Raw genomic sequence first — 72,089 nt, forward strand, 5'->3', positions numbered from 1 at the left:
TTAATAATTAAAATTAGTTACTAATAATATTTTTATTGCTACAAATTAATTGTAAAAATCTATTTTTCTTATAGTATCGTACCTACTTTTGTACAATATTACAAGATTTAGAGCAACCACTTTTTACGATTCTCTATTAAATAATCAGTTGGATGTTGTTGTCACGCTGACAAATCACATTAATCTCACTGCCCATTAAAACACATTAAACGAGTGGTACGTACCGAAAGCGAGCTCCTACCATTTCCTTCCCATCGATCTTCATCAATTCCCAACCTAACTATACTAATTTCTCCATGGAGAGAGAGAATTTATGTGGTACCGCCTAGATATATAGAGGCCACATTAGGAGTTTTATCTTTGAAAATGTGACCTAATATTTTAATAATAAGTTTTTAAATATAAGATTTGTGTGTTGTTTTTGTTGGTGGGTTTTTTTGATGTGATCGATCTGATGGTTCTTACTTTGTTTTTAGAGTTATGTTATATACAATTATGAAGTGCGCAAACTTCATATAATCGTTTTGAAAAGTAGTGGAGTTTACTATTAATTTCTTTTTATATGGGTTTTATATGTATTCACTTTTTTTCTAAATGATTGCATGGTACTTGTGCACTCATGACTACAATTATCACTTCTCTTGTTTTTAATGGTGGTTATGGCTGCACTCATCTATAACTTGAGAAATAAATAACTTATAGAAAATAAGCTAGATAAATTTTATGTGGTTCGACAAAATAATCACGTCTATATATCTTTAGGGAGAAATTTCAATATAAAAATGGATTTGGGTTAACGAAAATACTTAAGATAGCCGCCTGCCTCAAGCACCGCATAAACGACTGCTGAGTTGGTAAAAAATACAACACTGCATTTTGTCCCTCATGCCCACATGCTGCAAGACCCTTTTACTTGAATCACTTCAATTTCTGGTGATAATAGTCTCAGAAGTAGTTGCAGTTTAGAGACCGAGAAAGCTAAATCCTGAATAAAACTCTTTCCAAATTCTTCGTAATAACAAGAAGGCAGGGGCATCATAGGCCGTATGCGAAGCAAGGAGGTGTGAAGGGAATGGTGGGGAGGTTATCGATCGCAGTGTTGGTGCTCCTGATTTGCATAGTTTCACTAATGTTTTCTTCTTCCACCAGTGGAACTAGTCGATCTGGCTATCACTCAGAGATCAAGGTAGAAGAACTTTGGAGAAGTGTTGATACTGGTGGTTAGTGGCCATCCTCTGCTCCACGACCTGATTGGCCCCCTCCTCCAGCTCCAATTGAGAGTAATGGCTTTCTGCATATTAGTTGTAATGATGGTCTGAACTAGCAACGTATTGCAATTTGTAATGCAGTTATTGCTGTACGAATCATGAATGCTACACTAATTCTACTCGAGTTGGATGCAAACTCCTTTTGGCATGATGAGAGCGATTTCTATGGTATCTACGATGTTGAACATTTTATCAAGACATTGAGGTTTGATGTGCTGATTGTTGAAAGCATACCAAAAATTTGCAAAAATGGAAGAATTAAAAAGATTAAAGCTTTTCAATTACGTCCTCTTAAAGATGCTCCTATCACTTGGTATAATACAGTTGCTCTGGTATCACGCAACCCCCATTAAATGAAGCCCAACCTAGCGATAATCGAAGAATCAACGAGCTTCAACTTGAAGATCACTGTGTTGCACCCTTAGAAGTGGGAAATCGAAAGTGAAATGGGTTTCACTATTTTGCCTTTTGTTTTCATTTTTTTTAATAATAGCTAACATGGCATGTCGATTGTACAGTAACTATACGGCACGACTGTATATGGAAGAAATGTTAGGACAATTAAGCTTGATCCCAAGTTCTTAACCCTCGCTTCAATGTAGCTCTTTGTCATATGGTATTTTCATGACTGAAGAAGAATAGGAAGCCAAAGATAAGAGATGATAAAGAAGAAGCCTCCTTTTTGTAGCCTTCTTCTTGCCTTTATGTTCTTAGGAGTGTCACAAGATTCACATAAGAGAAATACTTAGATTCAATTTTCTCTTTTAAGTGTTTATGCTAGTACTTTTTTGCTTAGTGATTGAAACTCAAGGAGGTGATATTTTAAGGTCATGTTTGACAAATATGGAAATTTTCAAAATTTTTAAAACTTCTCAAATTTCATTTCCAAACATCTCTCAAACACAAAATGTTTTTCAATTTTAAATTTTTAATATTTTTATCTAATCATTATTTAAATACAAAAATCAATAATATTTTCACAAACAACTTCAAAAGGAAAAGAAAAATTCAATACAATTTTTAAAAATTTTAAAATAAAAATAATATTTTTTTTTTGGTAATAAAATAAAAATAATATTAAAAATTACATCCAAACAATTTTTTAGTTTTATCTATTCATTTTTACAAACTCTTATATAATACTTACTTTAAAATATATTTTTATTCAATTTTTTCTTTTATTTTAAAATTAAAAAAAAATTACTCAAATTATTTCATTAATATTCGTAAGATTTAAATCAAAGATACCCTTAACACAGAATTCTTTAAGAAAAATTTTAATCCTTGAAAAATGTTAGCTGGAATGCGCAACAACGTATCATTACCTGAACAGGTCAAGTAGGCTTAGTGGGTCCACACAACAAAGTGTACTGCTACAATCTATTCCCCAGATGTATGCGTCGTTTTCCGTAGTTCCATGTGCCCAAGTTAGCGGGAGTCGAGTAGAGAACAATAATCGAGTGGCGATGGAGTGAGAAAAGCCAGCTAGACCAGTCAGGATTGCCAGCGTGGCATTATTAGAGGATCTTTTTTAATTACATTTTGTCCAGCTTATGCAACACATTCTAAGTAATTTTTATATTTAAAATTATAGTTTATTAAAATATTTCTAAAAATATATTAATTGACATAATTAAGAATGTTTTTTTTAATTAATTGTACAAGTGGTATGATAGGTGTTCAACTCTCCTCTTCTTATGACCAGGTTGAAGGAAAGTTCATTCTCTAAAAAATTCTTTTTTTGAAGAGTTTTGCTATATATAAGTAAAATCGTATATTAATCTGTGTATCAATATTGATTTTTTCATACTTAAAAGTTAAATTAGCACTGTTTTTAATAAAATTTACTTTTTGATCAATTATAATAAATTAATGCATATATTAGTGCTCAAATATACTTGTAACTAGACTTTTCTTTTTTTGAAACCCAACACTCATTATTTTTTTTAATTCTTCTGCATATAGACGAGTTAGTGTACGAAACCGTGCATGAAATCTAACGTGCCAGTACCTGTTTTATTAAAAAGAAAAAAAAAATATGAAGAAGAAAGGAAGAAAGATGTCTGGGTATGCAGAAGAACTAACTGGACCGTATCCTCCCTCTTCGGTGATTGCAATGTGCAAAATCAGATATAGTATTTGTGGTTTTTCATTTAAGTGGTTTCTCTGTTTCTTTGTCAGTGTTCTTCATTTCTGTTCTAGATCTTGAAAATTGGATCACCTCCAACCAAAGTGTCATATCCTTATTTCCCAACCCAGATCCGAAGGTCGATTACTTTAATTAATTATGAGCTACATGATTTGAAGTATAGATTACATATCTCATAGAAGAAAAAGTTTAAATTCAACGAATTTCGTGGAAACAAAATATGGAAAGAAAAACAAAAAGCATCGACTCATTTTTCTTCACTAGGCCAAAATACAATGCCTATTCTGAAATATTGATCAGTCTAGATTCAATCCTATACCCATTTCTTTTTTTGCCTTTTTCTTCAAATAAATTCTATAGATTCAGTCAATTCCTTTCCTTTTTTCTATCTCATATAACGCCCATTTGAAGAGTTTTATATTCACCACGTGAAAAATGAAAATGATGTGTTTGGATAAATGATTTAAAATGGGTGTATCTCAACATCAATTTCTAATTTAAAAGAGTGAAACTATCATTCACTTGTAGAGTTGTTTTTTGTTGTTGAATGGAGAGGAGGGAAATTAGGATTAGGGATGGAGGGAGATGGGGTAGTAGATAGGGGAGGAGATGAAGCTCAAAGGAGAAGGGTTTGTATGAACTTAAAACACTTTGTTTAAGAAATAATAAAAAGAACCGTTTCATTTTAGTCCATCTCTCCCCGCGTTCCACAAATTTCTCTCCATTTATTGAAATGTCACGTTTAATTTTTGAGCTGGCATCACAGCTTGAGTTCGTGTGCGATTCATATGTGAATGGACTGAATTTAGACTTTTTCTTATTTTTTGGACCTTGCTACAAAGATTGATGATATTAAAATAAAATAAAATGCAAAATGCACTATTAGTTGGATGTATCGGTTCGACAAACATTTTCCTTGTTGTTTTTCCTTGTGGGGAAGGAGGAGCCACATTAGCTCGATCTAGGGCTGGGCAACCAGGCAGGATTCTTTTTTTCGGCCCGGTCCGGAACCTGGATAACCGGGTTCCGGTTACGGGCACCGGCCCGGAAAACACTCAGGCCGATATCCAGTTTCTAAAACCCGAGTGCACTAGTTCGGGTACCGGGTTTACCCGGGTTTTAAATCCGGTACCCGAGTTTTCAAATCCAGTGCCAAAACGACGCCGTTTTGGCACTGGGTTATATAGCATCCGATTCCCCCCCCCCCAAACAATCTAACTCTCTCTCTCTACGAATTTTTTCGAAACCCTAGCCTCGTCCAGTCATCATCGTCATCCACATTAGGCCTCTCGTCGATCATTTTTTTCATACATTCAAAGGCAACCACAGCATCATTTAATTTTCCAACTCTAGAATAAGCATTGATCGAAAATCTAAAGATGGGTTCAATTCGAGGGCAAGAGAAGATACCGTCGGAGCAGGGGCAGGGGTTAGAAGCCATGAACCGGAGTAGAGATCCAAGGTCGTCGAAGCGGTCGGTGATAGCGAGAGTGCGGGTCATCCATTCAAATGTAGAGTGGTCGTGACGGAACGAGTCAACGGTGGAGGCCCAGTTGAAGACGTGGAAGTCGTAGTGAGTGAAAGCAGGGTGGCGGTGGAGCTTGGACTTGAGGAATTGGAGGAGGTGGGTGGGATTGAACGGCGGTTTAAGATGGGCCATGAGGAAGCGGAGGAGGTAGTCATGGTGGTTGGGTTTATGGGGTGTGGTGCGAAAGAGTGAGAATGGGGAGAGGGGTGAGAGAGTCCGGGTAGAGGCCGGAACCCGGATTTCCGGGTTGTAAAAATCTGGATCAATCTGGGTTCCAGCCTGGGTCATAACCGGCTATATCCGGGTCAGATTCCGGCCCGGATTTGAAATCCAAGTTCCGGGCCGGATATACCTGGATACCCGGTCCGGTACCCAGTTGCTCAGCCCTAACTCGATCTTGTGACTCTGATGATTATAGGGATAGCATTGGCGTCATATGGGCACTTGGGTGTTGTTGACGATCAAGTTTTTCCGTTTGTAGCCACCTTCTTACTCTTCTAAAATTAAAACATGGAGGCAATGGAAATGATGTTCTCTTACGAAATTTGTCAGAATAGCCACTCCCTTTGATCACTACAATTATTGTAATAGAATTTTTTGTATAGATGACGACATGTTAAGAATATAATACAAATTAAAATCTATATTTTTTATTAGTTTAAATTTTTTGAAAAAAATTGTGATTTTACAAAGTATTATAACATCCTGTTTTTGAATCCTTACCATACATTCTACTTCATTTAATTAAAAAATTTATGTGTTCGGCCTATTCATTGAAAAATAGTCACACATAAGAAAATGTTAAGAATGTAATATAAATAATAAAATTTACAATTTTCTATTAGCTTAAAATCTTAAGACAAGTGATTTCACATCACACTCCTTCTCCATATATCTATGTTTTAATTTTATACATATTTAATTAAAAAATAAAAAATCATAATAAAGGTAGAAAAAAAAACTTTTCCGAGTAGTGCAAAAATCATATAAACATGTATTTTATTATTTAAAATGAATTAAACTTATTTATTTACTCGTTCATTGCTTAAATGGAATAATTTATAATTTCTTCATTACGTGAAAAACCAATCACATGATATCATGGAGGAGTTGCAGTTCTGTATAGTGTATTGTGAGCAATGCCTACCTGGCGCACGTTAGGATTGCTGGCAAGGAGTCCACGAGGCACATGGTTTGGTTTTGTGAAGAAAAAACAGAGAGGGGGTGGGTGCTGACACCTTGGTGCTTGGGGTTGCCTTTACTGCTCCCCGTATTATATGGATCACCTTATCCTTGTATGTGTACATTACGCTAATCATTGCTTTAAATTGTCATTACTTACCGGTATGGGATCACGTCTCTTTCACTTTCTCTCATGCTTCAAATTAATGCAGCCTCGAGAGTAATCAAAAGATGCATAAAAAAAGGTGCTATAAAATTTATTTAATAAATATTCTATAAAAATAAATTTATAAACTGATATATTATCATGTGTTATATTAAATTTATTTTATAATATAAGTAATTTTATAAATTAATATATAATATCAAGTCCTATCAATTTGTAAGTTTATTTTTATGAAATTTCTCTGTAGCTAAAACATTTCTCATTAAATAACTACTTTATATCTATTTCTTATTTCATATGCTCAAACTCTTATCCAAACTTAATATAATTTTAATAAAAATACAAAAACAAATATACAAAATGGATTATATAATATTTATTATTGTGTGCATAAATTGCTTTTTAAAAATTATTAGATGCTCAAATAAAAAATTTGAGATTTATTATGGTTGATCATTTTTAAGGTTGCGTTTGGGCATTGAGATGATTTTAAATATTCTATAAATAATAATGATAAAATATTAAATAGTATTAAATAATAGTAAAAAGTAGATAAAAAATAATAAAATAATAATAAATAGTAACCAAACTAACGGTAAGAATACTATCGTCTACTTCAACATTTATGTAAATAGAAGAGAGACAGTAAATGTATAAAGATTTAGGAATATAAATAATTGTTGAGAATCTTAATTATTTCTCCTATTTTATGTGGTAAAATTTAAACAAAAATTACGAGAATCTTGAATAAAAAGAGTAGACTAAAAAAAGTTAAGAGATTAGTGGTTTTAACTACCGCACCATACTCTCTTAAATGAAAAAGGAAATGAAACACATTATATTATAATTTCTTATTTTATTGAGAGAGAGAGAGAGAGAGAGAGTAGAGTAGGGTGAACAGCAAGGCCACATTGAAGCTGAACTGAAAGAGGTAGATTGATAGGTGTAGAAGCTGAAAAGATTCGAATCCACTGTTCTTCTTTCGAATCTTTTGATCCAAACAAAATCAACATGGTTCAGTTCAAGCAGAAGATTAGTTTATATATACCGGAATCCGAGCGATTCACCTGAGAGGTCTGGAGAACGAACACATTGTCGGTGGCTTTTGTACATCCGGCCGTTCGTCGAGCAGGAATCAATCGCCTCTGGAAGTCCCGCACGCGGAAGCATGTGACGCTTTTTGCTTCCAATATGGTTTTGAAAGCTGTCGGAGGAAATTGATTGGTTGGAGCGACGATCGCTTTTTTTGGCTTTGTCCTTTTGTGGTGATTTTTGGGGGCCATTCGTGGATTGGATTCTCTATTGGCATGGATCAGTACGAGATCATGGAGCAGATCGGTCGCGGCGCTTTTGGAGCCGCCATTCTCGTCCATCACAAGGCCGAGAAGAAGAAGTAATGCTGCTTCCTCTTGCTGAGTCACTTCCTCACTCTTATGTGAACATATATGTGTACTCAGCATTTTCGTAGGGTGATTAGATTTTATGAATCTCTTTCTTTCAGGTATGTCTTGAAGAAGATCCGGCTGGCGAGGCAGACTGAGCGGTGCAGGAGATCTGCTCATCAGGAGGTAGCTCCAATTCGGAATCTCCTTTTGTTAGGTTTTTTAGTACAAAATGTTTATTAGAAAATGTGCGTAGATGATTACTTGCTTTTGTAATTCTTTTTCTTTTGGGAATTTGGAATCGCAGATGGCTCTAATTGCGCGCATCCAACATCCTTACATCGTCGAGTTTAAAGAGGCGTGGGTCGAGAAGGTGATGACTTTCTTTTTTGGCACACGTTTCTCGTATTCATGATTGCTTGATCAACTTGTTATACTTTTGCTGTATTCGTCCTCAATTTGAAATTCTACTTATTTGTAAATATAGGGTTGTTATGTTTGCATTGTAACCGGATATTGTGAAGGTGGAGACATGTGAGTCTTTCTTGCAATACTTGAAAAATTCAAGTATGGAGCTTTGATTAATAATTATCTAAATACAAATTACTGACATTTTTATTGTTAAAACCTTTAACAGGGCCGAGTTGATGAAAAAGTCCAATGGCGTTTATTTTCCAGAGGAGGTATTCTATTTTTCTTTATAATATACATTTAAGAGATCTTTTTTATCCTTAATGCTCATATTGGAATTCAATATCTTCAGTTAATGACTAATGATTATGCTGATAATTGTGAACATTGCTTAGAAACTCTGCAAGTGGTTCACACAGTTACTACTGGCAGTCGAATATCTACATTCAAAATTCGTCCTACATCGTGATCTAAAAGTATGCATTCAAGCTAGTCATTTTTCAGTCCTCGTTGCATATGAAAATTTTATAGCTAATTTATCTCCTGCTCTCTCGTCAGTGTTCCAACATCTTTCTAACCAAAGATCAGGAAGTTCGTCTTGGTTAGTTCATTTAATTTTTGATTTAGTTGTAGTCAACTTTGCACTGATTTAGGACCTTTTTAATGTATATAAACTGACCTTCCTTCTTCTTGTCTGGTTTTGTATAGGTGATTTTGGACTTGCCAAAACTCTGAAGGCAGATGACTTGGCCTCTTCAGTATGTGCTTCTGTGGAATTTCTTTTGTTTTATCATGCAAAAGATTGGATGGGAAACTGTGTTATTTTTTATGCCCATACCATGAAGATCAATAACATACACTTACAAGTGTAGAAGTAAAATCATTCACTTATTTGTTTGTTTTGTATATTAGAAAAGCAATGTGAAAATTTTCAAGAGCCCATGTAGTAGCTAAAGCTTGGTCATGGCACTTTTCCTAGACTATAGTTAGCTTAGTAATTCGTTATCCTCATATATATGCAAAACACTGTTTTTTTCCTCATTTTTTTTTTCTGTCTCGTACTAATAAAATTCTGATTTGAATAAATTTTTATAACTTGAATTGCTCACATGCTAGATGGCACTAGAAAATTTTATAGGTTGATAAATAACAAGGAAAAATTATAAATGATTTCAATTTTTTTCACAAACTGTGGTTAGAAAATAAAGTTTTTAAGTTCATTTTCAAAGTTATTAAAAATTTTAAAAGCGCCTCCTAAAGACTGCTGAAAATTTTTGCATGGTAGCTTGTGGCCTCTCCTATTGAACTCTCTCATACATAGCTGCCCATTCCATACACTTGCAATAAAGTCTGTTGTAATGCTTATCCTGCATATTTGAAGTTATTTACCTCTTATATGTTAGCATGGGTGAACAACATAATATTCAAGGAAAGTAAAGGAATTTATACTGTTTGTATTTTCACTGTGACATAATAAATGTTACATGTTTTCTTGTGCAGGTAGTTGGAACTCCCAATTACATGTGTCCTGAACTGCTTGCAGATATTCCTTATGGATTTAAATCTGATATTTGGTCTTTAGGTATGTGTTTTTATATCCTATACCCATAACGCTCTGCTTGCAGATATTCCTTATGGATTTAAATCTGATATTTGGTCTTTAGGTATGTGTTTTTATATCCTATACCCATAACGCTTTTATCTCTATTTTGTGTATGGCATAAATGGTTTATCATCGACCAGGGTGCTGTATGTATGAGATGGCTGCTCATCGTCCTGCTTTCAAAGCATTTGTAAGTCTTTTGACTTGAAACCAATCCTTACGTTTCAATAACAAGGTCCATCTGGATATTGTAATTAAACTTTACAAGATCGTATCGTATGATTTGTATTTATGTGTCACCAGTTGTAGTTCAAGTGCAATTGGTTTTTTGGGAAAGTAAAAGAGGCATATTGCTACTTTTAATTATGTTTTCTCTGCTTGTAAAATTGCTCCTTTCTGCAATACATAAAAAGTGTTTTTTTTTTTTTTTTTTAAGTGTTCCAGAATGAGTCAAATGACAAGTTGGAAACCAAGATTCTAAAGCTATCACAACCACCATGATGACATATTTCCAGCTTTTGTATTAAACACCCCCCCCCCCCCCCCCCCCCCCCCCCCCCCCCCCCCCCCCCCCCCGCCCCCCCCCTCCTTTTTCTCCTCTCGGTTTCCTTTAAATCTAGTGTTGAAAGCTTTTAAAGAAGCAAGTTGCAAACCATCTGATCTCGACTGGGATGGTGTATAGATCAGGCTATTTATATTTTTCAATAGAGCAGTGCTTTAGGTTATGAACTGTTCTGCCTTCATGCACTTCACAGGTACAAAAATATATCAATTTGGAAGTGCTTAATGGCGCAACTTCTGATCTTATAAACTTTTCACTCATTGTAAATGCTTTCAACTTTTTGAAACTAATTATCCTTGATTTCTTGTGCTATCTCAAACGGTTGTGAGTTTCAAAACTTCACTTGATTGTAGTTGAGGTTATAGCTGTTTGATGTTGGCATTATAAATCTGATTTCAGGATATGGCAGGATTAATTAGCAAGATAAATCGTTCCTCTATTGGTCCTCTGCCTTCCTGCTATTCTCCATCTTTGTAAGTTTCAATAAACCATTGTTATGCTTATTATGATTGAATTTGAAGACATACTACATCTTCCTAAATTACACAATTGTTGCCAATTCTTCATGTGGGACTGTGCTTTGCTTAGACTATTGCATTTTAAATGGGTACTGACTCGGCTGTTTCTCTATCTCTCTATTCCTTCAGGCACCTTCATTGGAGGCTAGATTTAATTTATACGTACAACTATTTGTTCCATCACATATGGAAGTGATAAGCATGTCATGTTGCCATTTAGAATTTTCTCGAGGAAAAGAAGCTTACCGCAATTCTGCTTCTGTACCATGTGCCTTCTAAAATTAATTCTTTGTTGATTTTGGCCTTCTGGTTTTTTGTGAATCAATGTGTTGGAGTGTTGGAGGCATTCAATTACTGTCCAAAATTTATATTTTGGCCCCCCTTCGTTGCTTGTCTTATACATATACTGGTTTTTTGGCAAATAGAATAATTCTTGCACAGAGCTTGAACTTTTGGCTTTAGTCTAATATATAGAATGGCATGCTCATGGTACAGAAAGTTTTATGTTAAGAATGAAAGTATGTTTTTGGGGTCGGCCAACTATGCAAGGACAAGTGATGGGCAATGGGCACATAATAGAAGCAAGTGAGTAGGTATGTTGGTCACTGCCAAGGGTGTTGGTTTATTGTAAGAGGCTTACTCCAATATTGTTTGGTAGATGGAAGGTTATAAGTTTGAGTCTCCTAGTGTACTTTGCTAAGGAGATGAGACTCTTGCCAGTGATCTTTACCCACCGTTTTAGTATCATTTTGCCTTTGGTGGTGTTGAGGCCAGGTTATGGCTCAAGCCATCTTGAAGGAGCACTGCTGGTCTTTGCTGTCTAGATCCCTTTTGAGGTGCTCCCTGATGAATGGGTACTACTGTGGTCATACCAAGGTCGAGGGTACCAACCTCCAGTCTCTACCCACCTCCTTACCCTTTTCATGAAAAAAAAAATATATCCTGGAGAGAGAGAGAGAGAGAGAGAGAGAGAGAGAGAGAATGATAGAGCCACGAGTGATTGGCATTGATGGTTGAAGGTAAGAGCTCTCCAATGAGAGAGATTGTTTAACAAGCCTTGAGGAGAAATCTTGAAACTTCACTAACTAAATTTTTACTTCTTTGGTTAAGCTCAACTTCATATTCTTCATTACATGCTATCAAAATATTGGACGCTGGAAAGCATTATAAACAGTGTCTTACATTGCACACAGGAAAACACTTATCAAAGGCATGCTACGGAAAAACCCAGAGCATCGGCCTAGTGTAAGTATCTCTACTATATTCACTTATCAAAAAAGTATCTCTTCTATATTCATTGTGCCTTTGAAAAGTATTTTTGCGATTACTACTTCATCTTACATTTTGGGTTTGTACTGGTCAGGCATCCGAGATTCTGAAGCACCCATATTTGCAGCCCTATGTAGATCAATATCGTCCATCATGCAGTCCTCCAACAGGATGTTCCCCAGACAAGCCTTTTTCAACCACTCGTAATTCTCGAAGAAATATGGCTGAAAGCCAAAATAGTACTAGTTCGAGCAGTGACAAAGATAGTTTGCTGTCAAGTGAAAAGAATATTCCAGTGACAGTCTCAAACAGTAATAGCAAAGGCACTGACACCGAATTGGCTTCTACTGATGATGAAGATGGCTCTGAGAAGCTTCTGCTTAGCGAAGAAGAAAATCGGCTCCACATGTGCAGAGTCAAAATGGGTGAGCAAGAGATGATGAAACCCATTCACCATGAACATGTATCTAGTATTGAATCAAGGCAGCCAAAAACCATTAAACATATAATGATGGCTTTAAAAGAAGGGAAAGTTAGAGAAAATAGTTCTCCAATGAGGGCCAATCGAACAAAGGCTGGGGCTGCACTGACTCAAAGAACAAACACTGAAGCATTTCCTAAAGTGCCCAGACCTAGTGCCGTTGCTCTTGGTTTCAAGGCTAATGCAGATACACCTCCTGTTGCACCTGGAAAGGCATCCTTTGATCCTGCAAAGCGGATTCAGGGATCAGATCCCTTAAAGCATCAGGTACAACTGTTATTCATATTATCTGTTTTAGTTTCAGTCCTTGTATGGAACTAATTGCTGATAGATGATGATCTTTCTCTGCAGTTGCCTGTAATCGAGTCCTCACCTAAAACTAAACCCAAACATGATGTGACTCCTCCATCTGGTCCTGTAAAACAGGCTGTTGAAGATGGACCTCATGCCAAGTCAAGGCAAAGAACCCCACCTAATGTGGTGAGACGATCATCGTTTCCAGCACGGATGAAGCAAGTGGGGCATGATGTTCCAAATGCAGCGAGCAGTATTGTCAAGTGTGGTCCAACTGAGATGCCCCATGAAGCTGAAAAGACTCCTCTTCAAGTGCCTAACAGTTGCCTAACACATGTTTCTAGGCAGATCATACAAGAGCCTCAGAAGGCTCAAGAAAGAGGTTCAAAAGGAATGCAAACAGGGAGTAGCAATTCTGTCTCATCTTCAATGTCAATTCAAGGATCTGAGGCTTGTGATGATGCCACTGCACCATTTATTGAAATGGAAGGACAGATACTGCTTGATAATAAGAGTATCACTCATACCCAAAGTATTAAATCAAATACAACCAGCAGCTCACCTGCTACCCAGTTGCATTCGAAGATGTCTGGGGAAACCCATGGAGGTGATACTACACCTGTGACATCTTTGGTCCAAACCTTGGAGATCCTAGATGTTAAAAATACCATTGTTGTCAATGAGCAAACGAGTTCAAGTGCATTTCAAGAACTCCCAGCCCCAAGCTCTGAACAAATCTTTGTTTGCAGAGATGATACCCCCTTAAGCAGGCCAAGTAGTAGGCCTGACACATCGATACAATCAAACCTTATATCTGCATCCAGCGGTGATGACAAGTTTACTGTGAGGGAACTTTTATCATCAGTTGCAGATACTACCCCTTCCATTGCGTCTTCCATATCCTCAGGCCAAAAGATTTTGCATCCAGATAAAGGAATCATTTCGCCAAATCCAACAATTGAAAAACCAGGTGCCACCCATCTTTCCCCAGCATTTGATGATGTTATACATGTCATACGGCATAGTAGTTTCCGTGTTGGGAGTGAACAGCCCGTATTGGAAACTGTAGATATGGGGGTTCAGAATGTGGACGTTGGTAAGCTGATAAATGTAGTAAGAGATGAAATGGAGACAAGAAACACAAACTCTTCTGCAAATATTAAATCATCAAATGGCTCTGAAACGTTGAGTTTAAAATCAAATCTTTCTGATCAATCAAGTCTCAAGGAAGCAGATATGAGAGTTCCTGACCCTGCTGTTCCAAAATCTGATATCGCGGAGCCAACAAAGCCCAACCTTCCCGTGACTGAAGAGGAACCACCGACAAAGGAAATTTTGGATGTCAAGTCTTTTAGGCAGAGAGCAGAGGCACTTGAAGGGCTACTTGAGTTGTCTGCAGATTTGCTCCAGCAAAGTAGATTGGAGGAGCTTGCAGTTGTTTTGAAGCCTTTCGGGAAAGACAAGGTCTCTCCGAGGGAGACAGCTATTTGGTTAGCAAAAAGTCTTAAAGGAATGATGATTGAAGACATTGGGCGGAGTTCATGAATTATAATATCCAAGGTAAGTTTGCTCTGATTTGATTTATTGTAAGTGCTCTAGTAGTTAGTGTTAATCATTTACATATTCAAGCTCGGCTTGAATTTTAAAAAGAACAACCAGGCTTTTTTTTTTCTTTTTTCTTTTTTCTTTTTCTCTTTCTAGTCTCATTATGTGATTCTTTCAATGCCTGCTGTTGTTGTACATAGTGACCATACAAGTTAATAACACTCTTCTGCCAAATATATGGTAAACTCATCACTTTAGTGATATCTTTTCTCCAGCTGCTCTTATTCTTGTTCATAGTTGATAAGACATGATTGAACAGCAAATGCGTATGTGATTTAGAAACCAATTATCGGATAAGAGTCAAGACAGCTTTATCCTGGTTAAGATTGAAGGCAGCTTTAGCCATTATTCTGCAATGCCAAACTCTCCTTGATGCCTTCACACACCAGATCTAGCTCTTGAGAACATATTTTTATTAAATTAACTGAGACGGGATCTGCATTTATGTACCACGTTTGTTTCTGAATTCAAAAATTATATTTCCTTTGGCATCTTATGTATATCAAGTCTGTTTAGGCCTCAAGGACCCTGGGTATATATTTACTTGTCACTTGGATGGCTGCTGATGTTTGGCAGTGTAACCCACCCTCGGTGTTATGTGCAGGTGTGTTGATATTTGTTTTACATTTAGGTAAAATAAAAGTAGTGTTTAAAAACATTGGGCACTTTTAGTTTAGGGATTTTTATCTGATTTCAATGAAATCATCATGTGGTGTTATCAAACGAAGAAGTGGAATTGACATTTACATCCATCTCTACCACATGATACGCTCACTTCGCGTGCTAATATATTGCACGTTTGCAAAAATATTTCAAACTAACTTTCTACTATGCATTCAGGAACAAGGATTAACAATGTTTCATCCTCCAGCTTAGCCATTTTCAAATGTTATCACATTTTGAAAACAGAGTACCATCTCTTTGAGAAAATTAACAAGCGACACAAACATTACCATCTACCTTAAGCCGCCACGGGTAGCTCAGGCGACCTAGTCTGATGGAGTCGTCGACAACACCCCCCATATACCCCTCCATTGCCACTAGGTCACTGCCATTCCTTTCCACCATCATCCACTGAGTGAGCTTGTTGCTGGTATTTTTATTGATCATATTCAGCTCTGTCCTCATTGCATTACTTTTCTTCAAACCTCAATTTCCCCATTTTAGAGTTGGCTCCCTGAGTGTCTCCAACTTCACTCTTTCTGACTCAAACGTGATGGAAAACTTTGACATCCAACTGTTCATCTGAAACCCCAACTAGAAAATTAACTTGTACTTTGTCTTACAGGAGAACCTCTCTTAAGACTTTGATGAAACCTCTTTCTATTGGGAGGATGAATCAAACGAGCTTGATTGTCGAGCTAAAATCAAGTTCTTGTTTTTTTGTGAAGGAGCACTTGAAGGACTTGGGTGTGAATTTAAGCAGTGATGTTGGTTTCAGCAACATTGCGGTATCAATTTTAGAGCTGAAAGTAGGCGTGGTATTGAAAGATTAATTGCAGCTTCCCACTGGAATCTTAAAGTTGTATTCTTGCCTTCTAAATTGATGGGGAAGGATAAAAGATAGAAGGAAAAAAAGATAGGATTGTTTATTCATTATAGTTATCTCGTAATTCGTTTTTAATCTCTCACTCATAACTCTAGGTGTAGATATTGTTTGAAAATAAATGAGATTAGAATGAAGCTAATGAAATGAGAGAATAAAACAGGCAATACTAATAATAAGGATCTTTCTAAAATGCGATTTTCATCCATGTTGAACTGGCTAAGTCCACCATTGTCATGTGTATGTATCTTGAACATCCTTATGTGACACTACTACTTCCCTTTAACTCTTTATTTGTTAACTACAAACTACTTGATTGCTTTACAAGTTCATCCTCAATTATTTGAGGATCATGAAATCACTTTGTTAATGTCAAAAATCGCATATTAGGTCAAAAGGGAGGAAAGAATTATCTTTAGCCCACAATGATGGTTCAGGTGTCGATAAAGTGTTCTTGATATTCATCCATGAAATAATAATAAATAAACAAATAAAAATAAATAAAGAGACGTAAAGATTTACATGATTCAACATAAAAGTAGGGGTGCTACCCGCACCATACGGTGCGGGGTAGGCCCTCCCCGCCCCCCGCCCCCGCATGGGGCGGATGGGGAAAATCCCCTCCGTCCCCCGGTGTGCGGGGGTGGGGTACCCCGTCCCGCATGACGGGGTACGGGGTGGGGGGGCAATCCGTCCGGCCCCCCGGTGTTCTTCATGTTGTTTTTGTTGTTCTGTGAGATGGGCTTCTTCACTGGAAGGAGTTCTGTATTGAAGAATAGAAGTCGGTGAAGAAAGACCGTGACCGTGACAGTGAGACTCGTCGCCCGAATCATAGCTCGAAACCGAAGGAACATTAATTTCGGGCTTTTCTTTGGGTGGAGTAACAAAGTTGGTTAAAGCGTCGGGACCTCGAAGCTTAATGGCTGCGTTATCGTAAACCATGGCAGCCTCCTCAGCGGTGTCGTAGGTACCCAGCCACAATCGTACACGTCTTGTGGGATCTCGAATCTCGGCCGCCCACTTTCCCCATGGCCGTTGTCGTACTCTTCGGAACTTCTTGCCATTCGACGGAGCCACCTTCAGTGGCCTCCGGGTGGCCGTGGCCTCTCCAGCAGATCGTTTCCGGGTTTTCGAAACAACGTTGTTCTTGCAATCGGACTCGATGTTGATCTCCTCGACGTACCGCTTCACATGTTGCCGGCCCAAGAAATCATCGTCCTCATCGCTAGACGAGTTCGTGGCGTCAGGGTCAGTCCCCGGAGGCTTTAGGGGAGAAAAATAACTTAAGTATAACTTAAACTTATATATATATATAATATTATATATTATATATTATATATATCATACGGGGCGGGGCGGGGGAAAAACGGACCGGGGGGGTCCGTCCCCGTCCCCCGCCTCCGCTGGGGTTACACCATACAGGCCGGGGGGCCCTGCCTCGGCCCTGACGGTGTGGATGCCCCGCCCCGCCCCGCCCTATGCGGGGGCGGGGCGAACGGGGCGGGGCAGCGGGTAACGGGGCCCCGCTGCCCACCCCTACATAAAAGCCTATGTCTAGGGGGTGTTTGGCGAATAAAATCCACAATAATGAGCGATTTACAATCTCTCATGGTCTTACGTATCTCTCAATACAATAGAAGAATTTAGGATTTTGATAGATTGAAGATGATGTCTCCCTTGAGAGAAGATCATTTGAAGTCATTGTGTGTGAAAGAGTATGTGCATAGAGAAGTCGTTGAGAACCCCCTCCCTTTGTAGAGATCTTCTCTTTTTATAGAGGTTTATTTCCTTTCTATGAGTGATAGAGTTCTACTTACCTTATGATGCCCTTTTCTTTTAGGAATTTAAGTCGACTTCTTTTGGTTTATATCTTCCTTGCCTTATCACTTGGCTTGATTTCTTCTCTTATTATTAGTGATAGGTTTTCAATGGGTTGGACTCAGTTAACTTTATCCCAACAGTTGTCCACGATTCTTAAAGTCGATTTGCTCAACAAGAAAGCTTTGAGAATTTTCAAATCAATAATATGCAGAACAGTAAACTTCAAAAATCTTCTCTGGTTTTCTATTTGTTTGGTAAAGGGTGAAGTAACTCCTAGCACAAAACTCGGCTTAGAGAGATAGGCGGGAGACGGACTCAACCGCATTAGGTGAGAGCATAGAGCTCAGCTTGGTGAGATAGGCGACAGACATGCTCAACCACGTTAGGTGCAAGCGTGGAGCTCAGCTTGGAGAGATGGGTAGGAGATGGACTTGAATGCATTAGGTGCGAGCGCCGAGCTCGGTTTGAGTTTGTTTGTATGAACGTTTGTCTGATTGGTTGCAAGAGATTGTTCATTGTTAGCAAAGAGTGCGTATTTCCATGACAATTTTTTACTATTTGTTTGTATCAGTGGATTTTTTGCCCCTTGATGTGATTTTCTGTTAGCATTTCGATTTTGGTTTTTAAGGTTAGAGTTTGCTTGCTATAACCTGCGCTAAGTGGTTAGGGAGCCCGTTGACCCCTTGGGTTCATCTCAGGCAATTACCAATCTCGTCGACTCGTTTCCAAAGGTAGCTCGCAAAAGGCGGTTGTAGAGTTTGGAGGTAACCCGTTGGCAACGGTTGTGGCGAGTGGAGACGCTTAGCTTTTATGTTTAAGCGGGAGGGTACCTCAAATGCGTTAAAGGGGCAAGGATGGAAACACTTAACGAAGGTTTTTCCTCCTTTATTCGCCAAGGGTGAGTGGAGACATTCGACTTTGTATTTAGTGGGGGGCTGCCTCGACTGTGTTAAAGGAGTGAGTAGAGACACTCGACTTTATGTTTAGCAAGAGGTTGCCTCAATCATGTTAAAGGGGTGAGTGGAGACACTCGGCTTTGAGAACTAGGTGGGCGATAGACTCGACCGCACTAGGTGCAAACTCGGATTGTTGGCTTATGGGTTCAAGCGCAAAGCATCGACTTATGGGTCGAGCACTGAGCATCAGCTTATAGGTGTGATCGTGGAGCATCGACTTTGGCAAGAGATGGACTAGAGTCTTCTAGTGGGTCAAAAGGCCGGACTCAACCGTGTTGCTGTTGCAGGAGGTAAGACTCGATCCCGTTGATGTGTCGGGGGGTTAATTTGACCGCTCTGGTGTGGCGAGAGGCCGGACTCAACTGCACTGCTATGGTGCAAGGCAGAGCTAGACCACATTGCTGTGGCACGAGGTGGAGCTCAATTGCACTATTGTGGCTCGAGGCGGAGCTTGATTGCACTGTTATGGTAGGAGCCAGAGTTCGACCACACTAAAAAACCAAACATGTTAGATTAGATAATCCAAATCACAAGTTTGAGATTTGCAAACCTAAGCTAAGTGGGGTAATGTTCTAGTGAGCATTAGATTCCAATAGTGCTCAGGCAAGGCCCAAGGCATTTCGGGAATGATCAAGGGCTACACATGCCTTTAATTGCTTGGGGCGAGTATTTTCATTGCCTTGGGAATGGTGTTGTAAATTTGGGTGAGCGTTGTTGATCGGGGTGACTTGGTTGCTTGTGAAGTGCTGGTGATCCGAGTGAGTGTCATCATTGCTTGGTGTGTGCCTCTGTTTCAATGAAGATAAGGAGCTGAGGTGTCCATGTGGTGTTTGAGAGTGACTCTATAGCTAATGCTTCAAGCTTTGTGGATGGCTTCCACTCATTTTGCTCGATAGGAGTTGATCATTATAGTGCATCCTCTTTGTCATTTATTTGCCCTCGGGTTCTATGTGAATTCTTTGAACTTGCTTTCGATTAAGACCAGCATGCCAATTATGTTTCGAGGGCATGCAACCACTCGAGCAATTGGGCTCTCCACTGCGTGTCTAGTAGGGAGTGGTCGCCAGGCGTCTCCATGTGGCAATGCAGTTGCCGACAGAACTCTCAAACACAACTGAGAGAATAGTATATCACACATCTTTAAAACATCGATGTAGTCTATTTCATTTATTTGGAACACTGAGGACAAAGCACCATTCATGATGTCAATCATTGCATCAACTCTCTCAGACGACCAATTTGTCCACATGCTCAAGCTTAGTACTGCTTATGTGTTGAACTTCATTCTTTTGGTGTACGGTAGCTGCACTTGGGAATCATTTCAAGGGAGGAGGAACCACCAATGGAGGGGCTTGGTAGGTGATTGTTGTGACCTGGAAAAACCAAGAGGTGGCAGAGGCCTTCACGGCAATGGAGCTAGGCTGCAGCATTGGGTTGAACCTTCACAACGAGAGCGGATCTATAGTAGTGAAGAGGTGCTCGCCAAGGGACATTGCTCATCATGTGAATTACTCGGGGTTGTCTCCACGGGCGAGGGAGCTTCCATGGAATGCAAAATTGGTGGTGAACAACTCGTTGCCCGCCACAAGAGTAGCAGGCTATAGAGAGTGTCGACCCCACAAGCTCATGGTTGGTGCTGAGCTTCACGGCAAGAGGGGCCTTGTGGCGGTGGAGAGGTGCTCCAAGGGACGTTGCCTGCCATGCAACTGTGATCGTCGTGTGTCATTGCCCGCCACAGGCAGTGAACTGCTTGGTGAGATCACTACTCGCCACAGGGGTGGCGAGGAACGATGGGCTTGGGCAATGAACTTGTCCGCTGTTTCTTGTCTCCATAGAAGCCCACTAGCGGCAGATGGAGGGGTGTTGTCGCAAGTACTGGACGTGGCGAGGAGCCCTATGGTGGGCGGAGCTTCTGTTGGCGAAAGAAAATGCCAACGGACAATAGTGGTCTCGCCAACTCACAGATGTCTAGTGTGTGGAACTTTGGGATTGCATAGCACCTTGCACAGTGTACACAGCAGCCACGCTGGTAGGTAACCGGCAAAAAGCACTGTTGTCTTTGTCTTCATCCGAACATTTAGTAGAGTAGTCATCCTCTACCAGCTCCACATAGAGGAGGTGGTAGGCCCTTATGCCCACCAACGTGAGTCCTGTCGTGCACCCAAGATGCCACACTGTGCATTGCATGCACAGTGCATGTTGCGTCATGCACATGTTAATTTTTATTTTTTGTTTTGCTAACAATTTCATTGAATTAAAACCCATGTGAAAGATAACACAGAAATAATAGACACCTATCTACTTCTATGGAGACGTATCAGTCTCCTTCTCCCATTTTTGGTATAGAGGATTAATAAATCGTTCACACAGACGGCGCCAACTGTTAAAATAAAAAATCGCACAACAGGCCGAGAGGGAGGAAATAATTATTCTCGACCCAGGCTAATGGTTCAAGTGTGGATAAGGCGTTATTCGCATTCATCCATGAAATAATAATAAATATGCAAATAAAAATAAATAGAGAGAGACATAAAGATTTATGTGGTTCGGCATAAAAGCCTAAGTCCACGGGATGTTTGGGGGCAAAATCTACTACAATGGGTGATTTACAATCTATCATGCCTCATGTATCTCTCAATACAATGGAAAATTTTAAGGTTTCAGAAGGTTGAAGATGATGTTTCCATTGAGAGAAGATCAAAGTCATCTAAAGTCCCCTCCCTTTTTAGATATCTCCTTCTTTTATAAAGGTTTATTTCCTTCTTCGTAGTGATTGAGTTTTACTTGCCTTATGATGCATTTTCCTTTCAGGAATCTGAGTCAACGTTTTTCGGTTTATCTCTTGGTTTTATCTCTTCTATTATTATTAGTGATAGGTTTTCAATAAGTTGGACCTAGTCAATTTTATCCTAAGTTGACGATATGTTTCATACACTTTTGGGCCAGGCCCTCGGCAACTAGGGCCTTCAATCTTAAACCTGCAAATACAAAGTAACTCCAAATCTTGTGGTCGGGGTGGCAACTGAGTAGAGCATCCAATACCTAAATTAGTAGAGGTAAAATGAGAAAAGCCCCCCAAGGCTAGTTGTAGCAAGCAGAGTTTATGAGAATCCAACCTCATTTCAGTACTTGGGGGCCGTTTTCATACCTGTGCTAGGGGTCAGAGGCCCACGACCTATGACTAGGTGGAGGGGTCTTTTACCAAGTATTATTTAATGTGGTGTGGCCTTCTGATAAAACAATTAATAAGGCATGGTTCCCTGGTGTTGTTTTGGAGTTTAGTCTCATCGAGATGGTGTGTTGCATTCTTTTCCCATCTAAACAACTTCCCGTATTTGCAGAGCCGCAACTTGTCCTTGACTCGGTACTTGGATCCAACTCATATGGGTTGAGGGCCCTAAGTTGGGCCGCTAAGGTGCTTGTCAGGTATATAAGTCTTGGAGGGTAGGGTTCAACTTCCTGGGCCTTTAGTGGTTTATGGAAAACTCTCATGTTAGCTGGACTGGGCCTACGTTCTTGGGCCCAAGGCCCTGGGGAAAATCCCCCCAAACAATTACTCTACCAATTCCTAGCAAAATGGTTCGGTGGGAATTTCTGCAGACTCTTACTTTTTCGTTAGATCAATCGCGATTACTTTTATCTTCATTATCATTAATTTGCCCATTTGACGGCTCCTAGGCATGTCCTGTTGTGATTGGTCCTTTTATATTGTTGATGCGGTTTGATTGTTCCCCTCTTTTCAATAATGACACTTTTCGACGGTTTTCTTCATGCACTCGATGGTGCACGTTTTGTCCTGTCTGCATTGATGGTCTTAGACGGCTCCTGTCACATCCTCTTCAAGTGCTTCGGATTCGCCGTTTTAATGTGGCATGGGGTGTTCCCATATTTCCAGAATTCGAACCATTCCTCTAGGCGTGTATATAATCCCTGGGAGGGGGGGGGGATCATTTTGTGCTACCGTACTATATTTTGTCACTTCTTGTTTAAGTCTTTTCATTTCCAGTGCTCGTCTCCATCTTTCTTCCCTCTAATGGCACCCGAGAATCCTTCTCGCACAACCCCGAAAGGGTCGAATGGTCCAAGGCCTGCTAGACCACCTAGCCCTTCTCGCGCCTCGATGAGGGCAGGACCTAAAGAGACTCCCACAGAGGCATAGAGGTATGCAGGTTCTTTGTGGCGATCATCGGCAACTCTCTAGGACTTGGACACATTGAGACGGGAGTACGATGTACCATAAAGCATAGTCTTCATGGTTCCATGGCCAGACAAGGGGCTATGGATCTTGAGGGTTATACATACAAAGTTGTGTTGTTTCCCTCTATTTTTTTGAATAATGTGTGGCTACAATTTTGTAGCCCAGTTCAGGATGTGTTAGACATGGTGGGCATGGTGCTAGCCTAGCTTCACCCAACTCTTCGAGAATCCTTGTGGAGTGCTGTGTTATCTGGTAGCACACACTAGAGGAGGCCAGTGAGGATTGGGTAGATCTCATCAGCCGAAAGTTCTTTCTTACCCATCATATCCTAAAGAGGGGCAATAATACTTGTAGCTTCCGTTCTACCTAGGCATTGGCCAACTTGGAGCATAAGTATGACAACAGGGCTTCGTGGTTCATGCACTTCTTTTTCATGTTAGGTGACAGGTGGGAGTATCCCTTTGGGCAGGCTTCTCAACAAGACTTTCCCATTTACGCCAACTTGAGAGTTGTTCAGGAGGAGCTCGTAAGGTTGCCTGTAACCTAGGAGAAGCTTTGCCCAATCGAGATTGTGCGAAACTGGGCAACCGCTCATCTGAAAGAACGGATGCTCTGCTCAATGCTGACAGCCTACAACGGCATTTGCCCACCATGCAGCGCTACATTGCCTAGTGTCCTCTATTTTGCTAGAGTCGACCAACCATTTCGGGCGCAATTGCTCCACTGGTCCACCCTTGGAGGGGAAGGGAAAGAAACCTCGAGGGAGTTGCCAGTTGCGTCGAATTCCAATGATGGCATCGCCCTTCCTCTTGGACAGTATTCAGTAGGGTTACTGGTTCATCGGCCTGTACCACGCTTGATGAGGAGGGGATTTTGGGGCCGCCACGCCAAGCATCCCATCCTCTTATTCGCAAGGCCGTGGGGAACCGATCTTTTAGTTGCAAGCCCACAACGTCTCTTCCTTAGGGGGCGCGGGCCCTTCATCTACTGTATCAAGCGTCCCCTCTTCGATCCCACCTGGTTTCAGAGGTTCTTCCATGCTCTCACTCGATGGGGTAGCATCTTGCAGCCTTGTTTTCTAAGCCTCCTCAAAGCCATTCTTCCTAAGGGTCGAGGGGCATGTCTTCTCAGGCACCCTGAGACAGTACTTCCACTATCCTCCTTGCGAGCCCCATCTCGGGGGATGAGGTCGAGATTTAGGAAGGGGTGGTGCAGGCCATGTCGGGGGCCAAGGATGCGATAGCTAGAGCAGCAAGTGCGGGGCACCAAGGGATTCATGTTGGTGATGACATTGCTTGGGAGACCTTAGCATCAGAGGAGTTCCTAGATGCCCTTGAAGCTTTTGTTACTGTCACCGGGGCTAAAGCAGTTTTCGCAAGGCCTAGAGCAAGCTCTAAGGCAATCTCTAGCTAGGAGACAGGAGTCGGGGCTCCCCCCACAAGGGAGGCCACGCCCCAGTTGGGGAACATAGAGGACCACATGCAACGAGTTCGAGCGGCGGCCTACGACTTTGGGGAATTCTTAGCACATGTTTGTCTTCAGGTTTGCATCTTTTTACTCTTTGTTGTTCTAATGTTTATCTCACAGTTCTGCAGGTGTTTTTGTGATAGGGTGTGGATCGACTGGAGGCCTTTGTCGTGGACCGCCAAGAGAGATTGGAGACCAAGAACAAGAAGTCTCACTCCCTAATCTGCATGGCCCTAGATAATCCTAGAACCGAGAGGGAACTCAAGAGGAACTAGAAGGTTCCCCTGCTGGCTTGCACCAACATCTGCGTTATCTAAAGTCTGACTTGCATAAATCCCAGGATGAGGTCACCTTGTGTCACTATGACCTTGGGCGCGAGTCGGATGCGAGAGATAACCTTCAAGAGATTTTCGATCGTTAATCGAAGGAGCTCAAGAGGCTTCGGGCCATAAATTCAGAGCTGAGCAAGAAACGTGACTCTACCAACTTGTCTCGCAAGTGGACTGAAAAGAGGTTCTTGGAGATTTTCGAGTACCTTTCGAATAGGAGGGGGTCTCTTAATACCGTAAGGGCTAAGAGGGAGGCACTGAGGTCCACGAACGCTGAAGCTGAGGCTACCCTTCAATAATTGCAGCAGGAGTTATTGCGAGTGTGACAAGTCCGAGACGAAGCCTGGTACCATGGCTTTTCTGTGGGTCGCAAGGGGTTAAAGAACTACTTGTTGTTGAACCCTGGGAGAAACTTGCCCTTGTTAGATCTTGATTTAGTTACACCTAGCTTAGCGGAGTTGGAGGTAGGAGCTCAAGTGGGGGAATATCTAGTCCCCAATGCTTTTTCAGTTGATACTATAGTGCCCGTGGTGGATCCAAATAGCCCCGAGGCAGATCCTATCTAGTCTAAAGACGGCTTTGAGAACTTTTTAGGCTGGCCCTGCACTTCTGGTTTTACTTTATTTCTAATTTAATGTAGAGTGTTTGTCTTTCCCTCCTTCTTGATTGTATGGATTGGCTTTTAATAAAATTATTTGCTTTCACATGGACTGGCTTTTATGCTTTGTTTTGTACCCTAGTGTCGTTTGTGTTCTCCCCGTGGTTGAGTCTTTCGACGTCCATACGGTAAGGGTCTTATCGCTCGCAAGGTCAGCATAGCAATTGGTGTGCTGCACTCGTGTTCCCATGCATCCCAAGTGGCTAGATGTCGAGGTCCTCCCTTTTTACCCTTCTTGCCTTAACAACGCCGTCAGGCATTAGTGATGCTGCGAGATTCACATAACATTCATTGGAGAGTTGTGCCATATGTGATGGGTGGTAGGATAGGCACGTTCCCTAGGCCTTCCCCGGGGGGAGGGGGGGAGGGAGAGGGACGTAATGCCATAAGTTGCCTATATAAAGCACCCATTGGTGGCTGGTACTTGTCACATCTCCCTTTTTGCTTTTTCGAAATCCAGGTCTTTTTATTTTCCCTTCGAGTGAGCCGAGCTTTGCAGAGCCCCTGCCTTGACAAGTCTTCCAACTTCTTGTCGGCCCTTCAAGGTGAGGGCTCGTCGTGGGTCGACGTCCGAGCAATCGGAGAATGTCGGCTAGGTTTTTCTTCGTGGGGGAGGAGTTGCTGTCTACTGATTTTGAGCGTTGGGCATTGCCGATTTAACCCAACCTTTTTATTATGGATGGCCTGCAGGCCTTTGGGGTGATTCGTTAAGGTCTTTTTCTTCCTTTGTTATTTGGAGGAGTGTTGTAGAGATGGTGCGAGCCGAGCCATGTAGTTGCACCGTTCAATGGATTTTCCTATCTTAGGACTTGCTATGCAATTCCTATTTCGTCGACGTCTCACTCGTTCAGCAAGCTGAGTCGAGTCGAGCTCGCACCTCTGGGCCTATCCTGGTTGAGAGTCATGTCATCATGAAGGAAGGGTCGCTCTGACCTGTCCATGTCTATTACAGGGGTCAAAGTGTCAACTTGCTACTCCCATGCAGGGGCTCCAGTAGGAGGTAATGGGGGTGACTTTGATGACTGTTCACTGATCGTGGACACTAACAAACTCAGGTCTAGCATGCCCCCCTGTCTTCACCCTCCATGTACCCATCGGGTGGCACCTCTCCAACAACCTCGCTAACACCAACCTTTTCTGTCGACTATACCGTTGAGTGCCCCGCCGAGTTTCGTTTTGCCTGTAGATCATTTTTTACTTCTTTTTCTTTGTATGGTTTCTTGCGAATATGTTGTAACCTTCCCCTCCATAAGGGTTCCAACAGTTGATTATTAAAATATTCTTTGTTTATGCCTTTACTATTATCGCTCTTTTCCATTTAGCATATTCTTGTTCTTCACGATCCCCTCACAGGCAATAGCATGTTGATAGTTGGGGCATGATACTATCTTTTTCTGACAAGCGACTAACTTCCCGCATTGTGAGGGCAGTTCCATGTGTTTGGTGGCACCCCGCCAAGTTGAATGGCTTGTTTACCCGTTAGTTGCCACACGGGTTGAACATTACTTAGGCCACAGAGGTCAAACAACGTATAGGTTGAACTCATCTCGTTGACCCTCGCACTCAACGAGGGGGGCTGAGCGGCATATAGAGCGAGTCTTGCCCAGAAATCCTTTGTGGAGGTCGGGTGGTACATAGGTTGAACCCGCCTTGTTGGCGCTCACACTTGGCGAGAGGGCCTTGTAAGCAGGGCTCGTTTGAATACTCTGATGGAGGTTGAGCAGTATGTATGACCAAACTCGCCTCGTTGACCCTTGCACTTGGCGAGAGGGGGTCGAGCGGCACGTACGTCGGGCTCACCAAAATACTCTGACAAAGGTAAAGCGGTATGTATGATCAGACTCGTCTTGTTGGCCCTTGCGCTTAGTGAGAGTGGGTCGAGTGGCGTGTAAGCCAGGCTCACCCGAATGCTTTGATGGAGTTCGAGCGGTATGAATGATCTGGCTCGCCTCATTGACCCTCTCGCTTAGTGAGAGGGGGTCATTTTCTTGTGTCCACTACAGAGGTCAAACCATGGTATAGACTATTATCAATGTTTACCAACCTGACTTGCCGGCCTAATGCGGGAAAGCTCTGAGCCATTGTTCATTTGAAGGAGACATTCTCTTTCGAGTTTGTGTCAAGCAATCTTGGGACTATCCCACATTCTGCCAAGGGAGGGCTAGATGCGCCTCAAATGACTCTCTCCCCATTCATCCCCCTGAAGGAAGTAATTAGTCGACTGCCTTAAAGCTGAATTACTCTTCACCACGACAAGATGGGGTAATATGTTCTAGCAGCCTCCCGACTGCTCCTGCTCACATCCATTGATACCACAAGGAAGGTAGTTGAGGGCCGGGTTGATGCCATGCCACTCTTCATTGCAGCGGGACAAGGTAACATTCAAGCAGCCTTAGGGCCTAGCTTGCTCTCCTCTGGGAAGATCAAGATGGCTTCTGGTTCATCTCACCCTTTAGCACTTCGAAAGAAGGTAGTCTGTTCAGACAGTCTCGGACTAGACACGCTCCCTTCAGTCGACACTCGTGAGGAAGGTAAGTTGTCAAATTGTTGAGGACAGGTCTGCACTCCACCACGAGAGAGACCAAGCAACCATAGGCATTACACCAGTCCCTTTGGTACCCCGCAAGGGAGGTGAGTATCAGAGGGCCGAAGGTCCGCCCGCTCTTTTCAATGACAAGGGCGGTGTAATTTTCGAGCAGCCTTAGGGCTGGACCTGCTCTCCTATGTAGGGGAGGTAGGGCTAGCTCGGGGCCAATCCCACTTGTTGACCCACACGTAGAGGTAGTCTATTCGGACAGTTTGTGACTATACCCCATTTCCCTCGTTGACATCGCAGGGAAGGTAAGTGTGGACCGCATTGGTGCCGTGTCCACTCTTCATCGTAGTGGGACGGGGTAATGTTCGGGTGGCCTCAGGGCCTACCCACTCTCCACAACAGGAGGGTTGAGATGCTTTTGGCTCATCTCGCCCTTTGGTCAAGGGGAAGTAATCTATTTGGGCAGTCCCTGACTGGACCCACTCCCGTCAATCGATGCCCACAAAGAAGGTAAGTCGATGTGTGATTGGGGTTGGCCCGCTTCTCACCGCTGGAGAGATAAAGCAACCATAAGCATTACGCCCATCCCCGTGGGGAGGTAGGTATCGAAGAGCCTAGGGGCCATCTACTTCTTCACTACAATGGGGATAGAGTAATGTTCGAGTAGCCTCAGGGCTGGACTCATTCTCCTCGGCGGTGGAGGACGAGTTAGCCTGGGGCCAATCTCATCTGTTAACCCACACGTGGAGGTAGTCTGTTCAGATATTTTGCGACTATACCTGCTCTCACCCATTAACATCACATGGAAGGTACTTGGCTGCTATAGAATCTATTGGCACAGGCCGTGTATTGACAGAGATATCGTTTCCACATTTGTTAAATCTTGAAACATTCACATTCTTTCATCGATAGTGAGTACACAATAATTATTAAAGCTGGTCACAAATATACAAATTACAAGGCCTTCATTGGTAGAACATTCATAGGTACTTGGTGTTCCACGGGTGTTGCAACTCGTTCCCTTGGGAGTCCCGAAGCCAGTAAATCCTAAGAAAGTTGCTGGCAACGACCACATAAGGGCCTTACCACTGTGATCCTAGCTTGCCTTCATCCCTGGTGGTGGTCCCTGTCTGCTTTAGTATGATTGAGCTGAAATATTGCATATCTTATACATTTAAAACCAATATATTTTATTTATTTTATTACTTTATTATTGGTTTTATATGAAAAAATGTTAAGATGAATACATCTGAGTTGTGATTTAAATTGGTTAATCGCATGATTTTTGTTTAATTTTTGAACTTATGATTTAATTGAATAATTTTTCTTTATATGCATAATACATTCTTTTTATTTTATTCTTCTTATTTTATTTTATTTATCTTTACATGCAGTGGTCAAAAAAATGAAAGTTTGGAGTTGATAAAAGTTACACGTTGGGATTTCAGGAAGGGCACGACATCATTTATTTTCGTTTGGAAGCATGTGCCGCATGGATGATTTTTTTTATTAAAAGGAACGCCACATCCAATTTAATTCCCTTGGGCATTCAATTCACACATGGCATAAAAATGAGAATTCAATTATACTCATATTGGGAGCATTTGACTCACGCACAGCAACTTTTAATTTCAATGGGGACTTAAACGCCGCAGTTTGGAAAGAAAAAATTTTATTCTAGTGGGAAGACTTTGACCTACGAGAACACATTCTTTTCATTTTTATCTTCATTGAGCGCCGCACACCTACTTTTCACATAGTCAGTTTCAATTCATGCCGCACAATGATATTTTCATTTTGGGACATTTATTCACCCAGCACCGTATGTACATATATTCTCTGGGGCATTTTTCAGTGCCGTTGAAGAGCTTTTTGAGGAGTCCAATTGCTGCTACAGTCCAACCTCTTCCACTGCTTTCAATCTCTATTTCCGTTCATTTGGCTTGATATTTTCATTTCGTACTTTTTATTTAATTTCAATTTGAAATTTATGGTGTATTCTTGATATTTTTGGCTTAAAAGTTTGGACATTTTATTTTCTGTTTATTTTATTTTCTGTTAGTTATTTTTCTTGTTTCTTTAAACTTCCATTAAATATGCATTACAATTATATTTTAGATTGATTAGAGGTTAATTAGGACTTAAATAATTTTAGTTTCTGATTTAATTTCTAGATTAATTAAAATTATTTAGCATAATTGAATTCTTAATTGTTAATTTCAATTTGTTAGTCTTTTACGTTTTATTTCGATACTAAAAAAAAATCCAAAAGTATGAATCTAGTCTATGACTAGTGCCCTTGTTTATTTCCATTGCACTTTTTCATTCATTGTACATACCACCATTTTTGTTTGTAAAACTTTTCACCATTTTATATGAGTTAGGATTTAAATAACTTTCCCCGTGAAGACGATTTATGAATTTTATTCCTAATTATTACACGACATCCTCCTGCACTTGAGATAACATTTGTGCTACTCATTTTTAAATGAGTCATAGTACGAAGTCCTCGAGTTTGAAGGATCTTCGGCACACCCTCTAATTGAAGTCGCACTCCACCTTTTTCTAGTATGTGACCATTGTCAGTTTTGCTTCTTCTCGGATTTCACCCACTAGGTCGAGTTGTTCTTTGAGGCATCAGTCGCTAGAGTGTGGCTCATAGTGTTGTACTTTGTAGGTGGGATGTCTATCTCGACCTGTGGCATGGCTTCGTGACCATATGCAAGGATGAACGGGGTCTCCCCTGTCAGTGTCTTCATGGTCACCCAGTAGACTCATAGGACTGCAAGAAGCTCCCTTTCCTGTCGCTTAGCTTCTTCTTCCGTATCTGCATCAAGATCTTGTTGGTCACCTCTACCTAACTGTTGGACTGGGGATGTCCCAGGGAGGAGTACAGAAACCTGATTCCCAAGTGTCGGCACTAATCTCAATAATGATCAGAGTCAAATTGTTTCCCACTATCTGAGATGATATTGCGGGGAACGTCGAATATGCAGATGACTTTCTTCCATAGAAAATGAGTGATACTATTAGTCATAATCGTCACAAGTGTCTTGGCTTCAACCCACTTTACCACCACAAATTTTACCCCGCCTTTTCCCAGGGGAAGAGGGCCTACTAGGTCGACCCCCTAATAGATGAAGGGCCAAGGTGAGGATATCAACGTTAGTTCTTCCGATGGGCAATGGAGAATCCTAGAGTAATCTTGGCACTTCTTGCATCTCCGCACATATTCCTCGGCATTCTTCAGGGCACGCAGCCAATAGTACCCCGCATGCATCACCTTGCCCACTAGTATCCTACCCCTGGAGTGATCACTGCAGATTCCCTTGTGTATCTCTGCCAGCACGTGTTGAGACTGCTCGCTCAAAATGCACCACAATAAAGGAGTGTTGTATCTTCTCCAGTATAGGATACCATCAACTACGGTATACCTTGTTGCTTGCTACCTGACCTTCCTTGCCCTTTGTCTGTCGTCGGGTACTTCATTGGTGTTTAGGTACCAGAGGATGTCCTGGGCCCATTCTGGCACACCCGGCCTGATTTCCATCAGTTCAATTCTTATGGCCAGCACCTTTACATTTCTAAGAGTGTCGACTCTAGTATCGGAGCGGCCACTTGTTCGGACAGTGTTTTTGCCAGCCTATCTACTTTGTGGTTCTAGGCTCTTAGGATTTGCCATATCTAGAAATATTTGAGACGAGCACACTTGGCCTCCACCAAGGTTAGGTAATTCTTCAATTTTTCGCTCTTCATTGCAAACTCTCCCCACACTTGACTAACCGCCACTTGGGAGTCGGACCAAACCTCCACTTCATCGGCACCTAAAGACCTCGCAATAGTCATGCCGAAGAACAACGCTTCATACTTTGCCTCATTGTTTGTAGTTTTGAAAGCCAACTTAGTGGCATAGTCATGCACTTCGCCACTCTCACTCCCCCTCCAACCCAGTAGGATGAGCCATTGACGAAAACTTGCCAAAACTTTGTGAGTTGTGCATGTTTAGTTTCTTTAGAGAAGCTTGTGAATCTTGCGATGAAATCCGCCAGTATCTGCCCTTTTAGGAGATGCACGAGGCATATTCAATGTCGAACTCGCTCAGTTCTCTGGCCCAATTGGTAAGGTAGCCTGAGGTATCCGATAGTTGTAGTATCTTTTATAGGGGGCCTCAATGAGGACTTTGACCAGGTGGGCCTAAAAATAGGGTCGTAGCTTTTTAGTAGTCAGCTTCAATCCCCCTTTTTGATACCATGAATCTGAGGAACTTCCTTGAACCCACCCTAAACGTGCATTTTGCGGGGTTCAGTTTCATCTTGAATTGCCTTAACACCACAAAGGCTTCTCGAAGGTCATCCAAGTGTTGCATGGAGTCTCTACTTTTAACTAGCAAATCATCCACATAGACCTCCATATTTTTTCTGATTTAGTCCTTGAACATTCAATTAACCGACTGTTGATACGTGGCTCCTACATTCTTTAGGCTGAACGGCATGGCAAAGTAGCAATATAGCCCTCGGTGCATGATGAACAACATCTTCTCCTCGTCTTTTGGGTTTATGTAGATTTGATTGTATGTAAAGTGTCCATAAAGCTTAGCATGCAATGGCCAGCCGTCGAATCCACGATAAGGTCAATACAGGGAAGCGAGAAACTGTCCTTTGGGCAAGTTTTGTTCAAGTCAATGAAGTTTACGCACATTCTCCATTTACCCTTTCATTTCTTTACAAGCACCACGTTGGACAGGCAATCCGGGTAGAGTGCCTCCCGTATAAACCTTGCTACGAGCAAGCGATCGACCTCAGCAGTGATGACTATGTTCTTCTCTACTCTAAAGCTCCTACACTTCTGTCTCACTCCTTTGGCCTTAGGGTCCACACTCAAATGATGTTGTATGACCGTTTGGTCAATTCTCGACAAATCTTTATGGATCCATGCGAAGAAATGATGATGTTCCACAAGTAGCTGTTGCAAAGCATCCCTTATCTTGGCAATCATTCCAGTGCCGATTGTATCGATTGCTTCTGGTTGGCTCGGGTCCAGCAGAATTAGCTCCAAGGGTTCGTTCACCTCTGCTTTCCTGAGTGCGTACTCGTCCCTTGTCTCATCTTCTTCGGGGGTGCACTCGAGAGTGGGTGGGAGGATGGTTGGTACCTTCTCCCTTATCCGAGTGGCGCAGGTTCCCCCTCCAGCGTCTTCTAGTTTATCAATTGCGTCATGATTCGTTCCCCCCATTTGTTTCCTCCAATTACATTGCTCCTGTGGCCATCATTTCCATACTTATCTATTTTACAATTCTATCGCACTCCCAAGTCTTTTGAGGGTGGGTTTTCGCAAGCATACGATGGACACGTTAGGATTTTTCAGATCCCACAGTCGGTGCTACTGTTGATGGCGTATTTCGTAAGCTTTTGGGCCAGGCTCTCGACAACTCGAGCTTTCAATCTTGAACTTGCAAATAGAAAGTAACTCTAAAATCCGGTGGCCAGGTGCCGACCTCCGATGCTTAAATCAGTAGAGGTAAAAGGGGAAAAGCCCAAGGCTAGTTGTAGCAAGCAAAGTTTATGAGAATCCAACCCCCATTTCAGTACCAAGGGGCCTTTTTATACCTACACTAGGGGTCAGAGGCCCACAACCTGTGACCAGGTGGATGGGTGTCTCCTACCATGTATCATTTATTGCGGCGTGGCCTTCTAATGAAACAATTAATATGACATGGTTCCCTGGTGTTGTTTGAGAGTTCAGTCCCATCAAGATAGTGTGTTTCCTTCTTTCCCTACCTGAACAACTTCCTATATTCCCAAAGTCACAACTTGTTCCTGACTTGATACCGGCATCTAACTCGTATGGATCGAGAGCCCTCAATTGGGCTGCCTAGGTGCTTGTCGAGTATGAGCCTTGGAGGGTAGGGTTCAACTTCTGGGCCTTTAGTGGTTTATGAAAAACTCTCTTGTTACCTGAATTGGGCCTACGTTCTCGGGCCCGACGCCCTTGGGAAAATCCCCTAACACCAATTCACCCAAAGAAAGTTTGTGAGAAAAGTCGGGGAAAAATACTTGTCCAAGGCAAACTGTAATTGAAGAAATTTTTGTGAAATATAACGGATTGTTGATTGTAAAAGAATTGTAAAATAATCTTGATCGTGCAAGAATTTTCGTCCAAATAGAGTAGTTTTCTTCGACTTTTTTAAAAAACTATCTCGTGCCCGATAGCTCAATATATATTCTATAGTTGCTATTCTTTATAGATCGGTTGGTAGAAAGTTGTATCCATTTCTATCTTTTGCCCTCTCCTCCTCCAAACAGTTCATTTGCTTGACAGTTGCTCGCTCTCTCTCTCTCTCTCTCTCTCTGCGTTATGGAAGACCCTCCTCGACCCGTAACGGGATACCCAGTCCCCAACGGCTGCCGTCCGCCCCAAGCTGGTGTGGCCTACCCTTATGTGGCGCCGCCACCACATCAAGCACACCCTTATTACTACAACAACCAACCCTACCCCTACCCTTACCCTGCGTCGTCCTCGCGCAACTTCGTTCGCCGGTTCCTCGCCGCCATGATCTTCGTCTTCTTCCTCATTGGCGTCGCCATACTCGTCATCTGGCTTGTACTCCGCCCCCGCCTCCCTGAATTCCGTGTCGACTCTCTCTCCCTGTCCAATTTCTCGTCTGCCTCCTCCTCCCTCACGGGCAACTGGAACGTCAGGTTCTCTGTCTACAATCCCAACAAGAAGCTTTCCATCTCTTACGAAGAAGTTCTTGCTTCCCTCTTCTACAAATCGGAGTTCATATCCAACACGCAAATGCCGCCGTTCAAGCTTAGGAAGCGGAACCAGACGGTTCTGGACGTGTCCTTCTCTGCGGCCGATGCATACGTTGCAAGGTGGGTTGTGAATGACATCAACGGGGACAGAGCACGTGGCACCGTGAGCTTCAATGTGATGGTGAAGGCGTGGGTTCAGTTCCGAGCCGGCGCATGGAGGCCAAGGAATCGGTCGATTAGAGTCTTGTGCGAAGGGTTGGCGGTCGGTCTCTCCTCCAATAGCAGCGGCTCAGGGATGCTGGTGGGTGGAGAGAGGGACTGCAGGGTTGGTCTGTGAGTAAATTGGGTGTTCATCACTGCAACTTTAGTTTGATAAAATTCCAACTATTTCCGTATTCGAAGAGGAATTTGTTTAAATATGAGGAATTAGTAGTAGTTCACATCTAAAGTTGAATTAGTTTCTTTGTTTCTTATGTTGGTTATTTAGAATGATTATCGACTTTGCAGTTTCTGCAATTGCGATCTGTGTTGCTTAATAGCAGTATCGCTTTGCGGGCTCGAATTGTATGGGTTTTGTGTTTGTTATCTTTGGGATTTTTTTTTTTATTTTATTCAAAAAATTTTGGTTCTTGTTACGCTTTTGATTTGGAAATTGGGAATTAATAATATATTTTTAATGGTAAAAGGAGTAAAAACGAGAGAAATCAAGAGATCATAGGAATGAATGAAACAAGTTTTTGTTTGCCCAAAAAAAAAGTTTTTTGCTTGCCAGTGGATTTTTTCACAGATAGCTGTATTAGCCTAGCTAATCCAGGATGTATTGTGTTTTGAATATATTTTATATTTTTATATGGACCTTGCTTATTGTAATTCTGCCATTGTTTGTCCAATACTTGCTTTTAGTACAATTGTCAATACAGGCTGAAACTTGCCTTGATTGCAACATTTTACCTTATTTTTAAGGCTGTTCTTTGCTGGTTTTGGCCCATTAAGAGACATACTTGTGGTTGATTAATAGTGGGGAAGCAGCTTTCTTAATTGGTTTTTATTTTATAATCCCGAAATATTTTGTTATCCATCACTGAAGTTATTTGTTTTCTTCCTGTCTTGCGTATAATCTCTTTTTTAATAAGTATTCTGGTCTATAACCTTTGAACGGAGGATGGTGGTTGATAATTTGAATACCTAAAGCAGTTTGGTTCTGTGATGTTTTAGGGAGAGGAATAGCAACCCCATGGTAGTTTTGTCCTAACCCCTGATATGCCTTTCAAAATGTTATCTACATTGCAATAGTAACACTTTGACAACCATAAGTTTTGTTATTTCACTTTTGCTAATATTTTACTGCCCAATTAGACAGAGTTAAGGTAGGATCCCTTCTACCTAAAGGTCATTATGGATCATTCGACTGGGACCAATTAAGAAAACCACAGACATTTGCCTCGGTGGACTAAGGGGCCTCAGCTACAGTTTGTCTGTGGCTTTCCAACTACATCAGATATTGTGATATCACTTTTAATTGATCGGCACAATATTAGGAAGTCGTTCTTTAACCTCCTGTACTCGATTAGGATGGAAAGTGGCGATGAGGATAAGATCCCGTGGATTCTGTAAAACAGTGAAGCTTGTGGTAATAACTTCTTCTCAAGAATTGCAGCCCATCAGTACTTGTCTTCCTTGTAAAAGCAAGTTATCGGCTTGTTGGAGAAGTCATGATGTAGGTCCATACGCTGTCAAAGTTTGGCGAATGGTTCCTTTTTTGTGTAATGTGGTGCATCACAGGTGGCTTTATTGTATGGAGTATGGACAGCTGCACTAGGGAAGATTCTTTCTATAGATAACTCAAGCTGGAGGATCTTGATCATGGACTGATGTTGCACATGCAAGAAGAGCAGGAAAACAACTGATCATCTTTTACTGCACTATGAAGTGGCTAGTACAATATAGGCCTTGTTCTTCTGTCTGGCATTGCTGGGTGATGCCCCAAAGTTAAGTAGAGTTATTTGCTTGTTGGAGTATTCCTAATAAAGATAACAGTTCGATCCGTGTGAACTGTTGCACTCTATAATGGATCGAACTGTTATCTTTATTAGGAATACTCCAACAAGCAAATAACTCTACTTGAGCAAATAACATTTGCTTATTGGTTGTAGTTTAGTGGATCCATTAGTATAAATTTTATGTTCAGTATGTAATCTAATATTATAAGCATTTTCGCTTCTGTTTGCCTTGTATTTTGTTTACAGTTTTTTAACTCTGGATATATTCTTGTACTTGATTCTTTCGGAAAGATTCTACTTATTCCATGTACTACCATGTTGGTGTTCTTCTACGTGCCCCAGACATGTTTGTCAATATGTCATGACCATTTCTCTTAGTTTGTATTATAGGACAATAGATGGTGAGTAATACAGATGGCATGTGAATGGAGATGTTGGCCTCCATGTTTCTTGGTATATCAAAATAATAGATAGGAGCAGAAACCGAAACATTCTGGAGCTCTAAAGATAGTTATTACATAGTTTGCACCTCATTACAACATTCCTCCTAGAGTAGCTGTTAATACGAATAACAGAAACTCTATTATAACCATTTCTCTACATTCAATGTAATCTATGGATAAAGGAATACATAAAGTTGAACATAGTAAAAGAAGAAATTGAAAGATTTTGTTGAAATTGTTACTTTGGAAATTTCCTGGAAAAGCTAATCATAGGGGAGAAATTGTTTCTCTTGCCAAAGTGTTTGAAAGGGAGACATGGGGATATTGCCACCCTGTTGCTGCATGTTTCTCTAGCCAAAATTTAACTTGAGATTATTTTTGCATCTATATTACTCCCTTTAGTTACGGCGTTAGAGTTGTAATACTGGCTTTGCCATTGATCAATACAATTTGTTTATTTATCAAAAAAAAAATATTACTGCCTTTAGTTCAGTAGCTTTTGACATCTGCTCCAGCATATCTGCTTCTACTGAACTACTCTTTGAATTCTGATCTATTTCCTTCATTGTGCTCTTCAATTTGTTCTCCTTAACCTCAGCCAGTAAGCTACCGCACCTAACCCCAATGTTGAAACCTTATTTCCTCTTGCAAGTCTTCACCAACTCAGTGAAGCATTCTGCCCTAGGCCACACAACACAAGAAGGACACCTCCCTTGAATCCAATGTGTCTGTGTGTGTGTGTTCGTTTATTTAAAAATGCAACGTTATTTTGTATGGGCATGATCTGAATGTTCTCGTACCAGAATTTTTCTTTTTTGTTGCATCTGAATTAATTAGCCTATGCGAAGCCCAAATCTTTGAGGTCTTTATTTCTACATCTGTGTCGAGTTCTATATTTTAGGTGCCATATAGGTAATATAATCAACTGTATCACACCTTCTTGTATAAAAGAGAACAATAGAACAGTAATCCATGAGCAACATATATTTGATCATATGTTCATGATAAGACTGTTCCTTGATATTTTCTAAATTAGTGCTCAACTGTAATGCCATGAGCCATCATGCATATGCTGTACTCCATCAGATCTTTTTATATATAATTTATCAAGAGTTTAATTTGTACGTAGTTTGTGTTATATGGTCTGTGTGTCTGATGAAAACTTCTTGTTTGAGGGTATGCTTTCGTAGTGTCAATGGAAGTGGTAGGTTCTGAATGGAGAAGGGAAATATTTGAACCTTTTCTTTTCTTTTTTTGTTCACATGGTTTTTCCCTCTTCTTCTCCCAAGCTGCCAGAAGATCACACATGCAAGAGATTGTTCGTGTTTCTCTGCATCATGGCATAAAAAAATAAGAGAAATACTCTAGTTACAAAATGATTACACAAAAGCAATCATACAAACTAACGGGACTTGATGTGGTTTATCAGATTGTAAATTTATTTTTGTTGTAAAGCAAATTGACAGATTATATGAATACATGTCAATTTGAAAGATTATTTTTATACCATCCTTTTGTAGCCGTAGCACTCCTCAAAAAATAAAGAGAGAGAGAGAGAGAGAGAGAGAGAGAGAGAGAGAGAGTGTGTGTGTGTGTGTGTCATGTTCTTAGTTGCTTTTAAACGGCCTCACAAGTCATGTCTAATATCTTAGTAAACCTGAAGTTGGTATTCAAGCTCCAGTCTCTTTCTCATCACTCAAAAGGATAAAGCTGGTGCGCATACATAGAGTTCTGAGACATCATATTCAATACAACCAAGTTCTGAATGTCAGGCCAATGTGTGCAGAAAAAAAAAAAAATCACGTGCAAGATTCCTTTCAGTGTATAACAAGGCAAAACTTGGTCTGTTTTCCCTTGTGCATGTTTTCCCCACCTAGCTTCATATATATCATGTCATGTTCTGCTTTTGCAATTTCCTCATGTCATTCAACAAAACACTGCAAATAATTAGATATCTTAGGACTCATAATTACGATAAATAAAAAGGGGATTAAATTAAAAAGTTGCTTTTCAAGTACGTCTGAAACCCTCATGATCAGTAGTACCATTGGTATCTCACTCGTCTTTATTCTAGCAGCTCTGCATGGGTTTGACCTCTCTTAAAGGATTAATGATTTTGGTTTTTTCTTTTGAGTTTTGCATCTAAATTAGGATTCTTTTCCTTCTTTTCGTCATTTCCTCTTTCTTCTTTTCGTTTGGGATTGATCTCTACCTTAAGAATCTCCCACCATTGAAGTGATCAAGTGACCGCAACCCTTTTTATGGTCTCCTTTATTCTATCTACTTTTGCATTCTGTCCTCTTTCTGATCTCCATCTGTATTGCAGTACGATCTGGTATATCCTTAGCTTGGATAGCAAAAGAAAGCCTTATTCTCGACTTTCAAGCAGAACCAAAATCATGATGATAAATAAAGCAAGTAGCATGGAAAAGGGATCGAACTAGAATCCAAATATGTTGTAACCAAGGTGGGGACAGCAGCTAGCTCATCACCCAACAAACCTAAAAGCATTTTCTAATTTGCTAAAATTAATAGATATTTTTATTAACATTTTTAATTAATTGGAGATCCATATATACGTACACATACATGTGTTTATACGTATATTTGTCGTGTATTTATAATTAATGTTATTTATAATTTTATCTTAGATTGCATCATTCTCAATCAAACTTGTTAAGACATTGACATTAGTGTAGCCAAATGCAAATACAAACATATATTTAGCTAACAATCCCACTTTTTCTATTGCATTGGATTAGCTATATGGAATTTTTTTTTCTTACTATAAACAGTGTTTCTACCTATTTCTATATTTTATTTTATTATTTTTTCTCTCTCCTTCCACTTGCTCTATCTCCACCAACGGCTTTACTTTTTTTTCCTCTCACCCTCTCTCTCTACCGGTGTTTCTAAATTAATAATAATAAAATAAAAATATTTTATTATTATTTTGGCTAATAGATGAAGATCAATGTGAGAGTCTTTCTTAAATAGTAAAGACAAAAGGCAAAACAAATGATTTTGCCTTTTGCATTTGGCTACACCAATACCAATGCTCTTATATGCAACACATGATTTTATATGGTAATTATTATTTAAGTGGCTAACATGTGAAGTTATTTAAAATTACACATCAACAATTATTGCTATAAATTTAGAATGAAGAATACCATTTCTCATAAGTTAGAAACATCATTCATATATATCCGTAACAAAAATTCTATATTCAGTTATTTTTACGTACTCCTTACACATTCATTTAATGTGATTGACTACGCCACTTTTCTTTCTTATAAAATATTAACTGTTTTGGCCAATCACATCAGTTGAATGCATAAAGAGTATGTAAAAGTGACTATATGTAGTAGAATTTAAATAAATGATTGATCAGTTGAATCTCTTGTAAATGATGCTTCTTATAATCTCTTGTAAATGATTGATCAGTTGAGTCATGACAACATGGTCATGCATTATTGATCAGTTGAATCATAACAACATGATAATGGATTGACAACGCTTGGTGCTAGAGAAAATGGGTCCAATAATTTTAAGGAACACATGCACACATGAAAGCAACCTTTTATAAGGACTTTGGCTATATATTAATTACCTTATTTGTCATAATTAGCTAATAAAAAGAAGCAGTGATAAACCAAGAATCTACTAGAAAAGTTCATATATACTTCATACTTGATATGGTAATAACTGTCTCTTCTTCTTTTTTAAACTTAAGCCTAATCTTCCAACTGACCTAGAATTTATATTTCTTTGATAAGATGGGCATTTCCTTAAAACTCATACATGAATTATTTAGCAAACAAAACAAAGCCTTTATCTCATGTTGAGAGAGAGAGAGAGAGAGAGAGAGATGTATGGTGCATATAGAGATGCTTGCAAGATAGTTACAAAGTTAGGTCATGAGCCAATTTGATGTTGGAAAATGATCAGAACAATAATATGGTCTACATCGATGATCTTTCCTTAGAAAAAAAGGCAAAAAACTGGGATCACCTACATGCAGTGGTTGGGACTGGTTTTCACACCCTTTACCTACCAGTAAGCATTAACCACTGAACTCAACCACCATTATCGTACGCTTGACGTTGCTGATCATCCTCAACATCAGGCCCCGCAATCTGCATCAAACGTCTTTTAATTAATTACATTACCAGATCATTGGTGGGTATATAGCTCATGCGTGCATTTTGTGTACGACACGAATAATGTAGATCATGATCTCAGTTCGTTCAAGTCTCTAAGACCGACCGTTATATGGACTGTTGGCAGCGTCAATGATAGAGTGATTGACTTGTCTTAAGACCACGTCATTCAGTTCGTTAGCCTTCTTGGAGTTTGTACCAGAAAACAGCCACACGTTGCGTTCATTCGGTGAACATCAAGCTTCCATTATTAATGTCGATGTTGACGTTGACACAGCCATGCATAATGATGCATTTCAATTACACGAAATATACGGGATTTTAAACAGTAAATTTCTTTGTTTTTTTCTTGCATCTCTGTTCACTAACAATTTCTCATTCACTTGTATGTACGTCGACATGAGTACGCACTCCACGTACGCCGTTCCACCTTCAAGACAATCTCTCTTCTTCTCAGTTTCTGACTTGCTTTCTCCAATTCTATTATTTTAATTTTGGGTTTACAATATTAATTAGGTGGTAATTATTTAGCCCAATTTGATTTCCTTTTCTATGATTATAGATCAGCACTCGGCTTTTGGACATGACAGTATCCAATCCCCGATCGAGTAGGGTGACAAAAATAAAAATTGTCAGCTTTACAACAATCTTTGCGAGGACTACTGGCCCGGACAATAATCCAACCGGCCAAGCCTCATTTCTTTGTCACAGGATAGAAGGAAATAATTAATTAATTCCTCCATCTAAACGTACAATATTATTTAATCAAATCAAATTTAAAAAAGCAGTACTAAACTTGTCTTATATATATATGGAAACTCTATCTCATACGTGTAATGGAACGTCTAAATGACCTGAAAGGATGTGTGATCAGATCAATAATTAATGGTCATATTAAATTATCAGTTTTTTCAAGAATTTAAATCTTACATAAGAAATTATGAATACTGTGACGTACAATTATAGAATATATAAATATTGCACAATTATTTTGAAAATTAAGAATATAACTCACGATTAAAAAATTAAATTTTTCTCACATGTATTTTATATTTTTTCATTTTTTTTTTTAAATATTGCATAATACATACGCACTCTATAACTATAACTATAATTATCATTTCTAATAAAGAAGTAAAGAGATGATTGAATGGATCAAATCATACCATTTTAAAGTTTTTATTTATATTTTTTCGGCTACAACCCCAAAAAAGATCTCAGCTGCATGTATTTTCCCAGCTTAGTTCCGAAAATCAGTGGGCCTTGGCTAAGCTGAGTAAGCGTTTTATTTTTTATTTATCAAAAACCCCTTTCAAAACAAATTGTGGATCCTAGGATGGTAGTGATCTAGACTCTATATATCTAGATACATATGATTGGTGTAGGACGACGGTTATAATTATATATATGTGATTTAATATTTTGTTTATTTCAAAACTTTTACTGATATATTTTCGGAAAATAATATAAATATAATATTTTTCACAATCCTCTTCAAAATCTTATTTTAAAAAGAGTTTTATTACATACAAGTAAAGTCACATACTAATCTGTGTATCAATACTGATTACTTTATATTTAAAATTTAAATTAACATTATTTTCAATAAAATCTACTTTTTGACCAATCACATTAGATTAGTACACATATTAGTGTACAGTCGTGCTTGTAACAAGATTTTACCTTTTAAAAAGGAAAAATGTTTATAAAATAATTTAGTAAAACGTCTTTATAAATCGGTACAACAGTTTTTTCATTCTCACAATATTGTGATGATTGGCCATCGAATATTAATATATAGAAAATGAATAACTCGATTAAAAAGCCTTTACATCGCAATCCACGTGGTTTAATTCCATTTAAAATATAAATTTTAAAATTTAAATCTTATAAATTAAGTAATGTCATATGAATAATATATATATGTCATGTATGTGTAAATACTTTCAAATAATACTACTCAATAATATGTGGTGGATTATGAGAATGATAAGAGAGCAAGTTGGTCTCAATGATGATCAAGTAGTACTATCAATTTTCCTGTTGATAAGATCGATCCCCTAGAGAAGAGAGAGACACCATTTGTGTTAGCACTTTTAAGCAGGATTCATGGTGTGAACGGTATATGGCATGACTGATCAATGTGCATAATATATTACAGTATTAAATCAAATCAACTTATAAACTTTGTTTTATAATTTATTTTACAAGTAAATTAAAACGCACTATCTTCACACACATACACTATATATATATATATACACACATACATACATAAAGACTTAGGTCTCATTTCTTTACCCAAACCTAAACTATCTCATCTCATCATTACAACTTTTTCAAATCTCCATACAAAATATAATAAATAATTCAAATTTTTCAAATCTAAAAATAAAACTAATATTAAAAAATTATATTATAACAATATTTTATTCAACTTTTAACAAAACATCTCATCTAAACTGTGTAACCAAATAGATATATCATGAGTACTACTACTGCTGCCTGTTGGACTCCAAAATCATAGTTTAGGCTTAGCATTTACATGATTCATGTACATGAAATATTATATACACACACATTGTAGGGGTTTAGTGAGTAGAATTAGTCTATAATATATATATATATAAATAAATTCTTCTCATCATCCTCATCACCACACACCATGCACACATATATAATGGGGGGTTTGTGATGTATAGATGAAAAATAGAAGAACTCAATATTTAGTTTAGCAAGAATAAAATAAAAATAATAAAAAATAAAAAGAAGTGTAAGAGCATTGGCAATGGCCTAGCCATTTGCCAATGCAAGTCTAAGTTAAACGTAAAAATGAAATAAAACAACTGCATTGGCCTCGGTATAATTCTGAAAGTTTGAGATTTATATACAGTAAATGTTAAGTCCTCGCCAGACTTGGCGAGGTACTGTTACGGTGCCATCTAATATTTTATATTATTTTCTTTCGATTAAGTTCACTTGTTTTATTCTCTTTCTTCTTTTTCTTTTGGTTAAGTTCACTCGTTCCTGAAATGACATTTCCTTCTTCGACCCAAGCTTCTCCCGTCTCTCCGTCGTCTATGTCGTCCAAACTGTCCCGAAGTGTTTTCGTTTTCAGTAATTGGTCAACCTCAAAACAGAGTGCTTTCGTTTTCATTTTCATTCTCCCGTCTCCCGTCTCTTCGTTTTCATTTTCTTCTGGCTCAGCTGACCTCCGTCGAGCCGCCCAGCTCCGTCGCACATCAGTGCTTTTGTTTTCAGTTTTGGAGAACCTCACTGTCATTGACCAATGAGCTCTGTTTTTAGGAAATAAAAATAGGGCTGCCAACCGGAGCCTCGCTTACGCCGCTGCACCTCCACAGCGCTTACAACGCTGTGCGATCTGTTTTCCAAATTCATCTCCGTTCTCTCTCTGATGATCACTCTATCTCTCTCTCAGTCACGGGGCCATGCAGATCGATGGCGTTTTCTTCTGGCGCAGCTGACCTCCGTCGAGCCATTTGCAGTGTTTTGTGTTGTATAGCCAAATTATTATTTAAATATATAAATATTATATTATTATTTTCACTTCAAAATAACTAGTTCAATGTGATAGACTTTAGCTAAAAGTTTTGGTTATAGCTAAAATTTGCAATTCTAGCCAAAATTTGGACTTGGCATTGGCGAGACTGATGCGGATGCTCTAAAGCATGCATGTGTAGTGTGTAAGAATGATGAATAGTAAAACTCATATATATATATATAGAGAGAGAGAGAGAGAGAGAGAGAGAGAGAGAGAAGCTATTCATAACCGCCTAGGGGAACAGTGGGAAAATGGCATCCCACATGGCAGAATTGAAAACGCTACCATTTTCTTTTTTGCCCAAAACGAATTCATTTCCCTCATTTCAGACTTCTATTCTTTCATATTTCCCAAAGGAACGATTTCTCCAATCTCTTCCAATCATTTCAAAGCTCTTTCATTCTCCAGAACCCATAAAGTGGACAACAGTTCATACCCAAAAATTAGAGAAGAAATTAGCAAATAGAAGAAAGAAAGAGGAATAAAAATCTAGAAAAATTCATGGCGTTTTCGGCATCAAGTGGGTTCCTCGTCAAAGCACAAGTGGTTGAGGTACCACATGGGATTGGAAGAGGAAGGAGGGCAAGAATGGTCAGCTTCTTCCTTTCAATCTAAATGCTCTGCAGTCGAAATGGGATTGGGTATTTTTCAATCAGGTGGTCTTCTTCCTTTCACTCGAAATTCTCTGCAGAAATGGGTCTAGGAGGCAAAAATACGACGTTTCCCCCCGTTTCCTGTCACTTACGAGGCCATGGTTGTTTCTAGACGCCAACATTCAAAGGAACTTTCAGATAGAACAACAAGAAATGGTCAAAATTCAGCGCCCTATTATCTAAATTAACTAGTATATATCAAATGAAAACCCAAGCCAACATGGGAGTGATAGCGTCAAAGAAAGCGATTTGATAACCCAAGCCAACTTGGGAGTGATAGGGTCAAAGAAAGCGATTGAGCAGAAAGACAACGAAAGCCCATGTTATAGTACTAGTAAGAGTTGGCAAAGAAATTCAAGAAATGGTGAAAGGGAGAGAAAAGGAAATGGCTATCCAAAAGCAGGCCATGGCCAGTTATAGGTAAAATGATATTGCAGGTGTGGCCAACATTGAAGTAATGCTCCAAAGGATAGCCATTGCTAGGAAGATACAGGAAAAATGATGTGGGGGTGTGGCCAATTCTTTATCTTCCAGATCTGAGACCTCTTTCTCCTCCATTATGCTGTTTTGTTTTTTATTTTTTTAATATATTTACTGGCATGGCAAGTGCCGATGCCCCTACAGTTGCAACTGCCGGTTGTTTGTAGAAAAACTCATATATATATATATATACATAGACACATGCATGCTAGCTGGATCCGATATATAGATTAACACATGAGTGGTTTAATTTGGAGGTTGCGTTGATTGTCTCCCAATTATATATAATAATGATGGAGATTATTAAACATAACTCTCGTGGTACTGTGTTTTAAGTCATGATCAGACAGCAAAATAGCATGCCAAATTGCCAACTTAATTCAGATTAGCCTTGAAAATCAACTACTCTCGATCTTTAAATCAAATTCATGAATTGTGGAACCCACGAGCTTTAATTTAATACACAATTTTTATTTAATTATTGAATGATTCTTATGACTGATTTGTAGTGCATGCATGGGATTATATGATAGTCTTACATGTTTGAATATAAAAAGAACTTGATTTATTAAACAAACATGTTTGCATGATATGGTTCTTAATATATAAAATGATGCAATACTTTAGCTAGGATATTGAATCATGTGCATGCATCCACATTCGGATCAATTATATTATGATATTACGCCTATTAAATACGTACTACTGTTTTTTTAATTTAAAAGATAAATTATTTAGCTATTTAAATTATATTCTAACGATGCTAAAATAGATGATTTAAAGTATTCAAAATATGTATACATGCATGACTAATTACAGTTGAGATTATAAACAATTTCAAAGATTGATGATAGTGTATTGTGATAGACATTAAACCAACTACTACTTAATCTTGCTAGCTCTGATTAATTAGTTTACTCGAAAACTATATAATATGAATTCAATCAAGGACCGATTTCGAAGCATTTTTAATGAATAAATAAATAAGACGGATAGCCCACTAGTGGCCTTAAAATGGACCCCTCGCCATTGCCTTAAAATTAAAACACGAGGACTAACCCGACGGATACCCATTTGCCTATAATCATAATGGGATATTCTCTCTGTTGATCATTACAGCCGAAAGGCGTCCTCTTCTTAATTAAATAGTCTAATATACAAATATATATATTATATGTGTGTGTATGTATATATATATTAATCATGTTCCTTTATAATTAGCTAGGGTTCTGTATAATTAGGATTATATATGAAGGTACTTCTGTTAATTAACATCGATCATGCGGTATTTGCTAGCTTCGATCTAGTCATGATACAAATAATATAATATTTGGGTTGATCATGAAGTAGTAACGTCTTGTTTTATTATTTGGATGCATTCAATTGTAATCACAATCATTAACATTTTCTAGTTTGTAATTGATTTTATATATTTATTTTTCATCCCAATCATATTTGAGCAACTGAGTTCAACCATTCTCAGTGGTATTATAACTAAGTGCGCCCCGCCGCTAGTCCTGCCTTGCCCCCCCCCCCCCCCCTCCCCCTCCTGTGTCCGTCAAGGGTGTGCATGTGGGGTTCTCGGAGGAAGTCATTAATGACATTTTGTACCTGACTATATTATATATATAGAAAAGTTGAAAACCCTAACACACACACACACACACACACACACACACACACACTCTCTCTCTCTCTCTCTCTCTCTCTCTCTCTCTCTCTCTCTCTCTCCCCCTCTGTTGTTCTGGATTCTGCCTTGAGCCACAAGTCACTATGTGGCTGTGGGTCTACTTAGAAAACGATAGCCACACTATGGTATTCTGTTGGTCTTGCCGCTTGCATCGTTGTGATTTTTTTTAAGATGATATTTTTTTAGTGCTATGATTGTATATTTGTTGTTTGATGATTCATACATGGATTTGAGGGATAGATATGTAAATTTGGTAAAGGGGTTTATGAAATCTAGATTATGGGGCAGATTTCGAATGGTTTGCATGGCGAATCCCCCGACATTTGAATGGGGGCACCTCCACCCGACACCCCCCCTCCCAGCCCATACGAGAGGCAGGACTAGAGGGTCGCGATAGCACCCTTATGGGACAATAAGGCATTCAAAAGCTTGTGAAGTCCTGGCCAAGAAGGGTGTAAATGTAATGGCTATCATATATCAATGAGAAATGCTTGGCCTATGAAGAGAATTATACAAAAAAAAAAAAAGTTTACAAACTGGTGTGACTTAATGTAATGATATGTTATATTAGATTGTAACTTTTTTTTATTGTAAGTTAGATATGATGTAGTACCACATCAAACTATGTCATCATTTTATAACCTTTGTTTGTATAATTATTCATCTATACTGGTCCCCCACATTGTTCCTCTTGAGAAATCTCTTGCTCTTGGATATAAGGGAACTAGTGGATTCAAATCCTCTAAAACTCTTCTTAGAGTAGTGTGAGAGATCAATATATACACATAAAGTGAGAGTCATAGCATATATATAATATAACTAGTCGAGGGGATTTTTTTATAACATCAAATGCTAGATAAATATTATGAGTTTCACTTTGTATGTTTATCTCTTAGGTCTTGTTTGTTTTCGCGACTTAAAACCAAAACTTCGAAAACTTCTCAAAGTTTTCGTACTGTCATAAGTTTTACAAAAACAAACACACATTTTGATCTACCAGTTTTCATCTCAAAAGATCTCAAATTTCTTCTCAGGTTTTCATCTCAAAAGATCTCAAGTTTCTTCTCAGGTTTTCATCTCAAGTTTTCATCTCAAAGATCTCAAGTTTCTTCTCAGATTTTCATCTCAAGTTTTCATCTAAAAAAAAAAAGATCTCAAGTTTTCATCTAAAAAAAATTACACCATTGGTAAATAAATAAATAAATAAAGTAGCCAAAAAAAAAAGACAAAATGGTTAAAAAAAAAAAGAAGCAGAAAAAAAAAATTCACCATTGGCAAATAAATAAACAAAATAAGCAGAAAAAAAAACAAAAAATTTTTTTTGACCAAATGGTTAATAAAAAAGGAAGTAGCAAAAAAAAAATGCATCATTGGTAAATAAATAAACAAAAAAAGCAGCAAAAAAAATAAAAAAATAAAAGAAGTAGAAAAATAAAAATAAAAATTGCAGCATTGGTAAATAAATAAAATATTATAAAAAGTACTACAAGTACTTGTGGGTCCCATCATATTACTAACTATAACAAAGTCAAACTAATATCATCTCATCTCTAAAAACAAATACATATTTCATCTTATCTTATCTCATCTCAATATATCTCAAAAATTTTTATCTCATCTCATCTCTAAAAACAAACACATATTTCATCTAATCTCATCTTATCTCATCTTATCTCAACATATCTTAAAAGATTTTATCTAATCTCATCTCATCTTATCTCACCTGTAAAAACAAACAAGGCCATCACTCAAAAATGGACGGTTAGATAGCTCGTATTAAAATACAAAGAACATGAAAATTTGCTATATATATTGATCTAAACTTCTAATCATTTCATTTGAGGAATTCATGAACATGCATGACTCAAAAGAACATACTTGTACTTAATAGGGTAATAATTAAGTTTCAAATCATTGTACATAAGTAGTTATTGCGTGCTATGTACGTACGTACAATAGTTATTTCATTCGTGCTATGCACGAAAAATACAATTAAATTCTCCTAAATGTAAAGATATCTCCCAACTTGTTCATGAGTTCAGAATATATATTAATAATTTTACGTACAATTATAAAGTACGTAAATGTCTTATATTCGTTTTGAAAAAAAAAATATTATTAAATTTTTTTTTTAAATAGATCACATATTTTATTTATTTTTATCAAAATAATTACGTAACAGTTACACAATTTAAAATTACAAATATCATTCCTTCTATATAATAATAGTAAACAACACGTACAGTTTCTATTATAACTAGGTACATACAAATTAACGTATTTAAGAGCTTGAAGAACTCCGAGAGCCAGTATAGTCGGTGGCTGAGATTATGATCTATATCCCAGATTCAGAGAGTGGTCTTCCATGCACAATTTTTGTGGGACCAATCCATGGCGCCATTATCATGGCCCGCCCCTAACGGTCCTCGATGACCTCATAACCCCGCCCGCCTTTTAACCCGAGATAAGGTCACGCCATACGAAACCCATATGCCCCATTTCCCACCACCGACATAGTACTACTACTGTATCATATATCTATGCATATTTATCGAATACGACTACAAATTTTGTACAAATCTTATGTTAAAATATAGGAAAAAAGTGAGTTTTTTTAATTTCTTTTTTATAGTAGAGTCTACTTTTTTTTTTACAAAGAACTTATACGAAATTTATGCATTTAAAATTTGTATATATCATTTCTCTTCTTTTAACCCAAAGTCCAAGTTTTTACCATTTCATAAATTAAGAACAAGAAAACACTTATATTATGATATGATTCAACCAAAATCCGCATTGATAATCTTCCTATACATCAAGATTTCAAGTTTTAAGATGCTCAAATGTTAGGAATAGACACGAATTCTACGAATATTACTTCACAATATTCTCTTTCTCTCTCGCAAACTTAAATCTCTAAATTCGGAAAAAAGGTTGTGAGATTTATTGTACACATAACTCACCATTCTTAACATTTGTACATTGAAGATATATACATAATGTATAAACGACAGATTCGGCAATAATGACCCAACCACTAAAGTTTATATGTTGTATATTTATTTTTATTGGTCTGCAAAAACTGTCATATTTCTTCTTCTATATATAATGCCCATTTCCTCTGAAACTCCTCACTTTCTAAAATTCCCTCAAAAGGGTGGATCATCTTCTTGCTTTCTTATCAGCTAGAGTAGTTTACCGTACCCCCCCTTCCTTATCCACCTCCGGAAGCCTCTCATTCGAGGACATGAGTGCCAAGGACTGCGGCCACCACCACCACAAGGGGCATTGCAAGCCCCGCCGCCGTATAGTACTCTACTGCATTGCCGCCTTCATTGTCCTCGTCCTCTTCATCATCTTCCTCGTCTGGGTCATCCTCCAGCCCACCAAGCCTCGCTTCATCCTCCAGGACGCCACCGTCTACGCCTTCAATGTCTCCGCCTCCCCTCCCTTCGCCATCTCCACCAGCATGCAGATAACCGTAGCCTCCAGAAACCGCATGGATCGGGTCGGAATCTACTACCAGAAGGTCGACATCTACGCCACCTACCGGAGCCAGCAGATTACTCTCCGGACGCTTCTTCCTCCGACGTACCAGGGCCACAAGGAGGCTACGGTGTGGTCGCCTTTCTTGTGCGGGAACTCGGTGCCGATGTGGCCGGGATTAATGGATGCTCTGCAGCAGGACCAGAACATGGGCTCGGTGCTTTTCAAGATCAAAATTGATGGGAATATCAAGTGGAAGGTAGGCACGTGGTTCTCCGGCACTTATCACTTGCACGTCAACTGTCCGGCGTTTATTAAATTCGGTGACCGGAATAATGGGTTTCCCGTTGGCCCGGTGATGAAGTTTCAGCTTGTGCAAGGTTGCACTGTTGACGTTTAAGCCAGTAATCTGCTGTTAGCTCTTGCCTCTCTAAAGAGTCTAATATTCCTCTATAGTTTTTTGTTCTCGACCTTCTTCTTCTTATCTTCGTCCTTGGCTTGGAATTTATGACTTCTTTGTCAATAAGAGAAATGTTTTCTTTTAAAAGAAAAAAGAGGGAAAAAAGGTGCTCGTTTTACATGAATAGTTTTGGGTTATCGCCATACTTTCATTTCTTTAATTTTGATGTGTAATTTACAAACGGTAGCACAAAAAATCATCCAAAAGGGATCGGAGAAAATACAAGAGGAATTTTGATATCCGGTTGCAATATCGAATTAAAGAGAGTCGAGAAGTGATAAAGAGTGTGTTATATATGTTAATCGATGTAATTAAAGATGATATATTTTTAATGTCTTATTATAAGACATGTCTCGACAAATTTTATGTTCTCCAATCAATACACATTTGATATGTTAATGCCACTATTTTATAAACATGAAACATATGAAACGTGTAACCTTTTAATTTGTTTGGGGGTGTGATGGTGCATGTGATCATTTAGAGAACAAGATTTGTTGAGAAATGATAGTTATAGTTGTGAGTCTGCGAGCATCACGCAATCACTTTGAAGAAAGTAAATAAATAGGAAACCTATAAAAAAAATATTAATTTTTTTAATAATTGACTCCACTCTTTTTCATAATAACTACACAACTGTATCTATCATTACTCAATTTTTTTTCCTCTAAATTAAGTTAGTAGTTGGGTAATTACACAATTTCTTTGTGAACCTTTGGATTAAACCTTTTTTTAATTAATTATTTGATTATAAAAATGAAATGAATATGTAGACAGATTTGTTAGCAATTAATTAAGCAATATTGTGCAGCTGATCATGACAAAGTAGTCCACTACCGTTGGGGAGGGTGGACAGCTTGTTGAAATTCCCTTGGTAAAGGTCATCTCTTTGGCTTGATTGGTGCTGAAGCAACGTTCATTTAAACCTATGTTTTTCAACGTCCTCCAATACAAACAATTAATAAACTTTTAACTCCGTAGCATATCTTTTGGGTCGTGTCCGTGGAAATACAACACCAAACTACATACTCACGTTGTCTCGTGCATGTGAGATTCAGCACTACTTTCGAGATTGTCAACCATGTACAGTCTGGAGTCTGTATATATATCCTTTCTTTACATGATCTCGGACCATTGTGCCAGATAACTACTCTCATGGGTGATCATAAGATATAGCTTATATAATTTATAAGTTTACAAATGAGCGTAATTTCATATAATACTTCGATATACTTTATATAAAAAAAGAAAGATAAGTAATATTTGCAGTTATGAATACACAAGTGTCACACAATTACTTTAAAAGAAAATAATAAATATAGAATTCATAAGAAAAAAATAATAATAATTTTTTAATATTAAACTCCACCTTTTTTTTTATAACAGCTGTACGACGTTTACGCACTCCACGACTGTATGTAGTATTACTTAAAAAAAATTTACGATTTAACATACCATATTAAGTAACTTGATCCTATAATCTTATTTTTATAAGATTTATATGTAAATTGAGTATTTACTGTATTTTTATATTAAAAAAATCATTTATCAGCATGCTTATTAACATACCCAACATGCTATTGATGCAGATTTCTTAAGTTGTAATTATGATTTTCCTCTACCAAAAGTACTGAGGATCTTTTAATAAAATTGGGGAGGGGCCACTCTTGGACATGTGGCTCTGACTCTTTCTAAAAAAAATAAATAAATAACTAGCAATAAAAAGTATTGGTACTTCCACTATATATATATATATATATATAATTGTATTAGGTTTACAACCAGTCTTGTATATGCATGCACACTCATACACCACTTGTAAGTAGCATTCTTTAGAATTTATTCAAGTTCCTAGAGCCACAGAGAGAGAGAGAGAGGAGAGAGAGAGAGAGAGAGAGAGAGAGATTACCTTTTCGGTTGAATGAATAAATATGAGTGAGGTTAGGTGGGATGGGCAGAATGTGCAGTACCAAATCATGAGTCATGAGATGGTTGAAAAAGGCATTAATGTTAAGCACTTTAAAGCTTGTTCAGATACAGTATAGGAGTTGGAGTAAGGTGAAATATTCATAGCGATGATCTATAAATGTTGGGGATTATACATATATACGCACACATGATTCTAAAGGAAGATCGATGTTGGGTGGAGGGATTAACTCCTCCAACCTACCTACTTCTACTTTTACCATTCCTCATTCATATTATTATTATTAGGGTTTAGTTATTGCAGTTGGAATGAGCCTTTCACCCTCTCATCTCATCTGAATCTCTTTGATTGTTCCTTCTACCTCACCTGCCCTCCCCAGTACTTGTTATTATTAATTATATATGTCATGAACTGGACACTACCAATTAGATTAATTATGCCATTCAATAGATCGGCGAGTGAAGAGTCTGCTCTCAACCGCTTTTTGAAAGCGATTGAGGAGGAGAGAGAAAGTACCTTCTGTTTGGCAGAGGAGGTTGATCGAGTATCTGCTTACGGTGGTGAGTAGAGTGGTGATATGGAGGAGATGGAGGAGCGTTGGGCTCATATGAAGTTAACCGAAGAGGAGAACTGTCCGATAAACATTGAAAGGGGAAGGCAGTTGCTGTCGAAGGAGAAGGGATTGCGAAGTGTGGTTGGAAAGATTTGCTCAAAACGAAGGATCAGCAGGGACATAGTGAAGAATACTATGGAGAAAATATGGAAGGTAGGGAAACCAATGGAGTTCAGGGAGATTGGAGTGAATTGTTTGGTTATTACGTTTGCAAAACTAAGTGATAAACAGAGAGTTATGGAGGGATGTCCATGGCTTTTTGATAATTTCTTGTTTGTTCTGAAGGATTTTGATAGAAATACTCAAATTAATAAAATGAGCTTTGATCATGTGGATTTATGGATCCAGATGCATAACTTGCCTTTGGGAGCTATGAACAAGGAGATGGGAGAAGCAATTGGAAAAACGATCGGGAAGGTTATTGAAGTTGATGTTCAGGAGGATGGTTTAGCATGGGGGAGGATGCTCAGAGTTAAAGTCAAATGTGAGCTCAAGAAACCGTTGGCAAGAGGAAGGACTGTATCAATGGGAGGGGATCGGCTTTGGATTCCTTTCCAATATGAGAAACTCCCGAGGATCTGCTTTGATTGTGGAAGGATTGTGCATGAAGGGCAAGAGTGTTTGAAGGTTGGACAGGGGGAGAAACCTTTTGGTACTTGGCTTAGAGCTAATGTAGATAATCGGAGAAGGTTATCGAGAAATAATTTTAACAAACAAGAAAAGGAGGATACTAATAGTGATGAGTATGAGTATAATGCAAAGTATGGAAGTATGAGTGAGGGTATAAAAGAAGGGGGAATGGAGGTACAAAATGAAGAGGGGTCGAGGGAGGTTGATGAGGGGGTGGAAGTAATTGGTGAGGGGAAAGAGGTGGTCGACGAGGGGGCTGAATCTGAGAGGATAGGGGCTGTGAGTGGGAATGAATATGAGGAAGGATGTGAGGTGGTAAGCAAACCAGATGTTTGTAATAAAGGTTTGATGAGTCCAGAAACTGTAAAAGCCATTAAGAGAGGGGAGAGTGAGCAGGAGAGTGGGTGGGATGAAGAGGTGAGTGTGGGTAGGGAACTAAGGATGGTTAAAGGAAGTAATGGGAAAGGCTGGAAGAGGAAGGCAAGGGGGAGACCTAGGGGTGAGGGTGTGGTATCTGCAGTGGTGGGAGTGAAAAGGATGCTAGAAGGGGATTGTGTGAATAAGGAGGGGAAAAATGGTGTGAAAAAAACAAAAACTGAAGGCCGTGTAGATGGAAGGGATGAGCTGTGTATGGCGAAGGCTGTTAGTCAGCCCCGCCAGGCATTATGAAAATGATAAGTTGGAACTGCCGAGGGTTGCCAACTGCCGAGGGCTTGGCAACCCTCGGACAGTTCAAGACCTTTGCCTTATGGTAAAGGATAAGCAGCCTGATTTGGTTTTTATAATAGAAACAATGGTGAGGGAGAAGAGGTTAGAGAGTTTAAAAAGAAGGTTGAGGATGGAAGGATGCTTTATAGTGGATCCTGTGGGGAAAAGGGGAGGATTAGCAGTGTTATGGAAAAGGGAAGAGGAGGTGGAGGTGGTTAACTTCTCTCAATGGCATGTGCATGCTTTAATTAGAGATGGAAGAAGGAGGAAGGAGTGGTACTGGACTGGCTTTTATGGCCATCCTGAAACTGGGAAAAGGAAACAATCTTGGGAGTTGTTAGGCAAATTAAAACCTATGGATGGGTGTGCTTGGTGTGTGGTGGGTGACTTCAATGAGATTGTCTGTCAAGAAGAGAAAAGAGGAGGTAGGCAGAGAGCTGAAGCACAGATGGGTATGTTTCAAGAGGCTTTGGTGGGAAATAACCTGACTGACTTAGGATGGTGTGGTTACCCTTTTACATGGGAAAATGTAGTGACAGAGAAAAGGTTGGACAGGTGTGTTGTTAATAATAAATGGAGGGAAATCTACAAGATGTCTAAGGTGGAAGGGAGTACTGCTAGAACCTCATATCATACTCCTCTGATGGTTTCTTTTACTGAATCAGTTAAAAAAAGGTTTCGTAGACCTTTCTCTTTTAAGTTTGAGTCAAATTGGACCACTGAGAAGGGCTGTGAGAAAGTGGTTAGGGAAAACTGGGCTATAACAGAAAATTTAATGGAGCCTATGATGAAAGTACAAAAGCAGCTGAGGGTGTGTGGTGCTGAACTAGGCAGATGGGCTAAGGGAAAGGATAAAGAGAGAGTTAAAAAGATTGATCTCTTAACAAAACAGATAAAGGAATTGCAAGAAACTGAGGGATTACTCAACAGTGAAAAGATGAAAGATATGAAGAAAGAAGTAGGTCATTTGCTGGAGCAGGAAGATCTTAAATGGAAACAAAGGGCCAAGAAGGATTGGTACAGGCTGATGGATAAAAATACTAAATATTTCCATGCCTGTGCAAATCAAAGAAGAAAGAGAAACATGATTAACTCCATGGTGGATTCCCAAAATAATGAGCATGTTGAGCATGAGGATATTGCAAAGGCTTTCTTTGATCATTTTTCTGAAGTTTATAAGAGTGCAAAACCAGTGAGAGAGGCCATGGAAAGCTGTTTGGAAAGGATGGATAGGAGGGTTACTGATCCCATGAATATGATGCTGCAGAAGGACTTCACTAGGGAGGGGGTGGAGATGGCAATGAGAATGATTAGACCCTTAAAGTCTCCAGGTCCAGACGGATTTGGGGCAAGTTTTTTTCAGAAATACTGGAGCTTAGTTGGAGGTGATGTATGTAAGACAGCACTAAAGTTCTTAAATGGTGGAGGTATGTTGCATTCCATTAACCATACTTTTGTTGCCTTGATTCCAAAGATTAAAGAGGCCAAAACAGTTAATGATTATAGGCCAACAAGTTTGTGCAATGTGTTGTACAAAATCATTGCTAAAACATTGGCTAATAGACTGAAAGGGGTGCTGAATCATGTGGTGTCTAAAAGTCAGTGTGCTTTCATACCAGGGAGGTTAATCTCTGATAATATCATTGCTGCTTATGAGGTGTTGCATGCGATGCAAACAAGACAGAGGGGAGGGGTTGGGAGTATGGCATTGAAATTAGACATTTCTAAGGCATATGATAGGGTGGAGTGGTCTTTTCTGCAAGCTGTCATGGAAAGGTTGGGTTTCGGGGAGAGATGGGTCAAGTTAATCATGGCCTGTGTGAAATCAGTTTCTTATGCAATTCTAACTAATGGACAGCATGGGGAGACAATTTACCCTACAAGGGGGTTAAGACAAGGGGACCCTTTGTCCCCTTACTTATTTCTATTATGTGCAGAGGGGTTAAGCTCTTTGATTAGTAAGACTGTGTTCAGAAATGAGTTAAAGGGAGTATCAGTAAAGAGGGGTGGGACAAAAATTACCCATCTCCTCTTTGCTGATGATTGTATCATCTTTGGTAGAGCCACTTGGACTGAATGGTTGAAGATTAATGGAATTCTTGAGGTGTATGAGAAGGCATCGGGTCAAAGTCTAAATAAACAGAAATCTTCTATGTTTTTTAGTCCAAATGTGAAACAAGAATTGAAGAACAGGCTTGTTCAAGGAATGGGGGCTCGAGTGCAAACGGATTGTGAAAAGTATTTGGGTTTGCCTGCAATGGTTGGGAGATCAAAGTATAATTCATTTAGGGGGATTAAGGACAGAATTTGGTAGAGGGTTAATAATTGGAAGAATCAATTCTTGTCTCCTGCAGGAAAATAGATCCTTCTAAAAGCTGTTGTTCAAGCAATTCCTAACTACCATATGAATGTGTTTAAGTTGCCAAGAAGATTATGTAAGGAAATGGCTGCTGTCATGGCAAGGTTTTGGTGGAGTTATAAGAGTAATGATAGAAAATCTCAGTGGTGCAGCTGGTATAAGATGGGAAGATCTAAAGCAGAAGGGGGGCTGGGTTTCAGAGAATTTGACAGCTTTAACAATGCTTTGTTAGCAAAGCAGTGTTGGAGAGTGATGACTATGCCTCAATCCATTGCAGCTGTGGTTTTAAAAGAGAAATATTTCAGGAAGGTGGATCTGTTAAAGGCACCTCTAGGTCAAAGGCCATCATTGATCTGGAGAAGTTTGTGGGGATCACTTGACTTACTAAGAGAGGGGCTGGTTTGGAGAGTTGGGAATGGTCATGATATAAAAATTTGGGGGGATAAATGGATACCTAGACCTTCTTCTTTCTCAATTCAATCTCCTGTAAAGGGGATGGATGCTGAAACAAGAGTTAAAGATTTAATTGAAGAATGTGAAGGGAGATGGAAGGAAGACTTGGTGACATCAATTTTCAATGAAGAAGATGCACATCTGATATGTAGTTTACCTACTAGTAAAGCTGGCCTACCTGATAAACAGATATGGGCATTTACTAAGAATGGTATTTTGAGTGTTAAAAGTGCATACCATCTTGACATGTGCAAGAAAAGGAATATAAAAGGGGAAATGTCAAGAAGAGAAAGAGAGGGGTGGAAGGTGCTGTGGAGGATGAAGGTACCTGGTGTTGTTAAGATGTTCATGTAGAAAGCCCTACTGAACTGCCTACCAACAAGAGTAAATTTAGTCAAAAGGAAAATTGCAGAAAAAGCAAGTTGCCCTCTGTGTGAAAAGGAAGAGGAATCTGTTGGCCATGTACTATGGAGTTGTGTGTGTGCAAATGATGTGTGGGCTGAAAGGGATAGTCCTGTACAAAAATGGTCTAGCAGTGGGGAGGACTTGTTTGAAGTTTGGGACAGAATGGTCAGTAGACTGTCAATGAAAGAATTGGAGGTGGTTGTGTCTGTTATGAGGCAAATCTGGCTACGGAGAAACAAATTTGTTTTTGAAAACCAGTTTGTTAATCCTACAGCTGTTTTTAAGCAGGGCTTAGTAAGCTTAGAAGATTTCCAGAAAGCTAATGAAGAGCAAGTCCGAGAGGTGATTGGGGGAGTTGCAGCAAGGAGGAAATGTAAATGGAAGAAACCTGTATCTAATTCAGTTAGAGTTAACTGGGATGCAGCTTTTCAAGAGAAGGAAGGGAGAATGGGAATGGGAGTAGTGGTTCAAGATAATGAAGGGGAAGTACTTGCTTCACTATGTAACTCAAAAATGTGGGTGACAAGTCCAGTAGTTGCAGAACTTCATGCATTGTGGAGGGCTTTGAAGCTTGGAGCTGAATTGAATTTGGAAAAGGTGGAGTTTGAAGGGGATGCGCTGGGGATTATCAAAGCTGTTAATGGAAAGGAAACCAATTGGGAGTGGAATGGGCAAATGATTGAAGATATCAAACTGATTTTAAAGAATAGACCAGATTGGTCTGTAAAGCACATATACAGAGAAGGAAACAAAGTTGCTCACAATTTAGCTAGATATTCACTCAATGTACATGAAGAATATGTGTGGATAGAAGAAGTACCAAAGGAGATTTGTAGTTTTGTGATTCAAGATAAACTTTGTAACAGTGATCAATGAATATGGAGGGGATTTTCCCCCTTTCCTTTCAAACAAAAAAAAAAATTATGCCATTCAATATCTACACATTCCCAATGGAAGAGTCATAAATCTATTGTCCTATACAAATACTTATTATTTGTTATTTACATGTTTCAAATAGACAAGTCTCGCTCAAATCTTTTATAAAAAAATAGATCCCCTTAAAAAAAAAAAAATTATACTTTTTCAAAATATGATACACTTTAATATTTATAAAATAATTGCACAAGAATTGATATTTAGAACTTTTACAAATATTTAATTTATTTATTGAGAAATGCTTCCGCCATAAAAAAAAAAAAAAATTATCATACTTATATACCTATATACCATTCACATCTTTTGGGTTAAGAGGCTTTTTGATGTAGTTTTGATGGGCTCAGTTTGGGCCACAGAAATTCCTGCAAACTGAAGCCCATGGACTGAACGGGTTCGGCTTTGCTTCGGTTTTCACATGAACTGGTTTGCACCGATATTTAAATGGGTAAAAGACATGTCTAAAGCATTTTTCAATTAGTTATATATATATATATATATATATATATATATATATCTATAAGTTTTGTATTATTAATACACGTCTATTTTGTACAATCCTAGCTGAGAGTTTCTAGAGGTGCTTTGCTTCTAGTGGTTCTATGTTTACAAATGATTTATGTTAGCAAATGAATGATCATTTGAATGAACGTGATCCGATGGGGGAGTATGAAAATGAAGACTCTATTGGGATTAGCTTAGTAGAGCTAATGTCTGATGATAATGGAGACACTACAAATAATGAGGTTTATGATACTGTCACCAATAAGGGCCAAACTGAAGTGCAAACAATTGCCTAAAAACAAAACAAAAAAAGACTTTTATTGCATGGTTTTGTTGAGATTGAACGTGACAGTGCTAAAAAATCTCAATGCAAATGGTGTAATACTTTGTTCAAAACATCTCAATCAAATTCTACAACTACACTACATAAGCATTTGCTAACTTGTTTATCATACATAGCCTTAAGAAAAAGCAAAAGGTTTTAGTAGTCAAGTTTAAGGAGCCAGGCGTGGGTTCGTTGTGTCAAACTTTACCTATACTTGTAGTAGGGCTAGAGAGCTTACCTCTCATATGACATTTTAATATGAATATCCATTTTCTTCTATGGAGCATGTCGTTTTTAATAAGTTCATGAATGCAAACACTCAATATTGGAAAAAATATCTCGAGCTATTGCAAAGAACGAATAGAACTTATGAGATAGAAAAAACGAAGTTAAAGGTTTTGCTTAGAACTATTAACAAAGTTAATATCACAATTGATATGTGGACTTCTTGTCAAAAACTTTTATATATGGCAGTGGAATGTCATTTTATAGATATCATAGACGTGTGTTGAACTTTTGTTGAAGTTTGGTGTTTCCAAGTTAGTGTATGCAGGTATAGAGTCTATCATGCTAAAGTTTGTATACATCTTAAGTCTTAATTACCGGTTTATTATCTTATACAACAATTGATAGTTTGTATGATGCTATTTCTGTGATATCATTATAGTCTATGGCTTTGTATGATGCTATCTTAATCTCAATTAGATCTCTAGACTCTGATGCTATCTCTGATGGTTTATATTATTTTGATTGATTGTTATAATGTGTTAGTGCATATTACATATGATATGAATGGACAATCTGAGAGGTCTCTTAAGTGCTATTGCAACTACTGAAAATCACCATTATGACATATTAAACTTTGTTGAGGCAAATTAAATTTTGCATTCTTGTCAAACATTTATTGATAGTATTACTAAGTTAAAAGTAATTAAGTAATCATGCAATGAACCAAATTTTGTTGAAATTTGGTGTTTTCAAATTAGTGTATGCAGGTATGGTGCATAAATGGACTTCACTACATGTATAGACTGTATACTTTTTTCTAAATTTGTTGAAGTTTGTATGCCTCTTTAGTGATATCTCTGATGGTTTATTTTATTTAGGGATTGTTAATTTGTTATACTGTGTTAATACATCTCAGTGATAGAAAATATGAATGGACAATCTGAAGGCCTGTTAACTGTAATTTGGGCCATTTGTGGGCCTGTGGCCTAGGGCTGTAAATTACATTCTTAGATTCTCAACCTATCATACATGACATATATCAAACTTTCAATATTTACTCACATTTTTCAGAGCTCTTTTCCTTTCTGTTCTCGTATATGAATGGATGCTTGCATAGACAACATTTTTCAGATTTACTTACAAAAGATAAAGCATTTGTGGCCCACTTTGTCTTGGAACTAATTGAGCTATCTCTGATGCACTCTAGTCTCTAATGCTATCTCTGTTCTATCTGGGGACAGGGGTACCAGAAATTTGATGTTATCTCAAACTCTGATGCTATTTTTGTAGACTCTGCTTGAAGTAAATGGAGAACTATAGAAAACATTTTTGCTCTCAAAGTTTAATGTACTATAATTTATAAGCATTTCTAATTTGTTATATTGCATTTAAATTGTTAAATTGTAATTTAATATACAATAATATATCTGAGGTCGTGAGAGGTTTTTTTTTTTTTTTAATACAACAAGGGTGGCGGGTTTTGAATTTAAGTTTCTCATTTAGAGAAATAGAGAGTATACCATCAAGTCATCAGGCTCTTAGCTAGTCGTTGGATGTTTCTTACCTAATTTTATATTTTATTGTTAATTTGTTATATTTTAAAATTTGTATTTATTTATACGACATTATACTGCAAAGGTCTCATTATCAAACCGAAAGGTTTCTTCGCCCTTAATTCAGTACGAGACTTGAAGCCATGCATTTAAATGTCTTTACTCCCGATAAGGAATATTATGTACTTCTTCTATATCTTTTAAGAACATGGTGACTCAACATGCAATAAAAAATAAAAAGTTGCAAATTAAAGATTTACGTACGGAGTTGAGAGTCACTAAGATAATGTAAAGTTTTATTCATTACCTTCACACCACACACATTATATATAATTTTTTTTTATTATTTTTAACTTATCAAATATATGATATATAAATGATAAATAGAAAAATTTAATTAATTTTAAAAAAATAAAATTAAAAAATAAATATATAATGTAGAAATATTATAATGATTAAAAAGGAAATGCATGCACGCAAGTTGTGCATGACTCAATCAATGTGACTCCATTAGGGAGTATTTCAGATGAAAAAATATTAGTATGTCACCTCACTTTGACTGCTCACTTTAACTGTTTATATATTTAATTTTTTTATTTAACGATTAAGGAAGTAATTTTTAATATATTGATTTTTTTATTTTTTAAAAATATTTAAATATGTAAAAAAAAGAAAAAAAATAAATAAACATATTTATAGTCCAACTCTTTCAGATAATTCGTAAATAATAATAAAATAATTTATAAATATTAGTAAAGTAATCTAAAAAATATGAAAACAGCTCTCTTCTCAAACAAATCCTAATCTCATCATGGTACAATATATTATATTATATATTATATATAAGCCGATCAAACGCACCGACACAATAAAACAAACGGCATCACAACTTATCGATTGACATCTACCAAGTATAAAGCAAAAGGTCAAAGGAGAAATAAAAAGAAATATTCTTGTAATAAAGTTAGCGACTCTAATTTGGAGAAAAGTAAAATTCTACTAATAAAGCTTCATTATCAATCTTGTAAAGTTGCTATTATTAAAAAATAAATAAATAAATGGAGTAAAGTTTTAATAAATAAATAAATGGAGTAAAGTTGCCATAACTGCTACATTTATTTGTGATTTTATAAGGAAATTACGAAAAACCTCTTTAAAAAATAAATTGACTTATATCAAGAGTTTCATTGTCACTACAAGAAAATTGACCTTTTGCGGTTAATTTATAGCGGCGAAAAGACTATTAGCAACCAAAATCGGTTAATTTATAGCGGCGAAAAGACTATTAACAATCAAAATTGGTTGTTAATAGTCTTTTCGCCGCTATAAATTAACCGTAAAAGATCAATTTTCTTATAGTATGTATGAAAAGATTCATATTTTATTTAATTTATATAAAATTTATCTTACGCTTATAAAAGATTACTAAAGAATAAGGACAAGAGCGGTGTTATCCTGCCTTCCTTACCGCTAACATATTTTAGAGTTTTTATTTTTAATTTTTTTATACTTTTTAATATATTTAAATATTTTAAAAAAATATATCAATACATTAAAATTATTTTTTAATCATTATCTAAAAAAAAGAAATTGATAAACAATAAGCAGTCACGTTGAGAGGATACGGTAACTTTATTCAATAAGCAGTCACGTTGAGAGGATACGGTAACTTTATTCGAAAGGAGAATGATGCAACTACTATTTCTCTATAACTTACCTATAATTTTATATTAAAATATGATTCTTTTTTTTAACTTTAATTTAAAGTTATATCTTTTTTCTTTAAACAATTTAAAATTATGGTGGAACTACCGTCATTGCTGGAAACTTTTGGTGGGGGCTGCCGCTAGTGTTATTTGAATACCTTCTTTTTACATTTTTTTATATATTAGGTGGGAGTAACGTACAAAACACGTTTGTCTAATTTTATAAAATGATTATTTATAAAAAATAATATATATTTTATAAAAATTATTGATGTCACTTAATAATTTAAGGCATATTGGAGAAAATAAAAAAATTAGTTCAAAATATCATATAATCCAATACATGTTTATAACATCTATAATTTTAGTAAAGATGTATGCGAAAAATTTAATAAAAGTCGAACACAAACGGTAGTTCAAAATATGTGTCGTTTGATGTTTGTATTATAATTTATCAATTTATGTCATCCTGTAGACAATCAATAGAGACAACATTAAAATTCTTATTTTGCTGTTAGTTGAGTCGATCAGGGACAACATAAAGTTAAAACATAATCTTTTTATAAAATTTGTGGTATAATATTTTCTATATATAGCATATATATAAATCATAAAATATATTTTGAAATTGTTGGCCGAATTTACTCTTTCTTGATTAGCTCAACGATCACAGCTTTTGTCACGTGCCTATCATAGCAAGCCCACGTATGGAATATGACTTAGCGGAAGCTACGTCCTACTACCATGGGGGAAAAAAAAACACTTTGATTAAACACACTTGTATTATATATTATATGAGATTTTTAAATTTGAAATACTCAATAATTTGAGTTAATGAAATGTATAATATACGTATATTATACTTAGGGATTCACGTCTTATGCACCTAATACACGTGTATATGTTAAGGAGAAAGAGAAAAATATAATAACTAATCTTTAATTACTTATTATTATATAAACTATTAAGTATTATAATTATTGAGATTAATAAATCATATAACAATATTGAATGCTATCTCTCTCAATATTTATGTCTTCATTTTATGTGTCAAACCGTTAAAACAAACGGTGTTAACTTTAACGGAAAAATAAGAAAAACCGTTAAAACAAGATTTTCCGTTTCATACACACTTTTTATATATAGAAGATATGTTTTTGACATTTTTAAATATTTTTTAAAAAAATAAAAAATTTATAATTAACATCATTTAAAAAAATTAATCACTAAATAAAAGAAATAGAAAGATCTCAGCAGAAACTCAGCGAGAGCTCAAGCGATAAGAGCAGCACTTTCCTTGAAATTATTGTCCTAACAAGGGTTTAAATGATAAAAATAAATAATTATTTAATACTTTATTGTAAAGATTGTGATATATATAGTTGTTATTAGATATTTTTAAAACAATAATAGGATTTGTTTATATTGAAATGGCGGCCTATTTCTGGATGGAGAGTTCATTTCCAAGTGCTTTGCATTTTGGGTTGTGTGCCTTCGTGATTGCGCAAAACCGTCAAAAGTAAATGCAAGCTGATCCATTTTAAACACGGCCTCCGGCCACCAACCGTGAAAATTGGGAAAATGCATGCTTGCTGCTTCCCTTGCCTTACCTCTTCGTAACCCTCGCGATTCTGCTTGATTACGTAATTTAAATGAGATAAAATGATGAGTTTTATTATACATAAACGAATTTGCATATCTATTTATATACTAATGCTGTTATGTTTATATTTAAAAGAAAAGATCTACTTGTAACTGCTCGCGAAACCCTCGCGTCACCCCGTGTCCTACGTGGCAAATTTTTCAAAACAGTGTCGTTTAGAATTTTAGTTCAAAAATAACCCACGTACTCGATTGACATTCTCGATTCAATGAAAATTCATTTCACTTTCTCCCAAATTCATTTCACTTTCTCCCGCTCCCAAAGGCCCTCTTCGTCTCAGTTTTCCATTTCCATCGTCTTCCCCAGAATGCTTCTGTCTTCCATCCAAATCGAGACCTTTTGTTCTTCATCTTCATCTTCTCCGAAATTCCAAGACCACTGGCCGACATTGTGGAGCTCGTACCGAAGAGCCGATTTGAAACCACAGTGACCTTTCGTTTGCTCCACCAGATCTGAAATCTGAAGCCCACAAAGCAGTGCCCGTAGGCACCAAGGTCTTCATCTTCTTTTCAAACCCAAGATCCACAAACCCACGTTTTAGGCTCCTACTGAAGAGCCACGAAGCACAAACCCGAAGAATCACGAACCACAAACCCGATTTGAACCCACTAACCAGAGCCACGAAGCCCTGTCGTCTTCTCCACCACATCTAAAATGTGAAGCCCACTGAGCACCGAAACCCTAACCCTAAAAAAATTTGCCATACTCATCAATCAGGCCGTTGCAAAATCAGGTTAGTTTTCTCCCTTTTAATGTGTTTTGGTTTTGTGTTTTCTGATTGTTTATATATTTTTTTTTTCTATTTTTGAGCTCTGATTAAGAACTTCACTTTGATGTACATTGGTGAATCATCATAATAAAAATTAAAAGTTTGAATCAAAGGTGAAAATCAATCTAAATCCCTCTATTTTTGTTTTCTGAATTTCTATTTGATGAGCCCTTGAGTCTGAGGTATGTGTGTTGGAATTGTAGATGTTCTAATTAAAAGTAGTGGTCTACTTAGGTCTATGTCTATTTTGCTCATATCTTATGAAAAGAAAAAAGAAGACTTTTGCTTTTGACGAGCAATGTCATCTGTTCGTGAAGCTCAGTAATTTATTTGCATATGGAAAATGTTTAAAAGTGACTTAATAAGGTTGCTGATTTCTTTAGCAGGTTAAACTTTTTTGTTGAAATTGTTCATATTTATGGGGAAAAATACTACTTGAATTGATTTTGCTTTCATGGTTTCTTTCGTTAATGTACATTGGTGCAATTGGATTGAAGATGACTACCATTGGTGCAATTGGACCTTGGAGCAAGGGGAATATATTGTTTCAATGGAAAGAGTTCTGTCTAATCTTGTCCCTTTCATGAGGTTGGTGTATTTGCCATTCAAATGTTTTTGTTGAAAGTTGATTACATCTCTATATTGTTTTCAATGCCACCTTTGGAAACAATCCTATTATTTGAAAGCTATTGCTAGGAGTTATTGGTTTTATTTCATGTTCTATCTTGAAATGTGTTGTACTGCTTGTATGAACTGGATTCTGAGGGATGATGGGGGTTAGTCTTTTTTTTTTTTATCAAGTGGCATAGTAAGTGTGGTTGGCTTCTGGAATAGTTTATGTTTTCCCTATATGCTATTGTGAAAAAATGGAACTTCGCTTGTGATGTTGTTTTGTAAATTATATGTGAAACTTATTCATGGGGATTAGTTGGGGAAAATCTTGTATATCTGACCTGATTGTTTAAATTAAAATGTTGGTACTGCTATTGCTAGGAGTTATTGGTTTTATTTCATGTTTTGTCTTGAAATGTGTTGTACTACTTGTATGAACTGGATTCTAAGGAATGATGGGGGTTAGTCTTTTTTTTAATCAAGTGGCATAGTAAATGTGGTTGGCTTTCTGGAATAGTTTCTATTTTCCCTATATGCTATTGTGAAAAAATGGGACTTTGCTTGTGATGTTGTTTTGTAAATTATATGTGAAACTTATTCATTTATTTTGTTGGGACTGCTACTCTTAGGAGTTACTGAAACGTTGGAATTGATATCATTTTCCTCACACATTGGAACACATATTGAAATTCTTGGTACTGCTACTGCTAGGTGCTACAGAATTGATTTAGTTTTCTTGAATCACCAATCTACACGCGTATATTCTCCATCTTTTCTATTTGACTTAATTGTTATTTTGGTTCATGTTAGAAACGTCTTCATCATCATCAATGTCTTCTTCTTCTTTCGCTAAACATACCTCAAGTCAACCACTGTGCTTCTATGAGGTCAAACCCACATTGAAATACTCAACTACTGGAAAAAATCCTAAACGAGCCTTCTTAGGGTGTCCAAACTACAACACAGAGGTAACGAAGCTGATTCTTTAGCCTTACATTAAACATATCTAACAGTGTTCATTAATATGATCTGTATTTTAATGCTCAGGGATTACCATTCTACCAGTATTTCAAATGGGCAGATAGTAATTAAGTAATTGAGCTCCAACTTTGAGAAAGAATTGATGACCTGCTACGGAAGGAGAAAAATCTCGAGAAAATAGTCGAGCTTCTCGAAAAGAGAGAAATTGACCTTCGCAAGATAGTGGATCAACGCAAAAAGGAGTTAGGGCGTCACGCACAAGACGCTGAAAGGAAGCGTTTACACACACTAAAGCAAATGTATTGGGGTGCTACATTAGTACTCTGTTTTTGTGTTGGACTTTGGCTTCTGTTTTGAACTCCAAACTTTATGTCTTTTGATATTTGAATTTTTGGTTATTCCTTGAAGAATGAAGGAAATGACATTAACTAAGCTCTTGAATATTTGTAGGCTCTTGTACTATAGACTTGGAAGGAGTCTAGAGAAGTGAATTACTTTTAGTTATTCCCTGAAGGTGTTGGACAGAGTTGGTGTGAACTGAATATTTGTACATCCTTAAACTTTAGAGTTGATTAGCCTTTTTAAAGTTTGATGCAAGTAATGTAAATACTTTATAAATAGCACCTGGAAGTAATCATTTATTGTAATTTGATGGGTTTGAATTTCCAGATTACCAGAAGGGTTTGTAATTTGCTTCTACTCACTTGTGACTACTCATTTGGTTTATTTTACTTCCAGATGTTCACAAAAAACGCACTGCTATCATAAACCCCAACTGTCAGAATTAATTCAATCCAAATTAACAGACAACTCAAACCAGCAACAAATAAAATAACCATAACCATGCATGCATACACCATCCATAGGTCTCATCTAAGTCAGACACAGCTGGGCATATAAATTCTACTCCATAAATGGTATTCTGAATACAACACAACAACCAGTGAATATAGTACAGCTGCTCCCTCCTTTCTATAATATAAACACCAACAATCTTCTACTTGTTTACAATCATATAAACAGCTGTGCAGAAAGATTTTAAGGCATGACACGCAAGACATCAACATCATCTTTCTTTACAATATATGAACATATCCACAAAAACTCAAAATGACTGCCATAATTCTACATACATCAGAATAAATTCATATACATAACCATAAATTCTGTGACAGTTTGATACATATTTTGATCCTCAAAACTTGTTGTAACTCCCATCTGTACGTGACTTTGGAAATACAAGAACCTCAAAACTACTCCCAACAAACATAATTATAGCATCAGTTTCCACTGGTCCTGTCAAGCCAATGCCAAATTAGACTGTCATCATCCAAGTGGTATATTAAATTTAGTGTAATGCAATATTTCCAAATCTTAATATTATGTTACTTGGTAGGACCAATCTTCTACTTTCATTTTTTTAAAATATATATATATATTATGGGGATTTTACTGATATTTTTCATATATGGTCCTCATTTTTATTACTTTATATATATAGGAGTAATATTACAAGTTTTTCTCCTCTACCATAAAAAATACTTTCCAGATTAAAGATTCCTCAATATTTCTCCTTACAAATAATAGTCACATACCTCACGAACGTATTACTTGAGTATATGTCATCTTCAAACTACTCAAACGCTACTCAAACAAATGTAATTGACATAAAAGCCGGTGACCATCAATTTCAATATAGAAGTAAAAGAAGAAGAAGAAGAATATTATAAAATAAAAACCCAAAAATACTCAATATCATTGCTGTGGTTGTGATCCATCAAACTCAACGTGCAGTGGTTATGATCCGTCCAACCCAAATTGCATCTGTAAAAAATAATAACTAGTATATTAATGTGATGTTGTCTAATGTCATTAAAATAATGATAAACTACGGGGATCCACTTACACTTTGTTGACTTTAAATTATTGTTTCTTGGGCTTGGTTTCCACTAATGTTAAATGCTAGTATGCTTAATGGAATAGCCTAATGATAAAAACTCGTAGAAAACACAACAACAAATCATAACTCAAGTATAAATAATAACTTATTATATTACCTGCAAGTGTCCAACATTGGAGACGTCCAAATTGGAGGGGCCAAATAACCTCCTGCAAGTGTCCACAACTGGTATATCATCTTCATCTCGCTAATAAAATAGTAACTAATTTGTCAGATAGCATATACAAAATTTAAGTAAAGAAGGTAATATTACTTAAATGCATGTGTTTACGTTTTCCCTTTCCTTGCGCTTTCTTCGTCTTCTTCTTAACTTTTCGCAGGTCTTTTTCCATTCTAGATGCTCTCCTCAAAGATAGGAGTCTGCCTTTCCCTCGAACAATACTTGGACTGAGTACTTGCATTGAACTACCAATTGTAGTTGTGTCCTTTCTCGTGCCACCAAGATTTAAACAATTTTGAGTCATCGATAAGGGTTCTTGGGTCTCAGAATACAGGTCAATCATTGCATACAACTTAGTTGTTGCATCCTCATTATGTTTTTTTGAACCCGTTGCACAAGTAATCATTTTATAATAGATATTCAATAAACTCGAATATCTATTAGCATCTTCCTGTTGTTCCCCTGCATCATAGTTGCTGTGAATTAACGTGCATCTTCTTTTGATGTCATTCATCCATCGATCCAAAATGTACCTATTTGGCATTGTCTTAATCCCGTTACATTTGAACACAGTGAAAATGTACCAGCACACTATCCCCTTCATTTCAAATAAACCACAAGAACACTTGGCGACTACATCTTCCTCATTAAAATTTACTAAGTGTGTCACCAGCTTCGTAAAATCTTAGACACGAACTTCATCCTCTATCATATAGGTCTTTATCGTACCATCCGCCTTATGTAAAACTAGGTCCAAGTCAATAATGATGGTAAGTTGGTTCTGAACTTCCTGAATTTAACATTTGTATACAAATCTTAATATCTCTTTTCAATTGGCGATCTAGAGATGCAATGAATCGTGAGATTAAATGAGTGGAAGTCTGCGACATTTTTGTTCTCAATTTTCTTCTTCAAGGAATTATCGTACTGATCGAAAAACTCTTTCAAGTTTGTCTTAGCATGAACGTAACCATCAAAAAAAGCATTCATGCTCTCGCTCCACTGCGTCGTACTCATTCCAGCCCAAAAAACATCTTTCAAGAAGGCCGGTACCCAATGGGCACGCTCAGTGTATAAACTCTGCAACCAGACATTATCATGCGAGTTGTACGTGCTAATCAACTCATCCCAACATTTTTCAAACTCTTCCAGCTTTTGGGTGTCATACACACATTTCATCAGAGCAGTTTTCATTCCACTTTTGCGGAACCATAGCAGCCAAGCTTTTCAGAGACTTTCTTTAGGATATGCCACAGGCAAAATCTATGTTGGCTTTCTAGGAAAACAATTACAATTACATTTTTCATGGCTCTATCTTAGTCAATGAAAATAGCCTTCGGCACTATAACATGCATACACTGCTACCAGGTTTGGAATAATCATACGAAGGTCTCAATATCCTCAAATGAAATCAAGCCAACTCCCAACAAAATTGACTTCCCATGATGGTTTACATCAACAAATGGTGCAAAGGGCATCCCATATCGATTCATCAAGTATGTGGTGTCGAAGGTTACTACATCACTGAAATATTAGTAAGCAGCTCTTTACGGGGGTCTGTCCAAAATACATTCTTTAGCCTCCCATCATCATCCAAGTCATCAGTGCAAAGAACTCCAGATTTTTATACTACATCAGTAAAAAGTAGTCTCAAAGTGCTCCAGCACCACCTATGCCCAGTCGTAGATGCCTAGCCTTATCGATGTAGTTACGACAATCCTTTTCCAAAAATGGGAGGTTCTCAAATCCACCCGCGCTTACAATAAGAGATCCGAAACTCTTGTGTATTCGGATGCCAGCCAAATCATTTGTATCTAGAATTCTTTTAACAAATTCACTCACTTCTCTATTACATCGAAAGAAGCGAGATTTTTTTTAGACTGAGGCCGTGGTTGTGGATATTGTGAACTGTAATCAGCCTAAACTTTCCATTAGCAGCTTTTAAGGCATTAATTTTTGCCTTACATTCTGTCTTTCCT

The 72,089-nt window shown here is 38.0% G+C and overlaps 4 protein-coding genes across 5 annotated transcripts; 3 read left to right on the top strand and 1 right to left on the bottom strand.

Annotated features, from left to right (window-relative positions):
* Positions 1-7,138: 7,138 nt before the first annotated feature.
* LOC122291647 (serine/threonine-protein kinase Nek5) lies at positions 7,139-29,975 on the top strand. Of its 2 annotated transcripts, XM_043099477.1 has the most exons (15): positions 7,139-7,686; positions 7,795-7,861; positions 7,983-8,048; positions 8,163-8,209; positions 8,313-8,358; positions 8,482-8,562; positions 8,645-8,687; positions 8,795-8,844; positions 9,587-9,668; positions 9,830-9,879; positions 10,651-10,724; positions 11,963-12,014; positions 12,133-12,786; positions 12,871-14,373; positions 29,324-29,975. In XM_043099477.1, exons 1-14 carry the CDS (start codon positions 7,601-7,603, stop codon positions 14,356-14,358), a joined length of 2,886 nt encoding a protein of 961 aa, XP_042955411.1. In that variant the 5' UTR covers positions 7,139-7,600; the 3' UTR covers positions 14,359-14,373; positions 29,324-29,975. The 2 variants fall into 2 exon arrangements, with proteins under 2 accessions (XP_042955411.1, XP_042955409.1); XM_043099475.1 differs by lacking the exon at positions 29,324-29,975 and having other exon boundaries at positions 12,871-14,621.
* Positions 15,568-19,990, bottom strand: LOC122291073 (ethylene-responsive transcription factor CRF3-like). The gene is made up of 3 exons (XM_043098722.1): positions 19,707-19,990; positions 16,709-17,291; positions 15,568-15,663 (listed from the first exon to the last, which is right to left on the bottom strand). The coding sequence occupies exons 1-3, from the start codon at positions 19,988-19,990 to the stop codon at positions 15,568-15,570; spliced, it is 963 nt and encodes a 320-aa protein (XP_042954656.1).
* Positions 29,976-33,886: 3,911 nt separating the features above from the next.
* On the top strand, positions 33,887-37,010 carry LOC122292279 (uncharacterized protein At1g08160). The gene has a single exon (XM_043100531.1). It carries the CDS (start codon positions 34,284-34,286, stop codon positions 35,019-35,021), a length of 738 nt encoding a protein of 245 aa, XP_042956465.1. The 5' UTR covers positions 33,887-34,283; the 3' UTR covers positions 35,022-37,010.
* A 13,787-nt stretch (positions 37,011-50,797) lies between these two features.
* Positions 50,798-51,946, top strand: LOC122291274 (NDR1/HIN1-like protein 12). The gene has a single exon (XM_043098941.1). It carries the CDS (start codon positions 50,923-50,925, stop codon positions 51,559-51,561), a length of 639 nt encoding a protein of 212 aa, XP_042954875.1. The 5' UTR covers positions 50,798-50,922; the 3' UTR covers positions 51,562-51,946.
* Positions 51,947-72,089: the final 20,143 nt, after the last annotated feature.

The sequence above is a fragment of the Carya illinoinensis genome, chromosome 13 (assembly GCF_018687715.1).
Source record: "Carya illinoinensis cultivar Pawnee chromosome 13, C.illinoinensisPawnee_v1, whole genome shotgun sequence".
Classification (NCBI taxonomy): Eukaryota; Viridiplantae; Streptophyta; class Magnoliopsida; order Fagales; family Juglandaceae; genus Carya; species Carya illinoinensis.

Coding starts and splice junctions, on each gene's coding strand:
- LOC122291647 (XM_043099477.1), top strand. CDS start 7,601: ATGGATCAGTACGAGATCATGGAGCAGATCGGTCGCGGCGCTTTTGGA. Junction 7,687..7,794: donor CACAAGGCCGAGAAGAAGAA/GTAATGCTGCTT, acceptor TCTTTCTTTCAG/GTATGTCTTGAAGAAGATCC. Junction 10,725..11,962: donor TCCTGCTATTCTCCATCTTT/GTAAGTTTCAAT, acceptor CATTGCACACAG/GAAAACACTTATCAAAGGCA.
- LOC122291073 (XM_043098722.1), bottom strand. CDS start 19,990: ATGTGGACAAATTGGTCGTCTGAGAGAGTTGATGCAATGATTGACATC. Junction 17,292..19,706: donor CTGGTCTTAATCGAAAGCAA/GTTCAAAGAATT, acceptor TATATAATATAT/AATATATAATATTATATATA. Junction 15,664..16,708: donor GAACTCCTTCCAGTGAAGAA/GCCCATCTCACA, acceptor TTGGGGTTTCAG/ATGAACAGTTGGATGTCAAA.
- LOC122292279 (XM_043100531.1), top strand. CDS start 34,284: ATGGAAGACCCTCCTCGACCCGTAACGGGATACCCAGTCCCCAACGGC.
- LOC122291274 (XM_043098941.1), top strand. CDS start 50,923: ATGAGTGCCAAGGACTGCGGCCACCACCACCACAAGGGGCATTGCAAG.